Raw genomic sequence first — 70,454 nt, 5'->3', positions numbered from 1 at the left:
CCAAAGCACTGCAGGCAGGAAACAGATGAGCAGTTTCTGGCCCCTGAACGAGCTCTGAAGAGAAGATTTTATGTCTCTGAATGGATCGACAACGCTTTGGAAAACTGCCGCATCCACAGTGGAGATGCAAAAGAGCAGTACTTCACTTTAGCACTTGCACATTATGCTTCTTTGTACTTGTTCTCCACAAGTGGACAAATCAACGGAAGTAAGGACAGCATTAAACAATAGAAGAAGAAGAAGAAGAAGAAGAAGAAGAAGAAGAAGAAGAAGAAGCTGCAGTCTTCACCTCCGACGATATAATGTTTGAACCACAAGGACGTTCATTTGGTGCATTTGAACTAGTGAGGAGTACTGTAGTACTGTAGTACTGTGGAGTACTGTAGTACTGCGCCTGAAGCTGCTGATGTAGGTAGTAATACCATAATGATATTGCCATGGTAACCCATGAACCAGTTCCCTCTCCCCCTAACTGACAACACGCCGACATCGTGACCCACAGGCAGAGTTTCATTGGTCTCTGATTTAAATTGTATTCTTTGCTGTGCTTGAACCTGGAAAGTTTCATATAAATGTAAAAACCTGATTAAATTACCCTCTGCTGTCATAGTAACACCATTACCTGTTTGTTTATCTGTAGGTTCGGAGCGTCTGAAGGTCTGAAACCAGCGAGATGAACAGGAAAGACGAGCCTGCAGGACAACAGAGACAAAGACAACAGACACACGGATACAATAACACTTACAGCCACGCACTTGAAGATATGGAGCAGCAGCCAGTGGGAAGCATGAGTCATACTCCCTCTCATGTTTTACACACAGAGACAACACTGCAGCGCTCTCGTCCCTCCTGTGTCTCCAATATTTGTTTCCCATTGCAACAAATCTCATTACAGCAGAAGCTCGCAGCGAGGAAGTCTCTACCGGGGTGAAGCGCTTCACACCTGCAAACTGCCTAACGTAGCATGTTATTAAAGTAAAACTCCAGCATTTGGGAACATGCTCTCGCTCTCTGGCTTAGCGGCAGTTACACAATGAATTAAATTTCAGCTGGCTGAGCTCAGTTTGAGATCCAGTTTAGCTCAAGGTACAGAAGCAAAGAGAAGCCGCTGTAGCTTTTCACTCTGAGAAGATGACCTCCGGCACAATGTGAGAAACTCAAAACTCAAATGTAATTATTTCTAATCTTATTCCAGAAAGACAACACCACGACTTAGTAAAATAAACACACTAATATTTCTGTTTACCTGCAGCCGTGTGCAACACTTCCTACAGATATGCCCGGATTGATGATTTACTCTATGGAGGAGTTTCACCCTGGAGTCCAGCTCGGGCCGAACCAGAGAGAAAATTTGCCCGATCCGTATTCTCCAGGGATTCGTTCTTTTGTGTGGATTCTGACCTAAGCCTGATGTTTTCACTGATTACAAGCAAAGGCAGCGTAAAAGTTAAATAGAGTTAAATATCATTTCAACATTTTTATCCAAACCCAGCTCGACTGCACGGGTCAGGTACCTACACTCTATTCCACACCGTGTCAAACTCCTCTGTAAGTGGGTTCTGCAGGTTTTATAAAACCGTGTTCATGGTGAGACACACATCCAGAATGTCCTGTACATGTCGAAAACAAAGCTCCTGAAAACATGAATATTAGCAGCATGTGCCCACGCATGTGCCCACCAATGCTCAGATCCCCCAAACGGAAAATGCGGTCGATATAATCCGCATTAAAATAAAAGCGGAACATGAATGATTACTGAGAAGCAGTCGTGCACTACTGCAGCTCAGCCACCCTGATAGTTAGCATGTTAGCTTCTTCACAGGCGCAATGAACCCTGGGAGAGGTTTGCCCAAGAGGGAGCCCCCTGTTGGAATCGAATGGAATTGAAGGAAGCGTTTGTCGGCCTCATTGACAGAAGCCTGTGAAATAGAACAGCCTGTTAATAACATGCTAGGATAGGTTTCTGTTAAATGCAGAGAGGAAGTATTTTTCTCAAGCAGAACAGAAAGTATTTGCAAGTAAAATGCTTTTTCTCATGTGCTATGATTCATTCAGGCCGACGGGCTTTTGTATCTGCGTGTTATCTGCAGTAGTATCTCCAGTACATGTGCAACATATTAGTATAATTACATCTTCTGTGGAGCAGCGCTTGGGTTTAAAATGAGAAATCAATGAGGAATAATGGTAAATAATATCTTGGCTGCTCAACATCTTCATTCATCATCCACCTTCGCGTTGTACATATGGAGCCTGCACACAGAGAAGCACGTGAGCTCTTTGGCAGGCGCCTCATTAATGAGTTTAACGTATGAAACCAGCAATCTGGAATCCATTTACCTCCCGTGTGCAGATTCCCCGCTAAGACACAAACACTTGGCAGAGACTGAAACAGTGAAGAACTCCCAGCAGCGTCTTATCTGCGCTGGCACATCAACAAACCCGTACATTAGAAAGGGTCAATACCGGAACAGACGGAAACTCAGTGCATCACAAGATTTAAATTCAAACTGTACGAAGAAAAAAAACGTCTTTTGATAAGTGACAACACAGATTAGAACTGTGAACCTAAATATGAGCAGAACAAATCTCCTTTAACGAATTTACCTCTTAAGAAAAATGGAGATTAAACAATTAAAACCAGACAAAGATCATCAGTTTTCCACACTCCAGGTCAGAAGGTGGCGGTAATGTGCCTAGAAGGTGTTTAGCAACCGCCATTAACAGAAATGAAGAAGAAGAACATAGTGTGAGTTTCTGTGAGAAGTGTCTGGAATCACCTCGATTTGTGAAGTGTGTGTTCTGACGTTCTGGCCAAATGGTCCAGTGTGTGTGTTATGAAGATTAAAAACTAAATGTGTCCTTATGTCTGTTGGTGTCCCACGTTTTTTCACAATCGGTCAAGAGTCTCAAATCCTCTCGTGAGCTGCATCCAAACACAAACCTCTCGAGTAAAAGAAGCCAACACGTGTTTCCCGGCGTCTCCAGCAGATGCTGATGCACACTGTGGTGAACGATAAGGAGACCTCACACTGCAGAGGGACGGCGTGCAGACGATCATCTGCTCTCCAGACTCGTCCTCTGAGACACACAGGATTATGGATCCCAGATCAGGCTGCTGGGCTTCGGGGGGGGTCTGCAGAGGACTTGGCCCATTTCAAGTGCGATCAGACAGAAGCACCGCGTCGCTTTATCCAGCAGGGGGGGGTTTAACCGGCTCTTGTCCTGTCCTGTCCTGCAGGCTCGGGGTTAGAGGACACTTCCCACCTCAGCCTCCAGGATCTTCAGTGGATTCTACCTGTTCTGTGATCAAATGCTGTGATTTACTTCTTTCTCTCGACGTGCATTAGCTTCTCACACGTCCCAGAGTCGCTGTTTGCACTGATGGTCTCCGTGCAGACAAAGCACCGGGACTTTTTTCCGCAGTAGCTGCGGGTCGAGGAGGATATAATGGCTCCGATAACAGTGGTGAGAGGCACATTTACAGGGGAAATGAAGGATGTCGACTGCTTGAGTCACAAATTGCTTTATGGCTGCAGTGTACTGAGACGACTGTGAGTGTCGTAATTGCTCCACTTGCCTTTTCTTCAATATATAACTGTTTCCAGACATGTCTAGACATTTTGTAGAGTTTTGTGTTTTAACATATGGAGAAAGCAGCAGTTCACAACAACAGGAGGATGGGGGGGGGACGTTCAGGCGAGTCGTGACGTTTAAATTCTGCTGTGGGAAGATCAGGGTTCTGGTTTGTTGACCCTAAAGGAAAACGTTGAAAGAAGCTCTTGTGTTTTTAATGCGAGGGACTAACATCAAAATCGTGAATCTGTCACATCGTCCGTGTTTCGTCTCGTTTGTCTCTACGACATCGACCCAGAAAGAGACTCACAACTTCAGGTTTGATCCAGAAAAGTTCCAGTTTCTTATCAACTCAACAAACTTAAGCTGAAGTTAGATGATCCAATACTTTGCTGATGGTATCTGCGAAAATAATAAAGCGTCCGAGCAGCGAGTGGAGCCCATTATTACCCACGAAGCATTTCATTACCAGCACCACCCGCGAGTGAGAACTCCAGAGTTTCAGCCTGCGCCGGATGACAGTTTGTGACAAATGTGGTTAAAACTGAGACTGAAGTTCATCCATTATTTCACTGCAAACAATTCTTCAGCCATGATCACCGAGGCTCGGCCGCGTTGTTGTGTGGATGATTTACGGCACAAAGCCGACTCCACGGCCTCGTCAGTGGAGGCTTGTGTTTCTGAAAGGATGTACCACACACACTCACACACACACTCACACACACACACACTGACAGACACACACACGAGCAGGACCACCTCAGCCCGGCTGCGACCCTGTTTTAAATTACCACTTTCTGATGCAATCACCTCCCTTGCTGCGCAGGGTGGTGTCGGGCTTTTTTGTTTTTCGCCACCATTTGTTTTCTCCGTGCGTTCTCTCCGGAGCGTCCCGAACAGAGACTCGGTGACCTTGCGTCCCGTTTAGACATCACTACCCAACTGCACAGAAAAACCACAGGCGCTACTTCTAAAGCAGAAAAAAAACACACACACAATTGAACAATTCCCAGTGGAAACTTGTGGAATAAGAACGGGAAATGGGATGTTCACTGATGTGTGCTGAAGGGTACATGTGCACGTAGGTTGACTGTGTGTGTGTGTGTGTGTGTGTGTGTGTGTGTGTGCGTGTGTGTGTGTGCGTGTGTGTGTGTAGGCAATTTGAATGCCTCTGTAAGTTTATGCATGTGTTCCAGCGACAAGCTACAAAAGGGGACAGAAGTTTAATATCTTTTTGTTGTGGTCCTCCCGGCTTCCTGCGCTGCGTGGTCACTGTGAAACCACTCGTTGGAAGAGGAAGCTGCTGCAGAACTGCTTCCATCAGCACTTGTTCAAGTTACTCAGACAGAAACTTCGGCTCACAGAGACTTTCTCTTTGTCCACGACTGGAAAATGCGTCTGTGAACACTTTGTTTACAGACGCAGGTTGTGAACTGATGTGTGCGACTCATCTCATTGAAAAGACACTAAGTAGTTGTCATCTATGAAATTCCACGTGATTGAAACCTAAAATCAAAACAGAACTGTGGCAGGATTTCTAACAATGGACTCAATTATCTGGGCTGTGGTTTCACTCGCGCAATAAAAATCAGCGCCGGCAGATGACAGGCGAATAAATTACATATTAAAGCCACTTAATGCCAAAACCCATAGAGAGAAAAGTGATGAAATAAGCAGAAGAATAAAGTGCTGATAGTAAATTACTAGTTCTTTTATCACGTCCGCCCTCAGTGTCCGGATTTCACCGCAGTGATGTCATGTCTCACGCCTGATGGAGGTGTGACACGGGAGCATCTGTTCGCAGCCTCACGTCACTTCTCTTCACTTCACTGATGTTTGCAGAGAAAATGCTTTCGTGGCAACTTTAATTATGTTGAATCAGATTCTGAGGAAAGTGCTCACCAGGTCGTCATGGTGATTCTGAGGATTCAGGACCACGTGTGGAGGATTCTGGATTTTTCTGCAAATGAGATGACAGGAGCACAATTCAGTGAAAACATGGTGAGTGATGAGAGCGTGAAAACTCGAGTTTTAAAGGTTTCAAACTAGACGGGAAAGCTAATGTTGGATGTGCCACACGACTTCCACTTCTGTCTGATGTTGTTGTAGATAGGAAATGATAAATATTCTGTATTCATATTGCTCTTTTCTACTCGTGATGACCCCTCAAAGCAATTTACAGGACTGTTTTATTTCCATTTACACACATTCATATCTATTCTGCACGAGGAATGAGGAAGACTGGGATCGAACCGCCGACCCTCCTGGTCAGAGGACGACCCGCTCGACCTGAGCTTGAGCCACAGCCGTTGAAAGACCAAAGAGACGTAACATGGATGATGAGAGGATTTCATCATATCTCCTGTTCAGAGAGAGAAACTTCTCAGTGATTAAAACCTCAAAACTAAGTGTCAGATCTTCGATGCGAGTCCCTCACAGAAGAGAACATCGTGAAGAAGATGAAGAAGATGAAGAAGATGAAGAAGATGAAGGCTTTGAAAGACGAGGAGATTCCAGAGCTTTTGGAGATGAGGGCCGACGGCACCGCTCTCCACCTCTCGCCTGAATGTTCCTGTTGTTATGAACGAGTCTGACCCCGACAATCTGCTGCTGCTGCTTCACATCAGAGACAGAAAGGTCCAGACTCAGTTTTCCAGAGTTCACGTGTTGGATCACATCCTCACTTCAGGTCGTCCTCGCTCGGGGAAACTTACTGGATGGTTATTTTAGGCGTCCGGACAAACAACAAACACTGACAGTATTTTATAATATTCTCATATTCCATGTGTCTCAATGTGTCACAGTGAAGACTTTGAAACGCCGTCACTGGATAATACCTTTCATGAGCTCGATTTCTGTTCGGCGTGATTGTTTTCTCAGTGTTTTTCTCATTCCCACAACAATGACATTTTCTCCAACATCAATAGTAAAAATCTGGCTTTGGTGCCAGTCACTCATAATCAAACAGCCCGGAGCTTTTTTCTAATCTCGCGACTCGGCACCGACGTTCAATAATCAAACGGAGAGGAATCCATCATGGAGGCGCTCACAGACTAATTTCTGCAGCAGCCGTCCCAACGGACTGATGCAACGCAGCCATGTTCCGTGTCGGGAGTAAATGGAGAGACTTTGTTTTCCAACATATAAAAAAACACTTTTTATCAACATGAACAACAGAAACAGATCAATTCAGAAAAACATGTAGATTTACTCCAGATGTAGTCGAACAATATCCCATCGTTAATCCTGCTTCTGTCCAGGAATCGAACAACGACCTTCGAGTCCTGGAGGTCACCACAACTCATTTTTGTGTAATTGTTACTACTACTACAAGTGGAATTCGAAAAACTAGATTCTGATCTATAGAAACCGATATTACAATATTATATTGGCCAAGATGGGGAAAAAAAACATGGCAGTGATTCCTAAAATGATGTTATCAAACCCGTAAGACAATAATATTAAGTTACCTTAAAAATCTATCTCATCTAAGTGAAAAAAGATTGTGGGATCCATAAATGTAGATCTGCTAGTTTGTGACTAATCTTGCTCATATACAGACAAACAGTAAAAGTCTGTAAACAGAGATAAGTAGGTACACAAACAATTCGATAAACGAAAGGAAAACTTAACAATCATTACATTATATGTTAATAATACAAAAATGTTCATGCTTCATCTTTGACGTCAAACACCAGGGTAAAAAATTCAAAAAGCTAAATTAAATGATTTAAATTAAGAGTGATCAGATACATCAACGGGGTTTAAAGGGTTAATCCCCCCCCCATATAACTCTCATACTTTCCATTCATCCGGAGCAGCACGAAGCCGTTCAGATGTTTCTGGTTTCATTTCTCAGGTTTTCTGGCTGAACATTTGGAGCATTGATAATTGAGCAGAACATATGTGTCTCACACCGACTGGTTGTGCACAGACGTGTTGCTGCGGTGTCTCCCCGAATGTTTTTCAGTTTTACGCCTTTAGCTCCCAAAAAAAAATGAATTCAGGTCACCTCCGATCGAGCACAGTCAGGGTTTGATGTCCGTGCACATCTGGATACACATGGAGCATGTGTACGCTTGGGTACTGTACGTGACCTTTCGGGGGTGCACACGAGTCACTTTGTGTGTTTGCGTTGGCACTGGGAGGGGGGGGGGGGGGGGGGACTCGCTGCTCTAAACCACGTTAGCGCCGTCACAAGCTGAGCGGAAATTAGATTAGTGTCACCTGTGATAAGGCGAAGGGGCGAAAGAGGGAAGAGGAGAAAATTGGAAGAAAGGAAACGGCTATTTCACCACCACCACCTCCTCCCCCCTCTCCTCCTCCCCCCTCTCCTCCTCCTCCTCCTCCTCCGTTCTCCCAGCTCCACAATAATTTCATTTCAGATTCCAGGCACTGAATGCATAACTGCCCTGCCGTGCTGTTATGGAGCCAGCTGAAGTTAATGGAATATTTATATGCAGACTGTGGAACCCTGAATTTCCTTTCTTTTTCTGAGCTGTGTGCAAACCCCCCCCCCCGCTCCTCAATCTACCCTGCTCCTATCCGTCGTTCCAGAATTGCCTTTGTTAGGGTTTGACACTCTCTCCTCACTGGAGCACTGTACCTCCACCGGTTGAAAAGGCCGTGCAGAGAGAGGGAGCGTCGGCGGCTGTTAGCTCCATCGCACCACGCTGAAGGGAATCAATGCAGAGGGGGGAGTCGCAAACCCATGACCCCCCCCCCCCCCCCCCCCCACATCGCACACTCTACTTTGAGGTGGTGGAGGATTCAATTAGGCTAATGCAGCGAGGGGAGACGGAGAGGTGGGACACGGCCGGGAGACAAACTACAACAACAACGACGTGGACGGATGGCGCCAAAGTGCTGCATTAAATAATGAGGGACGCGCTGCGGGGGGGGGGGGGGGTGGGGGGGGGGGGGGGGGGGGGGACGTGGGCGTCACAGGAGATTGAGAGTGGAAAGTGGCAAAAAAAAAAAGCAAAGTGGAAGTAAAGGATGCTGGAGGGAAAGATAGAGATGCTGACAGGTGAAACTGAAAGGAAATGGAAAGGGGGGGAAGCGGCGAGGGAGGGAGACGCAGAGAGGAGCTATAAATACAGAGTGAGAGCGAGAGAGCGAGAGAGAGTGAGAGCGAGAGAGCGAGAGCGAGAGAGAGCGAGAGAGCGAGAGAGCGAGCGAGGCCCTCTGTTGCTGCATAAAGCCTCAATAAGTTGCCTCCACATTGTTTGCATTCAGCCACTGTCGCGCTATAGGCTGCCTCCTGCTGTGTCTACAGGAAAACCAATAAGAGCGAGGTATCATGGGATTGTGCCGGAGAAATATGGCGTATTCTGTTGCGGCGGCGGAGGGGGGGGGGGGCGGAGGGGATGGAGAGATAAGGTGGCGGGAAAACACATAGACTCCCATTAAGTATTCAACCTCAAGGGGTCACAGCACGGCTCCCCCCCCCCCCACCCCTACACATTCAACCATTCACCGTCCCGCCGCACCGGAGGGACTCACGGGTTTATCTGCCGGCGGCGGCTGCTGCTCGCTGACAATGAGGAGTAGTTTACGGTTTGTGTGTTTGTCGTCCAATAACTGACTCGAGTCCAAAAACGCTCCAATAACCCGTTTGTGCTCCGAGCTGCAGCTTTAATCGGCGTCCCGGAGGCTGAATGGTTGAGCTCCTTTTCTCGCCTCCACGATATGAAAATAATATCTGGCTCTTCCTGAACAGAGCAGGCCCGACTGAGCGCCATTTCCACCATTGGGCCCCCCCGATACCCCCCCCACCCCCACCTCCCGCCCCCAGAAATTGGATCATGGCCGTGTTCGCCTGGCTGAGCGTGATAACTCCTTTAACAGATAACGAGCAGCGGCAGGGGGGGGGGGGGGAGAGGAATCACATGCAGGTGGAGTGGAGGAGATGGCAGCTGTGTGTGTGGCGGAGGGACAGGACAACAGGACTCGTTTGTCCAAACGTGTGCGTCAAACAATGGGCGGGGACGTGTTCCCGGGCTTCCTGTTAGAGAGATGACATGAATGGACGCAGCAGCACCCCCCCCCCCCCCCCCCCCCCCCCCCCCTCCCTCTCTTTGTGGGGAAGCAGGGAAGGCCGGGGTGCAGTATTGGCGGCGTCCGAGGGGCGATGAGTCACGGTGTCTTTAATGAAAGCGCCCGCGGCATCTGTGTGGAGTCTGGACTGGCAGCATCAGCACATTGTTATCTGGGCTCAGAGGCCACGTGTGGCACCGGAGCCCATTACAGGCACCTGGCGGAGCACGGAGACAAAGGAAATGGAGGGAGGAGGAAGAGGAGGAGGAGGAGGAGGAAGTGGTGGAGCTCATTAGCACTCAGGGCGGGTATTAGAGGCCAGCCCTCGTGGTTTGATTCCCGGGTAGAATGAAGGTGTGAGGAGGAAAGTGGAGGCTGGGTAAAATAATAACTCTTAATTAAACCTGTACATGATACGAGCGAGGCTCCTCGCCTCCCAGGTCAGGACTTCATATTCATATTTAAATATGAAAATAAAAAGAAGTAGAAGTCTGTTTTCCTGGAAGCAGAGAAAGGGAATCAGATCCGTGTACTTCCTTTGAAGAAGGACAAGTGTACGAGATAAAAAGGCCACAGATGTGGTAAAGAGACAGAATAGCTGCTCTCTCCTGTTTGGCCTCAGCACAAGGCCACCCTCACTATTCACATTAATTTTTCATCTCATTTCCTTTGGTGGATAAATGAGCAGTAAATCAGGGATGTTGTAACAGTGCCCCCTGGTGGGTTCGTTGAGTATCAAGACAGGAGCTGGGGTCTCAATTTCTTTTTTGTTCTGATGTTACATCATCATCATCATTTGATGTTTTATTATATCTTGGTTTTTACTCTTTTCTCAGGTGTAACATTTTAAGTTTTGTATTTTTGCTTTAATGTTTTTTTTATTTTTAACTTGTAAAGCATCTTGTAAATGTGGCTTTTGGATTTTAACTTTAGTTTTTTATTGCTTTATCTTATTGTTTTTATTATTATGTTGCTTTTAACTGCTTCATTTGATCCATCGTCTCATTCACTGTTTAAATTTGTAATTGCACTGCATCAATTTTCTGTTTTTATTTCCGTGAAATACTTTTTAAAAGTGCTATAACTAAAGTATATTATTAATTATTATTTTTATGATTAATGTTATTTATATCTTTACTTATTTTGCAATTACCATTTTTATTTGAGATAGAGGGGTCGGGAATATATAAAAGACGAGTATATATGCTCTATTTGTGCATCTCTCTCTTTTTATATATATACTGTATACACACACACACACACACACACACACACACTATTTTCATAATATTTTCATACATCCCCTTTGTCTTTGTCATTTAAATGCTTTTAGTGTGTAGATAATATGTATTTGTTCTCAACTGTTTCTTGTGTATATGTTAATTACAATGAAAAGAGAATAAAAAGAAAAGTCTCTTATCAGAAAAGTGCCAGGTTATGTAATAAAAACATATTTCCTGCAGGAACCGGACGTCGCCATCGTCAAATGGAGCCGTTCTCCACGCTTCCTCCTGCGCTGATCGCCGCTGGACAATGGCGTCCGCTACCAGGAGGCCTGGCTGTTCTGAAAAGCTTCTGTTGAGCTGCACTCCACAAAAGCAACAAGCAAAGCGTTCGAGTGCCAAACTCCACACAAAGCATGTTGGTTTAATGTCAGCTGACGTGAAGTAATTAGCCAAAAGGCTGCTGGCGGCCCTGATGACTCGTGTGAGGCCGGTTTCCAGGATAACGAGCCTCACACTGCGAGCACACAACACACCAATTACATTTTTTTTAAGGAATTCCCTCGAACGGGTAACAGCCACCCACCGACTCCGTCTCCACACAAACACTTTACAAATCCAAACCTCTGCCTGTGCACCGAGCTGAGGGCCGCGCTTTCTTCCGGGGCCCTTTTCTTTGCTACCTGCCACAAACACGCCTCGCAGCTGCTATTTTGGCGTCGGTCACCTGTTGACCTGACAGACAAGTGTGCACATGTCAGCTGCAGGTGGAGACTCTCAGCGGGGAGCGAGGCTGCGGGCGCTGGCTCGCTCAGTCGGAGCCCAGGATAACACAGCGCTGAGGGACTGCAGGTAAGGGGGCTTCTCGTTTCACCCTTCGCACGCTGCTCTTTCATTTTGTCTTTATTTCACATCTCTGATCTGCACTTTAGTGATTAGAAGTGAGCACAACGAGCCGCTTGATGCTTCTCAGTAGCTTGTGTTTGACACAGGGAGCAGGTTTGACAGTGAGTGTAGAATGAGGCTGCTGCAGATCTGCTCTGTCACTGGTGTAACAGCTGCTGGTTCCTGAAAACAGTCCCTTCCTGCTCTCTCCTCAGATGCAGCTGGTTCCCTGAGGTTTCGTGAGACACAGGTAAAACACATCTGCTGAATGTTTTGACTTTACATCTGGAAAAACTTTAAAACAAGCAGAATTATGACTTTTAATCTCTTTCGAAGGTCCGTTTTCTGAAGGAACCATCGGCTTTTTTCAGGTTTCACACATTTCTCCCCTGGTCCTGCCTCTGTGAGCAGACACATTCAGGCTTCACCCTGGAGGTTTCTCCTCAAAAGATGTACGGCCTGTACTTGGAAGCAGTGAACGATTACATCAACGAATCCTACGGGGAGGATGTGTGGAGGCTGATCGAGAACCGAGCGGAGATCCCGCACCTCAAGTTCGTCAGACATCAGATGTACAAGTAGGTGCTTCTTTTGTTCCTGGTGAGGATCTGTAACACAAGCTGGTTTTCAGGGATCGAACAGCAGCAGGTTTGTATTTTCTGACAAAGTAGAACTGTGATACTGAAGAGATGCAATAAAACAGACATTCAGCCGAGGATAAAATCAAATGCATCGTGTTGGAAGCTGAAGATGTTGCTTGAAATGTGCAGTGAAGAAATATTTAAGCCTTTTTTAGAGAAATATGTAATATGGAATCTAACATTCTAACCTGGGGCAGAAATGATAAGTGTTAATTTAGCGAAATATAGTGAAATAGACTTTTACATTGACGCCAATATTCTGATATGAACTAGATTAAGATATAAACAGTATTTTCACCTTAACCTGAGTAAGGTCAAACTTAGAATAAGCAATAAGTACATTTACCAATAACAACACAATAATTCAAATATGGTATTTACATGAGTTTCCAGTAGAATATTCAACATTAGTTTCCACCAGAATTTTAAAAGCCCTGAAAACCTTTAACAGTTTAATCCTGGACGCTGTTACGTTCTGTTTTAAGTGTTTTATCTCTAATAGCTCCTCGTTATTTTTCCATCTTGTTTGCACTGGAACACGGGTCATGTGACGTCACCAGCTGTTGTATGTCGATGTCTCTAACCCCATTAAGACTTTATAATGGGATGAACACGTTTGCAAATCATATTGGTTTTCATTTTCTGTGGGCAAGCTGGTGTAGCCCTTAAGGCTGGTGAATTATTTTCTATATTGATTTAATGTGTTGAATATTTTCTCAAATTTCTAAATGAAAACTTGTTAAAACTGATAAATATTTTGTCGATAAACTCGCAGTTCAGTCGACTCACGTCTCAGAAAGAGAAACTAACTAAATAAGTGAGAGCTCTTCTTTCCTTTCCCAGTGACAACCTGATCCTCCGACTGGCGAAGGCCGCCGGCGAGGTTCTGGGAAAGACCCACGATGAGCTGATGTACGCCTTCGGGGTCTACATGGTGAAGAGGATCGGAAACTACGGATACGAGCGGATCCTGAAGGTGATCCACTGACCCCCCCCCACCCACGTTAGTGATTCAGTGCAGACCCAGCTCACCTGTGCTGAAGAAAGGAAAAATCCCTCTGGCACATGGGAAGTTTCATATTTATGAATAAATTAAATAAGGAACGGTGCAGTGGTTCTAAATATATATCTGACCGGAAACTGAAAAAAGCGTCACCTTTGAAATGCCCTCAGGGTAAATAAAGGTTTCATGTGTTCACTCAACATAAAACATGAACAGAAACTGTTTCCCTGCACATGAAGGTGCATAGAAACACAGGAAATGCAAAACACCAGATATATTCAAATAGATTTCATAGTATCATGAAATATTATTTTTAAAAACGTCCCCGTCCGCCATCTTTTCCAGGTGTTGGGCCGAAATGTGCGCGACTTCATCAACGAGCTGGACAACCTGCACGAGTACTTTCGCTTCTCCTTCCCCAAAGTGCAGCCGCCGAGCTTCTGCGTGGAGGAGGAGTGCGAGACGAGCCTCACGCTTCACTACCGCAGCACCCGCAAAGGTTTCACCCAGTTCGTCAAAGGTAAGAGGACGAACCACGAAGGAGACAGGGTTCGATCCCCTCGCTGCCTGCGCGTGTGTGGGTCTCTGCCCGTTGCATGCTGGGATACGCCGCAGCCTCGTGTGACCCTGGACTGTGATTAAGTTTGTAAAAACACAACAGACTAATTACTGAGTGGTTTTGCCCGTTTTGCTTCATTAACTACAAATCAGAAGAACTTTACTTTATATCACGAAACTTTTTCCGACACACGCTGCAGCTTTTCACATGTTTCACAAAGTTTTTCTTTTCGCTTCCAGGCAACTGGCGGTGAAAGTTTCCACAGACAATGAACAGTAATAACATGTTTTAATTATAAAGCACATGTCTTGTATTTTATCATTATTAATGCACTGTACACTCTCTGCTGCTTCGCTGGGAAATTAAACATTATGTTCACTGTGGTGAACAATTTAACAAATATCTAGTCTGTGCAAATCAATGTAGATACTGTAGTTCAAACTCCATACTGTAGAACTAGATACTGTAGAACTATAATGTATCTACATTCTAAAAGAAAGGTTTGATGCAGAGAAGTTGTTCACGAGGACGAAGCAGTCGAGTGTAATCGACAAAGTCACAAAGCAGTGATTCTACTTCCCGCTGCAGTTTCCTCTGAATTCCTGATAAGTGCAGTCGACCTCCACAGATCCGTGACCAGTGTGTTGTTATCGCCCCCTGCAGGGCAGCTCTCTCAGGTGGGACGACAGTTCTACAACACAGACATCGAGGTGGAGATCCTGTCCAAAGAGGAGACGGAGAAAATGACGTATGTGGTACGTACTCAGGTCACATGGCCGTCGAGCTCTTTGGCGTCCGACCTCGTCTCTGTGGAATCTAGTCCATCGCCCTCAACGAGACTCCAGGCACAGTTCTCGTTTGCACTCGAACAACGAGTGTTTATTGGAGGCGGATAAGTGGTTATTGGTCTGAGACTCTGGGTAAATTCTGAATTTACAGCAGGAGCAAATATGAAATGTGGAATCTAGACCGTCACGTTCACCGCCACAAGCATGAGTGAGAAAAGATGCGTAAATACAGACGTGATCCATATTTTACTATAAGATTATATTAATAATAATACGTTATAATAATAACTTAGTAATACTAAGTGTCGCAAAATGATGATTGGTATCCGCCCTCCATATAATCCACATTGGTCGGGCTCTGCTAACGTCTGTGTCTCTTCTCTCACTCATCAGGAACCTGGTGATTTCTCACTTCACAGCTTGTAGAGAAATTTATGCAAACAAGCCTCAGAGGTCGAAACTTAAAATTCCTTCAAACAGAATGTCAGGAGCTCCTGGACGTGATGAATGAAACTAACATTCACAGTCGTGTCTCCGCCTCGTGGGCACGTTGCTGCTGCTGCTGCCATATTTTATTTATTGATTAATGCGTTGATTATCTTTCAAAAGTTATAAAACAAAACTTCTCTCTGCAGTTTAACATCTTACATTCACACCAGCTGAGTATATTTCAGATTCTGTTAACGCTTCCGTCTTCCTGCAGGTTTACAAGATGAACTTCGACAACGCGGCCTTCAAGCACCGCATGCCGCAGCAGAAGACGGCGCCGAGCTACGAGAAGCTGCCGATGAAGCGCGGCATCTTCTTCGACATGTTCCCCTTCAGCGTCATCTTCCGCCGCGACATGACCATGTACCGCGTCGGCGACGGCCTCAAGGAAGTGTTCTCCGACCTGCAGGGCAAGAAGGTGGACGAGGAGTTCGCGCTGGTCAGACCGATGCTGGAGTTCAGCTGGGACAACGTGAGTGAAGAGAGAATCTGTAACTTTGTAAACTTCTCACTCAGCGTAAATACGGATAAACGAACTTTTACATCCACAATGATCCTCCTCCTCCTCCTCCTTCTCCCCGTTTTCAGATCTACACTCACCTGAACAACGTGTTCGAGCTGATGTCTAAAGCCGTGGTGGAGAGCAAGCAGAAGGTCAACATCCCCAAACTGAACAAGGAGGAGCCGGAGGAGAAGGAGGAGAGCGAGAAGGCAAAGAGGGAAGAAGAGAGAGGTACCACTCTTTTAACTTTTCATCTTCTCACCTGGTTCGGTCACTTAAGCTGCAGAGACAAGAACAAAGTTTCCAGGGTCGTGTCGACAGCGAGAAGATAGTCAGAAACCCCCAAATCTTTACTGAGAGGACGAGGAGGAGCTGCAGGAGGCGCTATAGAGTCTGAACATGTTTTTTTAAAGTATTTATTAATACTATTATATGTATTTATAAATATTTTTAGCTCCACAAAGTCCATTCTGTCCTATTTTATTTTATAATAAACACATTTATTTAAAACGTGTTGGAAACATATTTCAAAAGAGGATTTGACAAATAAATATTCTTATTTCAATGTTACATGTAATTTATTTGTATTTTGATGCTAAATTAAAAACATAGCTGTATAATCTGTCTGCTGTTGGCGACACTTTGAGGTTTTGATTCACACACTTGTGCTCCTGCTGAACTCACAGCCTGGTTCATGTGGATTTCCCTCCTCTTCCTCACTGCTCCTCTTCTTCCTCCATCAGAGCCAAAGTCAGTGGAGGAGATGAAGGACACGGAACAGGAGTACAGCAGCAATGCCACCCAGTACAACAGCAACGCCAACTCTGGAATGGAGGATATTGAGCTGCTGGCTTTCCAGACCATCACCGGTCAGAACCCGTTACACCTCCACCTTGTTAGCGGTAGTTCCTGCGTCGCCTGCATTCGTGTCGTGCATCCACGTGCACCAACCTCAGTCTGCCTGTGGGCTTTTAAGTCAGAATGTAGAAAAAACATGTTTTAATTAAGTGTTTGGAGAGGTGAGGTGCTTACGAGAGCAGTTTGACGAAAGTGAAACATTTGACAAATTCACAGAAGAAGCTGCTATATTCAGAGCGGAGTGTTAAATGATGTGAATTGGTTCATAAGTGATGATGTCAGCAACTCCTGTACCGACACTTTCCGAGTTGTACTCGAGGCGGCGTTCCCATCAAGTCTTCTGACACCACGTGAAAGTACGATAAGACGACCAGCGTCCTATTGAACTGTTCCTAGAGATGAAACACTTCTAAATCTGCTTCAGCTTCCTGATCACATGGTTTTCACTAGTTTCCTCCACGATATCCTCAGGAAAGTGCAGTGAGACCATCTTCGAGGACGTGAGGGAGCCTCCTAAGAAACCTCTGCATCTGAAGGGCCAGATGAAATACGTCCCCCAGTGGGACTCGCTCATCTTCCTGGGGACGCCGATGTAAGAGAACTGGTTTCACTGTGTTTTCATCATAGACTCTTAAGAAAGACGGACGACATGACGGCTCCAAATGACGAATGAAGAATAGGAGACAAAAGAAAAGAAGTATTTCTGCCATTATTAGCTGCAGTTACTTGTTGATCCTGTAGGTGGTGCTGCTGCCACTGTCTCCTCTGACTCTGAAGGTCGGGTCCATCCCTGTTATGATAAACTTTCACCTTCAGATGGCTCCAGTATTTTTGTCTAGTTTAAAATCGAGAAAAACATTAGTGGGAGATGCAGTTTTGATGTTTTACAGCCTGTAATATTTTTAAATATTATTTATTTGATCATTTACTATTTTAAAAAAGGCAACAGAACAAACAAACATCTTTATAATTTATCCTTTTTGTCTTTTCGATAACTATTCAATACTAAATATGTTAAATTGTATGTTTTTAATCATTGAAATCAAGAGATTACTGCCTGAAGTTTTATGCTAATAATTAATCCACATACTCTTGTTTTGTCTTAATTTTACATAATAATAAGGTATAATATAATATTCAAGGTTATAATAATGAGACGGATCAAAGATGTACTACAGAATGAATATTGAAACGTGGATACTAAGTGAAACCTTGACGTCTCCTCCCTGTTCCTGCAGCATCGAGACGGTGGAGGACATGATTAAAATGGGAGTCTACGTGAACGACCTGAACCTGCACGATTCCAGCAGAGAGCTGATTCTGGCCGGGACGCAGCAGTCGGCCGAGCTGCAGCTGGCTCTCGATCAGGTGATGGAGAAATAAAACGAAACCCCCCTGAATCCTTTTGTGTCCAGATACAGAGAATCAGTGCAGCCTCAACAGGAGGATTCGTTGTTTTCATGTGTTACACGTGAATGTAAGAGGAGCCGGTTGTCTCCATGCGGCCGTGGAGCAGGTGAGACCAGGTGAACACTCTGCCCCCGTATTGATTTCACCCATTTAAATCCACTTCAGTCGTGCAGCAGGGATGTGGATTAGAAGGATTAAAAGCAGACAGAGAGGGGATTTCAGTTTTCATGGAGGTGAGACTGTAACTGTAGACTCCTCTGTCCCCAATTCTAATCCTCCAGGAGCAACAGAAATACGCTCAGCTGATGGAAATCATCAAGAAGCTGGACGAGGAGAAGAAGAGAGGCGACTCTCTGCTGTACGCCATGATCCCCAAAGCTGTGGCCGACCGCCTCCGGAAGGGGATCACGGCTCTGGAGACGTGTCAGGTACGAGACCGGGGAGAGACCAGCCAACTTTAAGATATCACAGAAACAATAAACTGATTTTTTAATGCTGAGATCACTTTGCTCACAGGAAGAAGACGTGTGCTGCATCTCAGGAACTTTTTAAATATATGCCACGGCCCAACAGTCCCTTTAAATTCAATCAAGCTGCAACAGATTTCACACACTCGTAGATATCAGTCCTCTAAATGTACCGGATTTTTCATTCAGATCCATGACCTGTTATCTGAGAAATTGGCGAAAAGGTCGTTAATAAATTATGAATTATTATCGTTTATCAGTCCATCACATGTGCCTGATCTTTCTCCATCAAGAGAAATGTCTGAAACACATTATTTCGCAATGTTTAATGACAGTGAAAGTAAATTTCTGGTTCCACCTGTTTAATCGAATCCGTTCCAACATGAATCAGCTTCTTCTTTGGCCCGAATATCACATCCATCAAGTTTCAATAAAATCCGCTTTGTAGTTTTTGCGCTGGGTCCAGATTTCTTTATTTGGATCTGCACCAAATTGCACAAACTAATCGAGATCCAAAAATAAATCATGGACCTCGTCCCTGATTCAATAAGTTCTTTCTTGGCGCATGTTCCTTCTTTCCACAAAGTTTTGAGGAAGTTCAGTAGTTTATATGTAATTCTGCTGACTGACCAGCAGACGGGGTGAAAACATAACCTCTATGGTGGAGATAATTCATTACATGAGTAGAAACTATTAATATCACAGGGAAACACTAAAACATAACAAACATCTAATTGTGTGTGTGTGTTTGTGTGTGTGTGTGTTCCAGGTGTTCCCAGATGTGACCATCCTGTTCAGCGACGTGGTCAAGTTTAACGAGATCTGCATCCACATCACGCCCATGCAGGTGGTGGACATGCTCAACGAGATCTACATCGTCTTCGACACGCTGAGCGAGAAGCACAACGTCTACAAGGTGCACACACACACACACACACAGACACACACACGTACACACACACACACACACACACACACACCTGTATCTGCACAAGAAGAATACTTTTATAAAACCGTGTTGTGGAGGAATAAGTTCTCCAGCGAACACTCGACCTTCGTCTCTGTTTCCAGGTGGAGACGATCCGTGACGCCTACATGGTTGTGGCCGGCGTTCCCAACAAGACGACCTTCCACGCACACCACACCTGTGACATGGCCCTGGACATGCTGAGCTCCATCGACCACCTGAAAGACCCGTCCACCGGGGACAACATCCAGATCAGAGTCGGTGAGCAGCTCAGACCTGATGAGGCCTGAATCCTGGTTTCATCGAATTCTCCTCTGAATACAGGACAAGATCCAATTTCTCTCTGTTGTCGCTATTGTTTCCTTATGACAGTGGCAATACAACCTGTGTTCTTCAGTTCCTGATGAAACCCTCCTCTGTGTGTCGTCCCCCCCCCCCCCCCCCCCCCCCCCCCCTCAGGTATTCACTCAGGGATGGTGGTGGCCGGCGTCGTGGGCCTGAAGATGCCTCGCTACTGTCTGTTCGGCGACACAGTGAACACGGCCTCGCGGATGGAGAGCAACGGAGTGGTGACTGCACTCAGATATTTAACGAGCCGCTGCACATTCGAATGCGCTAAGCAACCCGCGGCGACAGAATAAATAACTGCAATAACATTCACGATTTCCCTCCGTCACAGTCATTACTGCAGAAAAACATTTCCTGTCTAATGACGCCCCCGTGCATGTTGCTTTTAAGTTAATGCAACAGGCTAATCGCCTAATTTGCTTTCCATTACTTACAGTAATAGGAGGCGATGTCATGTGTGGGGAATCTGTGCTATGGACAGAGAATACATTAGAGAGGAAGGTGGTTCGTGCAGGTTGGATTCCACTGAGCTCGATGTTTTTAACTTTAACAGGGCATGCAGATCCACATCAGTCAAACCACCAAGGATCACCTGGAGCACGAGCCCTACATCATCGAGGAGAGGGGGAAAATATTTGTAAAGGTGAGGAGGCCGTTGACAAATAACATTTATTGATTTCTCTCATTTACTGCGTGATAAGAACGACCTAAAACGACAGAAATCATCTTTGGAAATATGTATTTGACGTGTACTTAGGCTCATGTCCCATCTGCTGACGTGGAGGAGGTGGGGTTTGTGACCTATACTGCAGCCAGCCACCAGGAGGCGATCTAGCCGTCATGTCACCTATGTTTATCTTCAGCCTAATCAGAGACGCGTATTACTAAAGCTATGCATATTTGAGAAGATGTTAAACTGGTCTTCCGGGTTCAGGGTAAAGGCTACATGAAGACCTACTGGCTGAAAGGAAAGAAGGATCTCTCGTTCAAGTCCCCGGCGGAGCTGCGCTACAGCGGCGAGCAGAAAGACTCGGAGGAGAAGAGCTCTAATGGGTGAGTAGACCGAGGAACAGTCTGAAGACCACGTCTGATCTGTGTGGACGAGCGATGCCCCCCGTTGATTCAGTCAGAGCTGTGGTCTTATTGGTCCCTGCAGCAGCACACAGCAAGAAACCATTAGATAAAATGAGCACAGCACAGAACCTCTGATTCCGTCTAATATCAAGAGTTTGAGACTTATTTCAACAATACAAATTAAATAAACAACATGATACGACTACAATAGGACTAAGAGTGTTTAACCTCCACAAAGGCCCAACACTAGGAAACCACATTTCATTTCCTTTGGATCTGCACCAAATTACAAACTCTCAGAAATATCATGATATGACTCTTTTCATCAAGATCCATTATTCCAGAATCCTTTCACCAAGTTTTTGTGTTACTCTGTGCTTTAGTTCCTGCGTAGCCCCGACAAACAGGGAAATCAAACAAAACAGCCGACCAACAAAAAGACAAGGGTGTAAACATAACCTCCACTAGTTCACATTGTTTCTTCAAAAGAATGATTAATATATTTATTCAAAAAGACCCAAAGGAGAGGAAACGCACACCGGTATTGAGCAAATTACACTTTCAGATATGTATTTTTATTTTATTGTGATAAACCCCGGCTCCTATTCCTTAGTCGAAGAGAATTGTTTCCAAACCAGGGGTCGGGATCTTATTCTTATATTCAAAGACAATTTAAAACCAATTAAAAACAGCACATTTTAGCCATAATTCTTAGAGGAGAGGAAACATATTAATCAAATTTAAGAGAAATCCATGCAAATGTTAGTGATGTGAGATTTATCATAGCATCAGTTGCAGCAGGTTAATTTAAAGCATAGGAAACATTATCTGGGATCCTAAGTCTCAGACATCGTTATTCTTTGCTCACTCCCGGTTTAAGATGTTAACACCGATAATCCATGAGGCCATATTTAAAAATGTAAGATTTTAGGCAGCGTGATAACAGGTGAACTGTGTCTGAATGTCTTTCTTTATGTCTTATGTGAATCAAACTAATGTGTAATTGCACCAGCTCCGCAAGCCCCAATACCAAACGCATGGCGTCCAACCTCAACATCGCCAAAAGCGACGAGCAGGCCGAGGGCAAGCCGAGCCCCAGCGACCTGCCCCTGGACACCCTGCCCCTGCCCGAGGCCGCCACCGAGCCCCGCAGCATCTCGGCCGAGCCGCAGGACAAAGAGAAAGCCAAAAAGACTAAGATCAGCAAGGTGTCCCGGCTGGAGGTCCCGCAGGCAATCGCAATAGTGGAGGATTTGCTTCCCGTGGACGGGCCGGAGAACCTGGGTCCTTTCCTCAACATCAAGAGACACAGCTTCAGGCAGCAGTACGCCAAGCTGCCCACCAACCTGCCCATGCGCAGCGCCTCCTGCTCCGTCCTGTGAGAGCGAGGTCGCGGTGGGAGGACGAGACAGCGCCATCATGTGACGAGGGTGTGAAGTTTAATCAGGGGGCCACACAGACGGCTGCAGACGATCTGTATTTTCACGTCATGTCCGAGGGCTGTGACAGATTTTTGGCTTGTTATTACATCCAGAGTCGAACTAAAGTTTCCTGGCAACTTAAACTAAACACCAACGCTAACTTTTAAACATTTCCCACTAAAGTTCAGCTGCACAGTTCAGGTTTTAGCTGAAGAAAAACCCTCTACTCTGATATCAAATGGATAAAAGCTGCATGTTATTTTTGATAAGCATCCATGTCACTGGTTTTACTGCTACAGGAAAAAACACTCAAACCTGTAATGACAACAGATGACAGGATGTTTAGGAGAATGAAACTAAACCCATTATCTAACACATAATCTGACCAAGCCTCCACATTACGGAAGCTTCATTTCATTCGCTGAGATGAGACGTGATAGGTTGTATTTTATAGAAAGTAGACGAATCGTCAGCGTAGATGTTTCACAACATTGTCTTCATGAGTTCGAGCCTCTGATTGTAACCGACTGCATTTCTTTCACTGCATGACAGTGTGTCTATTTATATAAAACTGTATGTACAGCCACTACAAATGTTTTTGTATTTTTGTAATTAGATCATGACAAGAGACACTTGACGCAGCAGGTGTGACCAGAAAAATCACTATAATTACACTTGAGCACATTCCTCCAGCAGGGCGGAGCAATCCTTCACATGGTTTCCTCGTTCTTATTAAAGAAATATAAAAGAAATAATCTGCGTACACGCCCACATGTTATTGCTTCTTCCCCTTTTGGTTCATGGTCCATCGAATCAAAGTTTCGTGGAAAATCTGTTACGTGATTTTTGCGTAATTCTGATGACAAGCAAACAAACGGCTTTGAAAACACAACCTCCTTTGCAGAAGGAAATATTTTTGAATGACACTTAGTACAAAGTATAATTCCACCAAGGTCGACCGATCCTACACGTGAATTCCACACAGAGGCAAACAAACCAATTAGAAGGGCAATTAGAGAGCACAGACCTCAACCACGCTCTATGTTGCTATGTTTAATAAAGTGAAAAACAATTTCCAGAACTGCTCCAAATTTTAATGAGTTCCTCGTTGGGTCAGGCCCCGACCACTTGACAAAATGTAATGGAAACCAGTTCAGTAGTTTTTATATTATCGTGTTCACAAACACACAAACGAAGGCAGATGAATGTAGAAGGGCTCATGGCCACTCTCACCATGTTGTATAGACGTAGATGTACAGAGATCAGATCATTTCAAGATCATCAAGATCTTTATTATTCGTAATTATTTGTTGAGAAACAACATTGTCCAACCCAAAGGTTACTGGGTGCTCCCTTGGCCCCGCCCCCACCTTACAACCAAGTTTCAATCAAATGGGTTCAGTAGTTTTTGCTTTAATCTGTTCACAATCAAACGAATGAGAAAACAAAAGAAATGAAGGAAAAGCTTCACAGTGTTCGACTGTGAGAGGACGTGAGTGAAGTCAGAAGAACCAAAAGCTCAGGAATAAATAAATTGGTTAATAAATCAGCGCCTGTGAACAACAAGTGGGTTAATCTCCGGATCCCTGAGTCTCCTCACGTCTGAAAACACAAAGTGACATGGAAGCGTTTTACATCTGACGCCACGGGGGAACTAAATTAATCTCCGTTAGCCGCAGACTGATCAAATTAAATCTCCCGGCCTCCGTCGAACCAGCATCTGTTGATCTCAATCTGCGTTCACCATCGATCTCACCGGGCTGCGAGAGGAGCGACGCCACGAGCACAGAGAGCACCTGAGCTCGCCAGATCCTCCGTGTGCTAAGACGCCAAATCTCCAGCCACGTTTCCCTGACCTCAGCGGTTATGAGGTCGCTTATTCCGGTCTTAGTCATCTGGTGATAACACACTGCCATTATGTGTGTGTGTGTGTGTGTGTGTGTGTGTGTGCGTGTGTGTGTGTGAGGTCAGAGGCTGGAAGGTCTGAGTGATCTCTTAATGAAAGATAAGTGACATAATTGAAGTTGCTCTTATTATCTCATGACCCAAAGAGGTAAATGCGTAGCTGTGTACAGTGTGAAGGTGAGATCTCCTTCACCAACACACACACACACACACGCCCACACACACACACCGAGCGCTCTAACACACAAACACATGCAGGCGTGCACACACTCAAACACACGTTCAGCCCTCGCTGATGTTTCCTTGTGCGATGTCATTACACGATAAAGAGGAAGCCATCAGGAAACCGCTTAAGCACTACTTCCTGTCTGTTGCCACGGTGACAGACCTCTCTCTGCAGTTGCAATTTCTACCGGGACTTTAGCTTCTTGCAGGAGGAGGAGGAGGAGGAGAGAAGACAAAGAGGCAGGTGTGTCTTTCCGTCTCGTGGGTTCGATGTCCTGACACACCTCTGAGTCCAGCTGGGCCTCGGCGTGACCTCTGACCCCACATCTGACAACGATCAGCGTTCACGAGCGTCCATTGGTCAGGACTGTTGGTTTTTTTTGACTGGCCGCCCTCAGCAGCACAGCTGGTTGCCATTCAGATAAACCTACACATAAACACACGGCTCTGGAATCGGTCACTTCCCGATTCTGAATGAATCATTGAACTCATGCTCGCGTGAGTGTTTTGTTGTCGTGATGTTGGTTTTATTTTTCACTCAGACGTTCGCAGGGTTGAAGTTTTATGGCAAACAGCTCAAACAAAGCTTAATTCACAAGACTGATATTAACCTTCAGATTTATAAGCTTTTACTGCGACTTCAATCAAACTCCACCACTTCTAAAAAAAGGGGAATTACTTTATGATGTGTACTTTTCACCACGATAAATAAGTTATCAGGGACAAAGTGCACTAATATCTCTGTAATGTCAACGTGCACGATTTGGCTAAAGCACAACAGTCCCTTAAAATCTGCACCAAATCCGTCATGTGCATTAGGACATAGAAATAAAACTATTGCAGATGCATATAAACTATTAATTAAGTTATTCCACCTACGTATTGATGGTAGTTGCATGTTTCTAGTTCTATTTGTTACCGCACAGCAGCTGCAACAAATCCTATTTCCCTATGAAACCACAGTTACAGATCCGGACCTTTAATTAGATCTACACCGAGTTTCACAAACTCGTAGATATCAGATCCCTGAACATCACTGAAGATCCAATTATTCTCTGAGAAATTGAAGAAAATATATTGAAAAATGTCCAGTTTGAAAAATCTGTGCCAAAACGTAGCGAGGTCTTCGGTGGCCGACGTCCCGTCCTGTCGCCAAGTTTCACCGAAAATCTGTTTAGAAAATGACCTCCTTGGCGTTGGAACAAAAAATAAAGTCGATGAGGATGATTGATGTGAAGTTTAATTTCTTTACAAACATGATTTAAAAAAACCTAAAGTGACAAGAGGTCAAGCAAAACCCGAAAACTTCAGGATCATAAACGGTAGTGACATATCAATGCACACACACTCGACCAATCATGAGTCAGTGTCAGCTGTCAGTCAGGACGTCATCAGATAACTCATTTAAACCAAACTTGTGAGAAACACGAACACATGAACAAACGTGTGTGATAAGAACTACCTAAAAAAACATGTTTTTAATGTGCAATTAGATTTTTTCAGTTTGTTCTATGTCTCATCTGCTAACATGGAGGAGGCAGGTTTATGATGGGATAGTTACAGTCTATGATTGAGTGTTAAAAACAAACCAATAAAGGATTGAATTGAATGAAGTGAAGGTTCACGTACACAACATTACTGCAACTTTACAACTTAGGACTGAACAGTAACAGTAGCTTTACAAGCAGATAACACGCACACGCACACACACACACACACACACACACACACAGATGGACAGAGATAGATATCGTCACACACGTCAGCACCACCTTTAGTCCATGAACTACCTTTTACCACTGTGGGTCAGTAAAAGTGTGAAGTTATAGTTCAGCCTGTGAGCTATGACTGTGCACGTGCGTCAGAATGAGACACACTCATTTGTTTTGAGTCTACACACACTCACACACACTCACACACACACTCACACACACAGGGAGGTGACACGGTGCTCAACGCCAGTGACAGGAGCCACATTCCAGCCAAGGTGAACAACAAAAAGGGGGTTAAGCCGCTCCCCTTTCAAGCGGCTGCATCACTGGATTATTGCTAAATTCTTTCTGGGGTTTTCACTTGTCAGGACAAGCAGAGGCAGAACGTCAGCAATACAGACAGAGAGGGAGCGGAGAGAGAGAGAGAGAGAGAGAGAGAGAGAGAGAGAGAGAGAGAGAGAGAGGGGGGGGGGAGAGATTCAAAAAGAGTGTGAGAGACGGATGAGAGACGGATGAGGGTTAGGGCAGGAGAGGAACACAGTGGTTTTCAAGAGTTTGAGTTACCGAGGGAAACACAAGAGTGAGAGAAAGAGAGAGAGACACACACACACATACAGGCTGAGGGGTGTGTCATAGCAATTTAGTTCCTCAAGGAAGTACAACTCAACATTATCTTAAGACAGTGTGGCAGGAACAGAGGCGCTGCAGGAGGGCTGCTGCTGCTGCTGCTGCTGCCGCTGCCACCGCTGCTTTCCTGGGTTTTGGTTCTGCTCCCGGTGAAGATGGAGGGATCGTTTTAAATCCAACGGCCTGAGCTGTCAACCCGAAGCAGAGGGAGAGAGAGAGAGAGAGAGAGAGAGAGAGACACAGCCGAGGAGGGAGGGGGACCCAGCACACACACTCTCTCACACACACACACACAGACACACAAAAAGGTAAGACTCTCCTGTCTCGTTCGTGTGTCACTTAAAAGAATCCTCTGGGCCCAGATTAGTGCTGGAAAAAAATGAAGTGTTCGTTGTGTGGCTCGCCGGCACAGACTCACTCGGAGGGATGATTGGAACAAATTGTGTGTTGACTCTCCACTTCCCCATCGAGCTGGGAGATGTGCATGTACGCTCACGGTCACGCTGGAACAAGTACAGTGACAGACTCACAGATGTGGAGCGCACGCTTTCTGTTTGCACAGGCTGCGAGTTGCTCAACTCAGATCTCGAGGCAGTGGACTCTCCCTTCCTCCCGCGCCGGGCTGCTCTACTTTGAACTGGGGCACGTTAGGCCGGAGCCAAACACTGTGAAAAGGTTGAGAAGTCACCGGCTCTACGGTGCAGATACGAGGGATGAATTAGAAACCGTGGGGCCTTCGCTGAAGACGCCGCGCCGCTCAGCCAACTGCCGCCTGTTTCGCTTCCCTTTTCAGACTTGAGCAACGACAAGTCGGAAGAGTTGTGAAATGTTGGACAGAACCTGCAACATGTGCATTCTGCGGGGTTTCAAAATCCTGTCTCGGGTTTATAGAGACGTGGTTCAGTCGACTTAATGAAGTGAGATTAAATCCCAGAGTTACACAACAAGTTAAAGTGCAAAACAATGTCTGCAAATCTCAACCTGCAGCCTCATCGCACCGAATTCAAAAACACACAGCGGAAGTGACACTTCGTCCTGCTGTAGTTTCACTGTGAACATTTTCTCACAGTTAATCACCAGGAGAAAATATAAGTCTCATTAAATCTGATCGACTGGTTTTGCTTCTCTGGAAACGTTGTCATTGTTCCACCTGATGAAAAGAGAGCAACCCCCCCCCCCCCATGCTCAGTGTCGGCAGCTACAGCCAAGTCGACCCGTCCCCACAGGCCCGGAGGTGAGAAGTCAGCGAGGTCGTCCCATATTTCTGTCGAGCTCATAATAATGAGGCCCTGCTCACCTCCTAGAGCTGCACAGGACACATTCAGGCCGAGTCTAAAGGGGGCTTCATGAATCCCCCCCCCCCCCCCCTCTGCAACACACGGAAAATTCTCTAATTCCCAAACTTCACTTGAACGCACCTGAAACCACTTCTACTGAGAAATGCTCACAGGTTCATACATGCACACAAACACCGAGGCTCAAACGCTGGAGTCATTTGAGGAATGCTAAATATTTACCTCTCCTGCCTGCCTGGATGGATCCACCAATCATTAGCCTCGCTCTGACTGTCCATTAACAAGCGAGGGTTCTTCCCCACATGTGGAACTCTGAAGCTAAACACGAGCGTCTCTGCTGCGATAGAACCACCTCTGCTCTGGGGGGGGTTTTCAGTTTGAGTTCCCCCTCACCTGCAGGCGTCAGGGAGGGAAACAGATAACTGAGGATTTAAAGCAGGCGACAGACTGGTGTTTAAAGGCCCTCGTCGTCCGTCTGCACCTCAACAAGTGATGCTCAACACCGACAGTGTCCTTGATGTGATCGAAGTGGAGCTGTGGTCTCAGTGCTCTGCAAACAGCCCTGATGGATCCACACAAAGTCAACAATGGAGATGGATAAAAAAAAAACGAGCGACGAGCCGCCTCCAGCTGCCCAGTTACATTTCGTTATGGGGAGCTCTGGTTGGCGAGTCCCCGCTGTTCACGTCCCTCAAACCCCTGTAGTCTTTTGAGCAAATGAATGAGATTGAAGCATGAATCTGAAATAGCTATCACGCTGCTCCACTGCCATTATCACCGTTAAGGGAAATTAATCTAATGAATGTTCTCTAATTCCCCGCGGGGAAGCCGGAGCTCTCGTAACAAAGCAAGCCATTAGAAATGTCACACTCGTTCAGAATGAGTGGTTGAGCATGTACGACAGAGCCGAGTGAGACATCCTGTGAAAATGGCCGCGTGGTAATTACGGATGCTGCGGCAGGGACTCGGGTGCAGGCGGGCGTCGGGTGGAGTCATCGCAAAGTGCTGCGTATTTGCATGATATGATCATTAATGCGACTGAAGCTCTTTCTGGTTTATTACTGAGCCGTGGAGTCGTTTGCTCGCTGCGCTGACTGTGCATCGCTGAAGATGAGAAGAGCATCATTGTCTAATAAGCACAAACAGCCAGGAGAGAAGCCTCCATCAGGGAAGACAGTCATTCCACTGACAGCTTACAGACAATATGTTGCTGCTAATGCACAGGATGTTCCAGTAACAGACTTCGCTGTTGTTTTACACACGCACAGACCCCAGGATAGTAATTACAGCAGCCACCGGGCTCAGATTGCTCACTTTCTGTTCTTGCCCCACCACTGATGCAATCTGGAAACAGCAGGCATGGACCTGCCTCAGCTATGCAGCCGTCCTGCTCCTCTACTTGTTCACACAAGCCACGCAGCGGCATCCAGTGCAGGAAGTCAGGCTGAAAAACGCTCGGTGAACGACGCCCGTTTGTACTCTAAACTGAAAATGTGTGAAAATTTCACAACAAATGACACAGGAAGTGAAAGTGTGTCTGTGGCACTGATGCATGGTGAAGATTAACTTATTTACAACTTTCATTGCAACTACTTTGGATTAACGTGAAGTGTGTGTGATTCTGGTGGTGGAGATATGATCTGTGAAGCGTGGGTCAGGTTTAAGAAAAGTAAGAAAAGGAATATTTATTTTTCCATTTTGTGTTTTTTCGAGAATAAAGTCGAAATGTTGAGGGAAAAGTCGTAATGACGAGAATTAAGTAGCAAATCATTTTATTTTTATTTTGCGTAGTGAGAATTCAGTAGATTACGTCAAGAAGAAAGTTAAAACTAAAACAGGAGAATTTCTTACTGTCAAGAATAAAGTTGAAGTAGATAAAGACTTTTTCTTTATGTTGCTAAACTGATTGTCATAACAAAAGATCGTAGAAGAATAAAACCTTCCTCGGATTTTGTTTGACTTTATTCTTGACGTCGGGAATTTATTCTCAACATTTTGTGTTTAATGACAAAAAAAGTAAAAAAACATCTTCCTCTTAAGTTCAACTTCCTTCTTGACATCTTCACTATTCTCAAAATGTAATATGACAAAAACCCTTCCTCTTCTCATAGTTTCATTATTGCCGTTCCTAATACTTCTCTGTGATTCCATCCATTATGAAAGTCAAGTTTTGATTCTTTCAAACACACACAGGCTAAATAAAACCTCAGGTTATAATCCGCTCTCACTCTTGCTGCATTGGTCTCACAGATTAGGGAGAAATTAGTCTGAATTAAAAAAGAATTAATTCCATCTGTGTTGACAATCAGAGACAAACAGTGGATTTCCTGTCGTGTGGAGCTGTTTGCATGTTGATGACCTCCCGGGGGGGGGGGGGGGGGGGGGGGCGCTTCTCTGGGATGGATGCTACATGTGGTTAAAGTCTCCGAGGAGAAACTAAAAGCCTCTGCGGAGTCTCCTCCATGGAGCTTTTCCCTCTCGGCTTCAGACTTGTCACATCCAAACACAAACACTGCAGCTAACGTTACACAAAATGAAACACAACACACTGGATTCCCACCGTTCGCTGATTCAACACCGTGTAGAAACCAGTTTCCTTTAGTACTGAATCCGTATCAATAACAGTGGCGGTGAGTTGTACGTCAGTGACGAGGTGTTGGGATGGATGACGATCTGAAGGTTAGAGAGTCGCAGTGAGGACTGGAGAGTCGCCAGTTCGATTCCCCAGATGATGGAGGAGATTTGGATGAGAGAGGTGAACACGTGTTGCCTCCTCCCCAGACTCCACAACAACAAACGCTTTGCCCTTGAACACAGCACTTAACCTCCACCTCCTCCGCTGGGGTCTGGCAGCAGAACAATGAGGCTGTGCCCGACGGCAAAGTGTGAAAAACGCTCTTCTTATAACGATTATTTATATAGTTGGATTTATTTTACATTTAGTCATTTTATTGTGGAGATAATTAAGGCTTTGCTTTGACAACATTACAACGTGAAAACCAAAACCAGATCAGATGGAAACAATGGAAAAGATGAGAAAACGTCTCTAAACCGTTTGTCGCCACGTTGTGATTTAAATATTGTCAAATGGCAGTTGGATTGGATTATTATTTCTCCGATTTTATTTAATCAACACTGTGGTTTTCTTTTCTCGGACATTTCAGGCAGACATGGCCGACTTCAGTACCAAGGACATGGCCTTGAAGGTGCAGAAGAAGCTCCTCAGCTCCATGGCCAGCAAGAGCTCGGTGCAGATGTTCATCGATGACACCACCAGCGAGATCCTGGACGAACTGTACCGCATCTCCAAGGAGTACTCGGGAAACAAGTCGGAGGCTCAGAAAGTGATCAAGGACCTGATCAAGATCGCGGTGAAGATCGGCCTCCTGTTCAGGAACAACCGGTTCAGCACCGATGAGCTGAGAGTGGCCCAGGACTTTAAGAAGAAGCTGCACCAGGGGGCGATGACGGCGATCAGCTTCTACGAGGTACGTCTTCTCATATTGAGCTCGTGTTTACGCTTCTTATTCAGTGATTTGAAACAAATATAATGAAATCTGTCAAGAATCTTTCCAATTTAACACAGATAAATAAAGATCTGGAGAAGAGATGAACAGAAACCAGTTCAAGTCGTATTATAATTCCGTGTTTAAGAGTCGACGTGTTATATTTGCAGCTCAAACTTTCTATGAATCGTAGGATTAATTTTAGTTCAGCTACACACTCACTGACTCTCACAGCCTGTTTCCGTCTCCGCTTTTAAAACATGACAGAAACTAAACAGGTTTATTTCACACTTCGAATTTGCATCAAAATGAAAACTGGTGAGGAAAGTTTTCATTACAAGATTAACAGGTCCAACCTGTAGAAACTAAAACATTCTTCAGTTAAAGAATCTGCAGATGTGCAGATATCGGAATGTATCCGTCCATAACGAGTTTCTTTTATGAACATATTAGAATTTTACTTGTATTGACAATAGACGAGTCAATCTCAGCTGGCAATCATGTTTCACCCTATTTTTGTAGCATTAAATTAACAAAAACCAAGTCACTTAAAAAGTATTTTCATCATAGATACACATCACAGTCCAGAACAATGTCAGCAACTACTTCTTTTTTTAGGAGGAGGCAGGGTTTATGACATGTACTGCAGACAGCCACCAGGGGGCGATCGGGACGTTTTGGCTTCACTTTTAGGGATCTGTCATGTCGTCCATCTTTATGTTATTGACATTCACGAAATGACTCAAGTCCATTTTTCCTGGCCGATGCAGGTGGATTTCACCTTCGACAAAGCGGTGATGGCCGACCTCCTGACGAACTGCAGGGATCTGCTGCTGAAGCTGGTCAACACACACCTCACCCCCAAGTCCCACGGTCGCATCAACCACGTCTTCAACCATTACTCCGACCCGGGGCTGCTGACCAAACTGTACGACCCCGAAGGCCCCTTTCGACCGAACCTCACCAGGATCTGCAAAGGACTCGACAAACTGGTGGAGGACGGCACAATATGACGGGGGAGCAGTCAGACACTGGGAGAGCTACAGGCACTGAAGACTGAACTGCTGGACAAGTCATCATGAATATAAAACATATATACACTGCTGCTGAGGACCGGCAGCGAAAAGACGAGCTCCCCCGTTGTTCTGGAAGAACACGTGGGATCAAAATAAAAGGTGGTTCAGTCATCCCTCATTGTTTTAAAGTTTAGAGGAGACATATTGTCCATGGACACCAAACTTGAATTTAAACAGATTTGTATTCCACTGTTTTTATTAGATAGTAAATTGTCATCAGATGTTTTATTATTTGAAAAGTTACTACTGATGTTCTGCATTATGGAGAAAACACAGGGAACAAGTCAAGGAACAACGCCACTGAAATGCAGCACTGCCACCTGGTGGTCAAAGCGATGTATCAGCAGCGACTCAACGTGCAGAAAACAGTGCAGCCGATAATAAAGCAGAGAACCTCACAGTGGACAATTACTCCCAACATCACTGTGCAGTTAGAAACATGATTCAAAAGCATGTTGACGGCGACAGCTTCCATCTTAATCCCATGATTCGTGTTTTCCTGAAAGACGGCCGACACTGATCGGTTGAGATAAAGACGCGTGTGTTATTCTTTTGGTTTCCATGATGTTTAATTCCAACAGACAAAAGGGAAAGTGAGGTCCTGACCGGACGCTCCAGCTCATGTAACAGTCTTTTCCTTCTGTGCAACAACAATAACACGGAGAGACGTCAGATACAGAAACATCTACAGATCAACGGAGATATGTATTCAGACCTAAACATGGGATCAACACCTTGTTTTTTTTTGCTTCAAAATAAACTTTAAAAAAAACAGTAAATGGAGTTGGAAACATTTCCATAAAAAATAAAGAATATTGCTGTGGAAATATATTCTTAAAAAACTGGTGTCTTTTTTTTTTTGCCCTTGGCTTCATTGTAGTTTTACTTATTCAGGAGAAAACACATTTCTGGTAGATTCTGTGTTTGACAGTGAACCTGACGGACTGTGTAAACTTTACATATCATGGCGTTAAGTTTCTTTGTTGGAAGACTTGGACACTTTTTGCATTTTCAAGCCGTGAGGTAACGTGACACACGACCACGTGCTGACTTGATATGAACGATCATATGACTGAACCCACGTGACTGTAAATTCTCATGTTTCACATTTCACACACTTGTGGGAACAAGCTCTGAAAGTAAACCCCCCCCCCCCCACAGCTATATGAAGATACTCATAACTTGCATATCATCAAATAAATACAAATACAAAAAGGTGCATTATTCATTTAGAAAGACTTTCCATTTACAGGTCAGTGTAAAACCTCATTATGAGATTAATTTCATCACAAGTAACCTTTATCTGTAACGTATGATCCCCTCGGCCGAACCCAGCGTTTCACAGCTCGAAGATCTCATCCTCTCTGTCTCGGAGTTTCTTTGTGAGCCTGGTGACGGTGAGGGGCATCGCCCTGTACGCCACCTCCTGCTGCTGCGCTGCGTAGGAAGCACTGACGCTCTGTGACTGCGTGAGACGCCGCCAGTCGGACGTCCCGCTGGTGCAAGCTGCTTCCAGGGCGGCGACCCTGGGAAGAGTAAACAAGAGGAGAAGGTGGAGTGAAGTCTGATGTGAACTCGTTAAATCACTCAGAGTTTGTCTTTGGCAGCTCTGAGAAGCTTTTAGAGAATGAGATCAAAAGATCAGAACAGACGTGTATGAAATACGGTCACATAAAACTGACGAGAAACACAAAGGACGTGGTTCGAAAAGTGAAGAATCAATCTGGTGGAAAAATGTGATTCTACGATGCAACCTGAATATGAACGTTATATCTCAGAGATACAGCTGAAAACATCTGTTCTCAATCAAGCACATTGGCCACAATAAAGTAAACAATAAGACAAAAATATATACATATACTTTCATGACATCAAAACTAGTTTGTTGAGCATAACCGAGCCTTCGGATATTTCATTGTTATCAAATCGTTATGACAAAGAAATGTAACTGACGCTTGATATTTTACAGTTTCGATGTAAACTTTACTATAAATAACTTTAAATCGAAAGAAAGCCGATATGATCTAATATATATAGAACTTGAATTAGGAAATAAAAGTTATTTTCCACTTAAGTAAACATAAGTGCACATATTTTCTGCAATGTTCATTATGTAAAATATAAGATTTCATTTTGGCAAACAAATGCAGATCCTGAAATGTCAGTTAAAGGTTTATATCGCATGATTTTTATCCTCTATCACATAAATCTGTCTTTTTTTAACGACATAAAAACAAACGAGTGCTGAAGTGAAATGCAAATGAAATACATCGACCGTTAGAACGCAGCACAGAGACAAATAAAGTAAACGGCCTCAGGAACTCACACAACACCAAGTGAGAAGGACCGAGTGTGAACAGCCAAAGTCAACGAGCCGTCAGAGGCAGTTCTACCTTTTCTCTGCGTCCTGGTGTCCTTTGACTGCAGCTTCCTTCGAGCGGTGGATCAACTCATCCAACCTTTTCATGAAACCCACCGGGGTCATGTCTGCCGCCCGCTCTCTGCCGTCACAGGGCTTCTTCTCAGAGGCGCTGCCCGATTGTCCGTTCTGAGCACAGCCGGCATCGTCCTCAGCCGCCAAGTCCAGCCCGTTACTGGGGACGTCCCGGTCCGACAGCACAGGGATGGACAGGGTCTTCTTCAGGAATATTGAGTCGTTGGTGTAGAGTCTGTTCGCTCGTTTGATTTGCTCCATCTGCAAGAGAACAAACCCCGTCAAACTTCTCTCACTTGGTTTTAAAAAGAAGCTGGTTGATACAGATTTTAATAAAATCACAAGCAGTCAAATTCAATTTCTCCTTTTCCTTCCACTGACATTCTAAATCAGGCGTTTTCCCAAACACTGAATAAACAATTAAACTGGAATCTGTCCTGCTTCAGATTTATGGTCTTAACTTATAAAGGATTCAACTCTTTACCACAGTCTATGGTTGATGCATTATCAACGGAGTCAGAGCGAATATGTTGTTATGGTTCAGAATTATGAGGAAAGGGGTTGTGGCTGCAGTAAAGATATAAACAACCCTGCTGCACAAATACATATAGATTATTAAAAGCTATAACGATAATAATTATACTTATTTCAGTGGCAATTCAATTGTTTGTTTAGTTAAATGTGAATACAAAGTGGAAACCGACATTCCCAGAACAAATATATTCAGTGTTTGACAAAGAAAAACAGAAAACAGTCACATTTAACAAACTGAAACCAAGTATTTGGTGTGAAAGCTGCAATTAAATGAAACTTTAACAATTAATGAACTCATTGCAGCTCCTGTACATTTAATTTGTATATTTCAAAAGCAGAAATTTAATGAGAGGAGATGATAGAAATGTAGTTTTTACAGTAATAAGTAGGAGAAGAATAAAGAAATTGAAATGTTGATAGTTATGGCAGAATAATCTTCATCAACAGCAAAGTTAGGTTCACTATATATCGATATTTCAGGAGTTTTTAAACTTAGAGGAATGATAAAGATATAATATGAGGATAATAACGTGATAAACATGGAAGTTTAAACTTGATTTCCATGCACATGCAGTTTACGTGTTAAAGAAGAACCGGGCGGATACTCACGGAGACTCCGTATCTCAGGGCCAGGCCCGGCAGCGTCTCCCCGGGCTGGAGCTCGTGCTGGATCCGCCTCTGGGGCACCGGGGACCGCGGGGACCGGACCAGGCTCCCGTACGACCGGCTGCGGCTGCCCCGGAGCAGGCCGCTGCCGTCGGCCGCAGGAGGCGTCCGTGCCCCGGACATGGAGGCGGTGGGAAGTCCGCGGAACCGAACCAACACGGCGGCGGAGCGCAAGTTACACTGTGTTCACATCGTGAGAACTAACCCAACTAACTAGCAGCTTAGTTAGCAGCATGCTCGCTAACCCGTCAACTTAACTGACGTGGACGCACCGTGTGTGTGTGTGTGCGTGTTCCGGGAATCGAACTGTGACTGCGTCTTGGTTTACGTTACCTGTCGAGTCCCGGTCACACCAAGCCCACCTAGTTAGCAGGTTAACCCACCCAGTTGCCGGGTTAACTCGCCTAGTTAGCAGGTTAACCAGCAGCTCACAAGTTCTCAGCTGTTCTTCTGACATGTGTTGCCATGGCTGCGGGTCCAGCTGCCGCGTTCAGGGCCACAGGGGAAAAAAACAACTTTACTGACTGGAGCCTTTTATAGCCTCTCGGGATGGACGTAACACACACGTCATGTATTTAAATTAAATATCACTCATACAATAATATTTTATTATTATATCAACTTTTAATAAGAATAACTTTATTTGTATAGCACTTATCTGAACAATGTGTTGTCTGTTGTGAACAAATAAAAAACTGGGAAACTTTACAATACTTTACGCTTTATGACACTTTACAACAAACCACGTCGTCGTACACATAAATAAAGTGAGTTTAAAATCAGGTTAAATAAATGATACGTGAACAAAAAATTAAAAATAAAACAAAACAAAAAATCTGCTCAACTTTTATGTACAACGAGGAAGCCCGTATTTCCAATCTTCCGGTTTGACCTTGAAGGCATCGCTGCTAACAGGAGTTAGCCTGTGGAGAAGTAGCTAGCTCACCTCTTTTCTGGGCTCTGTATTAATATTATAAAACATTATAATCATGTCCTTTAAAAGAGAAGGCGACGACAAGAGTCAGTTAAACATCCTGAAGGTAGAACTTTGTATTTTTAACTTTTCTCCACGAAACCTCAGCTCAGAACGTCCATGTTGTTGTTGTTGTTGTTGTTAGCATCGTGCTAGCATCGTGCTAGCTAGCAGGAAGCTGCAGCCAGGTTCTTAAACTTTCTGCTTTTTATCGTCTCGTGTTTCAGAAGCGACGAGTTGAGGATCTTCTGTCTCACTTTATTCCAGAGGACGAAGCGGTTCTGATGAAAAATGGAAGGTGATTTGTTTTGAAACACGTGTTCGGTGATAACTCATCTGAAACTGGTAACTTCAAGTCTTTAAAGGTTGTGAACACGTGTGTGTGATGTGTATGATGTGTATGATGTGTATGATTTGTGTGATTTGTGTGATTTGTGTTGTGCAGATATTCCTGCACCGTGTGTTCGTATCGTCCCGTGTTCGACACCGTCGACATGTTGACGGTTCACAGAAACGGGAAAAAGCATCTGGAAGGTGAGAGTCACATGACTTTCCTCCTATAATATAAATACATCCTTATAACTGCAGTGTGTTTCCTGCAGGGCTGAACAACAGGGCCTCAATTCACATGTTCACATCCGGCGATATCGATGATTATAACGATAAATATCACATTGAATGACAAACACTTGATTAACAGTAAAACATTTAGTTAGATCTGCTCAATGTGCACGGAACAGAAGCAATATATGATATGTTATACTTTTGTTATGTTGCTATTGGTAGAAATGACATTGTAGTAATTGTTGATTTTGTTTTATTGCCTCATTAACTCTCAGTTTTCAGTCTAGCTTGTATCTACACCGTGTTCTGCAGGAGTCAAACAGCAAAATAATAGTTTTACTTGATTGTTTTCTCGTTTAAATCTTTTAATGGTGTTCAGAGCTAAATGTTCAGTTTACTGGCGTCACAGAAAGATGAAGTGAACCAGAATCTATTCATATTTAAGAGGCTGAAACATGAAAATGTTTAAGTTGTACTTTATTTAAATAAATACTTAATAATTAACCCATTATCAAAAGAGTCTACTTCCATCATCTGTGGGATTAAAGTGATGACAGATGGATACACCCACGTTCATTCACACATTACACACACAGCTCTTCTGCATATAGACCGGAGGAGCCGGGGATCAAACCTAACCAACTGTCCAGTTAGTGAACGACCCGTTCTACCACCTGAGCCTCGGCTGTGATTAACATGAAGATAAGCAGCTTGCAGTTTAATGAACCTTATGTTTCTTATCTAATTGTAATTGTAATTGAACCGTCAATGATGCAAAAACCACATAAAAGAATCATAATATGCAGTAAAGCTGTCGAGCTCATTGATTCACAGTATCACACAAGATGTAGAGATAATGAAGGGATCTCTACACAACTAAAAAATACTGGTGTGAACGGTATGTTTATGTAATTCATATTTCCACACAGTGTATTTACTGTCATATTATCTTGGAAATCAATCCCTGTTCTGTTTTATGTTCCATTTTCTCAGGATTAAAATTGTTCTATGGCAAAAAAACACGGCTGAAGAATGAAATAACAAAGAGGCGACAAGAGAACTCCGTCCAGGCTGAAGACGCAGGACAGGTTTGTTACTTCCTATTTACCCTTAACTGTCACGAGCGGCGTGTGTGTTTAGTGTGTTTGCTTTGACAAGTTACAGTTTACTCGACTGAGCAAACAATTCCGAAAAAACTGTGGAACCCGGGAGCAACAGATGTGAGTCAGGCTGATGATTCAGCAGGGAAATGAGCAGTTTGAGCAAACAACAACGTGAGGGAAACAAACGCCGTCTCTTTCTCTGACTGAGGCCGTCGCTCCATGTTGTCGTCTTGGGTCAGACGCTGTTGTTCCTTTGTCAGACGCTGTTGTTTTGGGTCGGAGCTATTGTGTGTGTGGCAGCCCTGTGACTATCACATGACCAAATAACATCCTGCCAATTTAACACTGTTGTCCTGACGACTGAGCGAGCGCCGGGTAACGTGTGAGACATTTCTACTGTCCACATATAACATGATGTTGTTGTTGTGATCTTAGGAAGCGTCCAGCTCAGCCCCGTTACTGGAACAAACACGAAAGCTCACACATCACGCTCTGTTGAAAACTGTTCCGTACAACAGCTGCCATCGAACAACCAGGTGAGAGTGACGCTTATTTCATAACATACAGAATCCCACAACGGGAAAAAAGGAAAAGTTTAAAAATACACCTGCGATTTTTCTTTTTTTCAAGCACAAAATCTGAGAAAGAACCAGCGAGCATCAGCTCAGACGTCAGTGGAAACGCTCACAGCGAAACTCCATCTGGGCCAGAAAACACAAGTGAAGCTTCTGACTCGGCTCCGTCGAGAAGCTCCAGTGGCTCCACGGCAGGTAAAGTCCGTCACGTGCATTCGTACGCTCTCAGATTTGGTGTTGAAGGAAAATATAGATCGTAAATAAAGATGGACGACGTGTCTCTCATAACGTTTCATCCCCTTTTTACATCCTCAAATAACTGATTATAACCAAACTTGAACAAACATCAGTGTGATGAGAACGACCTGAAATGACAGAAACCATCTTTGAGAAAAATGAATTTGATTCTTTAAGTTTCAATAGATGTTTTTTTTTTTCTCCTGTAGATAATAAAGAGTTAAATCCGTCACATGATGTGGAGGCGTCTCAGCCAATCACAGCCGAGAGGAGGAGAGAGCTGGAGCGCTACCTCAAACTGAAAAGGTTCTTTTGTTTGTATTTAAACTGAGGCCTCAGAACTTGATATTTCTCATCACCAGAAGTCAGTTGAGTGTATTTGTACATTTCATCTTTTGTCTCTTTCCCAGTGACGGGTGGATACAGGACCGGAGCGGCCTGTGGGTTAAAGACGAGGACGTGGAGTTTGATTCAGACGAGGAGGAGCCTCCGTCGCTCGTCCACTCAGAGGACTGAGAACACAGATGAACTTGGAACGGTGCCACGGTGCTGAATGAAATGACTGAGCTTCCACGTGCTGAGACTCCAGCCGCTCATTGAATCACATGATTTCCTTCTGGCTCCACGGAGACTGTTTCATCTGGGCTCTCACTCACCAGCAGTGATAGAAAACCTCTAGTTCCCATCAGCCGCAACTCGTGATCCTTTTATTGTGTTAAAAACAAATCATACGATTTAATGAGAAGCGTCATTTCCTCGCAGTCGGCTGATTCTGTACGTCACAGCGTTTCATTTACAGAATTAGATTTAGACAAATGGAATGTGAGAAACATTTTAACCACTGTGCTGAAAATGTTTTGTTTTTGGTGCAACAGGGAACATCGAGCAACTTAAAGACATGAAGATTATAATAAAAACAGAATCAGTGTCTTCTCCCAAACATTAGAGGATTATACTGTATATTTTTATATCGTTTTAACCATAATGTCTTTTAGTTATGATCAATAGTATTCACATTTCCAGGTGAAACACTTAATGGGCGGCAGCGTCATGAATATATTTTTCATGCTGATTTATTCATATAAGAAAACCACGGAATCTAAATGTGATCTGCCTCATATCACAGTAAAGGAGGATACTGGATAATGAAGTTTAACTTGTTAATACAGGTCACAGAGTTCGGTTCTCACATCGTGTTGAAGCTCTTTTCTGCTCCATTATTATGTTATTATTAATATGTTGAGCTTAATATAAAAATAACAGCATCATGAGTGATGTGGTTTCACATCACAAACCAAACATTGTCGACATTATAAACTAACATAGTAAAAATGTAATTTTTTTATTTAACTGTAACTGTTATAATCATTCAAAATGACGTTATTTTTAATATTGAGGATAAAATACTGTTTATCTCAGGGATCTTCAAACGGTGGTCCACGACCCCTAGTGGCCCTTACAGGTACTGCAGGGGGCTGTGAAATTACTGTGATAATAAACTTAGTCTTATTTTCTGTCTAAAATACTCAGTTAGCAGAAGTACATTTATTAAAAACATGTTACACAACATGACAGTAGACGACCCATGAATCCTTGTGCAGTCACTGTCCTGCACACATGACCTGTGATCTACACTGAGAGTTCTACTTTTAAATGAAATTACATTTTTACATGTCGTAGGAATCTGCTCCATCTTGTTCTGGAAACCCCCCGGTTTAAATAAACATACAGCTGGAATATGATATTCATACGACATGCAAACACACAGACCTGAGTTATGTTCAGATAGAGTTAAGTTATATCTATCACCCTATTCTGTCTATTTAACCCATTTCAACACAGTCCAATAGCTTTTCTCTGTAAGAGCTGATCCTCCGTCAGCAGCAGAGATGCAGTGTTGGTGCTAATCTGGGTGGAGAAGCCACTGGTTGTCATTCTTCACAGCCCAGTTGGTATCAATTGGATAATACCGGGGTCAGTGGGAGGAGGGCAGATGGTCTTTAACCTGAGTTAGTTTCTGATGACACTGCTAATGAGTGTCGAAAGCTCACTTCATTATTCCGGCGCTCAGGGAGTCTCCGCCGCACGGGGACTTAATTTACTGTACGTGTAAGATCAATGTGGCTCGTCATGGAGACTTGGCGGTATTGATTTTTTTAAGTTCTCCTGACCTTTAATACCACGTCTGCCCTTTTAACGTTACAACTCTCACAGTCCTTTTGACGCAAATATGACCAAGAGGAGCAGATGGAACGCAGCCTGGTGAATTCGTGTGAGGCGAGATCCAAAAATACACGTGTTTCACCGCAAAACAATCAAAGAGAAGAGGAAGGAGACGCTGAGGTTGAATCATGTCAAGTGGGCGAATGCCAGAAGCCTGCATGGCTTTAGAAATGTGACCTTTTGAGAAAGTCTGAAAATCCGTGTTCTGCTCTTTACCTGACGTTCGTGTCAAACTGGATATTAGGTCAGAAAGAAAAGAGGAAACGGGCCGATGGAGGCAGGAACCTGAGCAATGCTGTGAAGATCCTCAGAGGTTAACAGCTGTTTCTGTTCGTTAACCTCCGCAGACGCACATGGGTGCAACCCTCTTTAAGTTGGCTCTTATATTTGGAACGAGGTAACTCAAGCCCAGCGGACTCGGTTACGTTTCCCATCAGGGTTTTTTTGGGGGGGGGAGGAAGGAGGGTAAAAATAGCTCAGGTGCTTGGGGGAAGTCAGAGGATCAGAAGAGACTTTGAGGGATTAGAGCTGTTTGATACTTTACGAGAAGGTTTCATCGTTAAAATACTGCAGAGTAGAGTTTTTGTGTTAAAGTTATAATTGTATAAATGACGGACACGCTCAGTTTGGACTTAAAGCAACAGTATATAACTTTCTAACCCTAAAGCAGCAGCTTGATTAAAATTAGTTTGATGGTTGAATATGAATAAGGAGAATGTTTCTTCTTTCACTCCCACTCCGCACCCTGAACTTCTTCTTCTCTGTGTAACTTTGGGGAGAGGGTACGATCTCCTGTGAGAGGAACTGACTGAAGCAGCTTTCAGACTTGAAAACTGGGTCCAGGCACTCGATCACTTTACTCGGGAGCTGGTGGGAAGAGGTTCCAGAAAGTCTGGATCGACTTACTCAGATATTTGCATTGTCAAATTCAGTTAAATGTCTTCAGTGCAGGTCTGACAGCAGCTTGAGAGTCACAGCTGCAACTGTCACAATCAGCTGCAGTGAGTTGAAGAGTGAAGCTGAACTGAGATCAGTTAAAAAGACTCAGAAGTTATTAAAAAACCAGAGTTTATCTCCAATATTCAGCAGGAAACTTTGTTTTAGTTGGGTTTCAGTCCAACACATTGAGAGACTTCACGTCATCGCTCGGACACAGAGTCACGTCACCCTGATCTAATTCTGACTCTCGATACATAAATTAATATTTTCCGTATTTAAAAGGTCATTTGGGAGTTTTTTGTAAATCGGCTCCTCCGCTATCAGCTGCTTTGAGACATTTCAATCAATATTTCTCGATAATAATATTCATACGTCCAGAATAAAATGCTCAGATGTAGAAACAATCAAATTAATTACCAAACATTTGCAAAAAAACTTGAATATATATATTTTTATTTAAAGTATTTACAGATTGTTTTCTTTCTGATGGATAGCACCACATGGAAGATGTTTTCATGAATGAAAAGAGTTAACCTTTTGTTTGGGATGATGCACAAACTAAAAGCACAAAATAAAAGAAGACACTTCACATGTTGCTTGTGACCTATACATGCCTTTATGAAGAACACAGCAGTCTACAAGAAGCCGGCTGCGGGAAATGAAATGAAATGGTTGGACATGGATGTTGCGTTAGTGGATGCACGCTGACCACGCTGACCATTTGGGGAGGGGGGGGGGGGGATTCGTCCTGGTGCATCACGGAGGAAGCTGGCACGAGGCTGTCGCTGGCCGTGTTCGCAGGTTCTGAGGCGGTGGCTCCTCCTGTTGGCTGCTCGTCGCTTTCATCTTAATCTCTGCTGGCGAACTTCAGAGAGGAGAGGAGACGAGAAAACAATTAGGACGTGGAATGAATGATGGAAATATCGAGCACAAAACTCTAAACATCTTCTCCATCGATGTGCTTCAATGGCAGCCAAGGTTTCCTCCAGCACAGCTGATGATTTCAAACAGACTGTGGATGAAAATGCCTCCACTTCCTCCCGTTGCTCTGACATGAAGTCGATTAACACACCCGACTGTTCACGAGTCAATCTCAGCTGTCAATCATGACGTTTAACCCCATTTGTATTGCTTTGAATAAGTAATTAAAACCAAACTTACCTAAAATAACAGAAAACATCTTTGAGAGAAAAATGACGACGTGTACCTTGACTTTTTAAAGGAGACGATCTCAATTGCACCTTCAATATCTATTCCCATTCTGCCAACAACCGTACATGCACATTTAAACACATGTTCTGAGCATGTAGCCGGTGCGTGTCGTACTCATGTCGTTGTTCCGTGTGATGGCCATGCCGGCTCTGGCGCGGGGCCCCTGCTGAGTGAAGTGGTAGCCGAACTTGAGGATGCTGGAGTTGTTCTCCAACATGGAGGCGATCTCCATCTCCACTGAATCTCCCAACTTCTGCCTCTGCAGCACAGAAGAGAAACATCACTCACTGCCAACAGCAGGTTCTTCTTTTCATTTCAAACATTTCAATCATTTAAAGTCGGTCTTGCACCGATCACAGAAGTTTTAAACTCATCACGTCTCCTGTGAGATTCACGGTACGTCCACAGTTTGACTTCCAGACCTGGTTGTCGATCTTGAGCTCCACCAGCGTGGCGTTGTTGGCCATCGCCTTGATGATCGCCATCATGCCGTCAGCGGTGATGAAGTTGGATTCGACGTTAAGACTCTGCAAGCTGGTGTTCTCCTGCAGCATCTCAGCACAGGCCTGAAACACACACACATTATTATTCATCAAAACGTAAAACATAAGTTATAAAACTCTGTAAATAAGTATGAGATTGGTTGTAGTGAATTGCTGTGACAGAAACAGACAATTATAAAACAAATCTCAAAAGTACTGACCTGCTGAAACACAGAACATCTGTTTGCAGTAATAAAATGTGGTACATTCATGAATGATTAATGCAGAAAGAATCTAGAACATTAACAATAAGTTGTGTTTGCTGGATGTCGGCGGGGGGGGGGGTTGAACTCACGTAGGCCACAGGGTCGTTGCTGCGGGTCGCGGCGATGCTCAGAGACTCCACTTGATAGTTCCCCTTCATGGCCTCAAAGACCTCCTTCAGCGTTGGGATGGGAATGTCCTGCAGCACAGACGGAAACAGACGTCATGTCGGTGAGCTTTCCCCCCCCCAAGCAGGAGCTGGTTTATATTCTAACTCTAGTATGATAGAAGTTTGAACGTCTCCACCTTGATGTTGTTGAGGTTGACGTCTGTCAGGGTGCTGTCGTTGCCGTGGATTCTCTCCAGCGTCTCCTCCACGTTGGTGGGGTTGGGCGGCTCATCGGGGAAGATCTTGAATGGATCCTGCTTCACTACACCTGAAACACACACATCATCACAGCTGGGGCCACGAATGTGCTGTCGTACGTATGTAATTGAAATATTTCTTTGATTAAACTGATAAAATTATGATTGAAATAAAGAAATATCTGATTAAAAAGATTATGAATCTGCTCAGAGACTTTAAACGGATCTTCTTGTGACCAGAACCTGACAGATTTGAATTTTGCAGACTAAGTAATTGTAATTTTGACTTTTAATATTCGTTTCTTATAGTTGTTATAATTGTGGGATGATGAGATACGTACTGTTGATGCCCTCCGTGTTGGCGATGGTGCCCGTGGTGCCCAGAGCGTCGTAGTACTGCTTGTTGCTCATCAGCGTGTACATTCCCAGGATGGCTGCGAAGAATCACGAAAAGAATCACCATGAAAACAGGATTCAGATGAAAACATCTCCTGTGATATTAGACCCAGACCACGTGTCCTGGGTTGTATGTGTCAATGTTTCTGAACTGCATCCACATGATAGAAAGACGCCCTGTTCGGTTCCCTGGTCTCGCCCGTGTCTGTTTGTTGAGATAAAGACGCTGTTGTTGAGCTCAGCAGGAAACTCGGCCCCTGGTTGTAATCTCACGGTCTCCGGGGGGCCACAGTAATAATGATCCCACACGTTCAACACAAATAACAGTGAAGGGGCCTCTAAGTTCCACAGCTTGTTCCTATTGAGTCACTTTTAAAGGACCACACACACACACACACACATTGTCGGACACTAAATGAGTGTTGTGAAAACACGTCACTCTCCTCAGACTGTCCATCGCTGCAGCTCCTCCCTTCAGCCTCTGTCTCAAACACTTAGTACCTGTCTCTTTAAGACCGTGCATTATGCAGATGTGGGCAGTTGTGATGTCACATGACTTTGGACTGTTTAACGTTGCCCTTCTGCAGATTGGTCACAGGGAGGTGATTGTCATGGCTTTTTCTTTTTCTTATTTAAAATGTCTACGGCCGTCAAAGACCTTGATGGAAACAGTGACGTAGAAAACAACACGTCAGAGGCCGTAAGAACCAAGAAGCTGAAAGACACTGAAAGACCTGAAAGACACTGAAAGACACTGAAAGACCTGAAAGACACTGAAAGACACTGAAAGACACTGAAAGACACATTCTCTGTGGTTTCATCACTATAAAAACACCAATTGACATTAAACACTTTAATGTTGTCCCTTTCAAAAATAAAAATATTGCTTAGAGCAGCTTTAACTATCAAAATTGGAAGTTTGCTCCTTTTCAGAACGCAAATTTACTTCATTATAATCTACTGGAAATTCTACCTATAGCATTGCATTGTATTTTATAAGCACTTTTCTGTATTATGTCACAATTAATGTAGTAAGTAAAAGTAAATATTCTGAATTGTGGTGAAAGACGGATATTTAAATACTAAACTAAAGTAAAAACAAGAAACCTGGATAAATGCACTTTAGTTCCTGTAATTTATTAAAACATTTGAACCTATAAACACTGAAATCATTTCCTCTCGCTCTCCTGCAGCTCTGTGTTATTACCAGTAGGAGGCAGAGCTGCTGGTTCAGTAACCTGCCGTCCCCCTGCTCCCCCCCCCTCCCACACACCAGCCTCCTGACCCGGTGTGAGGAACCAGGGGAAGGGCCTTGTGAGGAGAGGGAGGCCGGGGACAGCTGCCTGATCAGGGGGTCGGGGGGGGGGGGGGGGGGGGGGGGGGGCGTCATCTAGTTTGGCCCTGAGAATAACCCACAGTAGCTCGACAGCACACACACACACACACACACACACACACACACACACACACACACACACACACACACACACACACACACACACACACTGGACTGCAGGCCGCTAGAAGGCTCCATGTAGCCACGTGTTCATATGGGAAATAAAATGTGAAAATGCAGTGGAACCGGTGACTTGTTGGCCCCTCACTCGCTCGGCCGGGCCACTCATCCCCTTTTAGTGCGTTTGCCAAAAAGCCCAAACAAAAGAGCGACAGAGGGGAACTGAGGTTTAATCCTCTGCTGGACTCTGTCCAGGGTTAAAACGTCCATCTCTCTCTCTCTCTCTCTCTCTCTCTCTCTCTCTCTCTCTCTCCCTCTCCCTCCCTCTCTCTCTCTCTCTCTCTCTCTCTCTCTCCCCCCCTCTCTCTCTCTCTCTCTCTCTCTCCCTCTCTCTCTCTCTCTCTCCCTCTCTCTCTCTCTCTCTCTGTCTGTCTCTCTCTCTCTCTCTCTCTCTCTCCCTCTCTCTCTCTCTCTCTCTCTCTCTCTCTCTCTCTCTCTCTCTCTCTCTCTCTGTCTGTCTCTCTCTCTCTCTCTCTCTCTCTCTCTCTCTCTCTCTCTCCCTCTCTCTCTCTCTCTCTCTGTCTCTCACTCTCTCTCTCTCTCTCTCTCTCTCTCTCTCTCTCTCCCTCTCCAACTCTCTCTCTCTCTCTCTCTCTCTCTCTCTCTCTCTCTCCCCCCCTCTCTCTCTCTCTCTCTCTCTCTCCCTCTCTCTCTCTCTCTCTCTCTCTCACTCTCTCTCTCTCTCTCTCACTCTCTCTCTCTCTCTCTCTCTCTCTCTCTCTCTCTCTCTGTCTCTCTCTCCCTCTCTCTCTCTCTCTCTCTCTCTCTCTCTCTCTCTCCCTCTCTCTCTCTCCCTCTCTCTCTCTCTCTCTCTCTCTCTCTCTCCCTCTCTCTCTCTCTCTCTCTCTCTCTCTCTCTCTCTCTCTCTCTCTCTCTCTCTGTCATGGTGACCACTGTGTTCTACGGATCCCACTCGATAATGAAAACATGTGTTTTATCATTCAGTTCTGCACATAGAGGCCTTCATGAACTCTCCACTTATATGATATGACCTGATCCCGGTCACAGACTGTAAATAAAGATGGACGACGCGTCTCCTCTTCCTCACACTTTCCAGAAATAAAATCCTAAATATCCCAAATGCAAACGCTGCCAGTTTGTGACTTTCCAGCTAAATTCAGCTCGGTGGCGATCAGAGCGATGTCATCATCAAATTAAAAATTAAAATCTAACTTAGGTCACAAGATCTCGTGGTAAATCTTCCACGTTTATAAAGTAAGTTTGTACAACTGCGAAAATCATCTCAGCTACGATCATCTGTTATCGGATCATTCAGTGATACTACACTAGGATACTATACTACACACTATACTACACAATGTCCTACACACTATACTACACAATGTCCTACACACTATACTACACAATGTCCTACACACTATACTACACAATGTCCTACACAATATACTACACACTATACTAAACATTAAAACATACAATCTATTGCGACACTATATTAACAACAAGGTTCAATTTAAAAAGAAGAGTGGGAAGTAAGGGATCATTGGTTTATGGGATGTCTGGTTCCACAGTCTCTCAGTCACGATTCATCTCGTCGCTGGTCGACCGAGTTCTAAACTTTAGTTTGAGATATTTTCTGAAACCTCAATGGAGAAAATGAAGAAATTGGAAACTCACTTCCTGAACTGGACTTATTCTTAGTGTTATTCTTTATTATTATATTTATATAAACATGTCATGTGAGACAGGTTGTCAGAAACAGGTCTTAGCGAAAACTGAATTATGTTTTAATCAAGTCGGATTTAACAACTAATCATCTGACCCCATGAACTACAGTTAACTTTTATATTGTTACATTGTTACTTATGAAGAACTTCTGAAAGTCCAAACTTTACGGAGTGGATTTTAAAGTTGGGAGCAGTAGCTTCCCACTCGTCTGTGTGAAACAGATACGATATCTTAGCCCCAAACTGTCCCCACCCTTCCTTCCTTCACCGGCCTGCACAGGGCCAGGCTTGTTTATTTCTGTGTTGCTGAGTGCAGGGAATTGGAGCCTGTCCCACGTCTGCCCATGTCTGTGAGCTGAAGCTGGGGAAACAATACGCGGCAGCCGGGGTCTGTATAATAGAACCGTGTGGGTCAGAGGCACTGTGATGAAAACACGGAGGTCACGCCGCTCGTGTCACAACCCGTTAATAAGCACCTGCTGCTGGGAGCGAGCACGAGGACGTGACGTCACAGGGAGAGCAGAACCTGCTCCCTGCACAGACGTGTTTCTGTGAAAACACCACAGGAGCCCTGACTGCTCATTGTCACTAAGTTTCTGAGCATTTAAATACATATTATATATTATATATCATATGTGAGCCTTTAAAATGATAAGTGGTGCAGATAATGGACGGATGGATGTACATTATAGATTATACCTCTTTTAAAAACATGGAATTCTTACTTTCTACAACATGGGACCTTTATTATCAGCAGCAATAGTTAATGTGTTTTATTCTCACCTGCAATATCGCACATCTCAGCGTCAGAGGCGTTTTTCAGAGCCTCCTCCAGCTCCGGCTCCAGGATCACCTGCTCGTGCTCGGGGATCTCGTCGGGTTTCTTGGGCACGAAGGTTTTTCCTGCTCAGACACAGACAGAAGAGAAACGATGGGTTTAAGGGATGAGAACTGGGAGAAGTAAAAACGATCAGAAATGAGAGAGAGAGAGTTTGAGAATAGACGTCAGAAGGAAGGTGAAGAAGAGAAGAGACAGAGGAAGGTTTGATCTTTTACTTTATGGTATAAACGTATAATGGTGACTCAAACTGCACATTTCTCTCTGTGTTGTTAAAGCTCTGTTCGGATCATGTTTCCCAAAACTCCAGTAAACCAGACTCATCACAGATTTACACACCAGCTCTTAAACTCAGTTTTCCACTGGAGCCTCATTCATCGCCACAATTTCCCTTTTAAATATATAACAACTTCTGTTTCGGTGATTTACATGAATTAGATGTGTTACACGGGGACAACGGCACAGACTGCCTCTGCCAAGTCATTTCCCGGCGAAGGTCTGGACATGTCGGCCGGTGGGACTCTGATGAAACCGGCCCTGAAACTCAGTGAGCTGCAAAAAAACCCCCACAAGAGCTGAGAGTAAGAGCAGCTGTGCAGTGGAGCCTCACAGAGGATAACACCGAACAGCTGTCTGAGGCAGGAGGAGCAAAGTGTGAAGACTCAATACGGGAAGGAACGACTGGTAAGAAACACCTGCTCAACAAAAAGTAAATGTACATGACCAGGATTCAAGGCGATAATCATAATCATAATCATAATATCCAAATACTGTGAGGTGTGTGCACCAAGAGTAGAACGTTTAATTTTTATTTCACTGTTTGCACCGATGCACACGAGAGTTATTATTAGTTTTACTTCTGAAACTAGTAGAAATTTGATATTTGGGCCAAACAGTGCAGCTGGTTGCACTTTGCTGATATTAGTGCACGTTCAGATCTTTACACCATCTTATTATGGGATGTCACTCAGTAGATTGCACATTCTGCCAAGGCCCAATTTTCCCCTTAAATTTGTTCAAAAATGTTAAACTCTTAAACATAGAACAGTTAAAAGAAATATCCAGATTCTACCGTTTAAGAAACATCGCTCAACTGCGAGACTAAATGTTAAATTGAATTAACTGGATAATTAGATTTTAGTTTGCTATTTTAAAAACTGGAGATGAAAACGAGCCAGTTGAGTGAACAGTCAATGTGCTGTTGATTAATGAGCCACGCCCCTGTCAAATAATGAATAGTTATAATATTTATAATAATAAACGAGTAAATGATGAATAAAATGAAATGGGTTGCGTGTGGAGTTGATTCCCGCCCCCTCACCTTTCTTCTCCCCGGTGAAGGGCACCAGGTCGTCTCTGCCCTCGTGCTCCAGCGCCTGCTTCTCCAGGTGCTGCATCAGGGCGTCACGGTCATACGTCCCCGTCGGGTTCTTCTTCGTCTGGTCACGCTGCCGGTAGCCAGCTGGCAGCATGGCATTCTGGGAGAACGGGGGGTCAGATGTTATGTTGATGTAGCGGTGAGGCTAAAGAACAGGGGCTGGATGGAGATAATGAGAGACTGAGTCCTGTAAGTTTCAGAGATAACACGTTAAGTGCCAGTTAAACATGGACACGAAATAACGGAAATAACTAGTGATGGTTCATCTTTCCTAGAGAATCATATAAACAGAGTCCATGTATTGAATAAATCGATGTTATACAACTTTATATAGTCTAGAAAGCGACCGTCTGATCAGTGTAAGACAAAGCGAGGCCCCCCCCCCCCCCCCCTCTACCTCGGGGTCCATCTCCTGCAGGTCACACTCCAGCTGATCCAGCTCCGCGGCACTGAGGCCCTTGAGGAGGGCGTCCTCATCGATGTCCCTTGGGTCCGACATGGCTCCTGGGGATCCGTCTCACACACACACTCCCTCACTCATATACACCGCTGCACCCCCCTGAGAGAGAGAGGGGGGGGGGGGGGGGGGGGGGGGGGGGAGAGAGAGAGAGAGAGGGGGGGGGGGGGTGGGGGAAGAGAGAGAGAGAGAGAGAGAGGGGGGGGGGGGAGAGAGAGAGAGAGAGAGAGAGAGGAGGCAAAATGAGTTTCTGACCATCCATTGTAATTTACGTCTGCACCCAAACCTCCGTTTATTCCCTTTCAGCAAAAAGTTTAGTGTGAACAAAGTTGACATAACTTTAACTGAAATATTTGTATTTATAGAATAATGTATTACATTAGTGTTACAATACTGTAAAATACAATAATGTATATTTTTATATAATACTTTTCAATCAAATTATAAAATGACACAACTTGATTGTACTTTTATCCTTTAACTGTCCATGTGTACAATATTTTATACAGTTGTATGAATCTCATTTTTATTCCCGCAAATTTCTATATTTTTGTATTTTTACATTTGTATACATCTCTGTGTGTATTCGTATGTTGTTCTTTTTTTTCTTTATGTTGTTCAGTACACAAATGCAATGAGGTATTTTCAAATCTACAGAATTGAATCGTTTCGTTAAACTGTGAATTGCTTCGTTCTGTAATCTTCAACAAAACGAGTAAATGATGAACTTCTCGGTTCCCAGCCCCACATTCTGTGAACCACCGTCCCTGCCGGACGATGATCTTCATCGGGCTTATCGACTGCCCTCTGCAGAGCTTCCATAATGTGACCACGATAATAATAGACACATTTCCAATAATACATTTGCAGTACTCCGGAGCGAGGAGTCCGTCTCACTGAGCCGCGGCAGCATCCAGGTCACAGTCGCTTTCACCTTAAAACACACGAGAGGTGAACGTCCACCTCAGCTGACGCCCTGCGGCTGGACAGACGAAGAGGAAGAGCGAGGTAGAGGAGTGGAGAAAGTGAAGAGTAGAGAGAGAGAGAGAGAGAGAGAACGAGGTCTTTGTAACTCTAAACCCTGAGATCAGCACACTAAGAATAGCAGGATGGAGAGAGAGAGAGAGAGAGAGAGAGAGAGAGAGAGAGAGAGAGAGTGGAGGGGTGGAAAGTGCAACCTCTTGTTCATCGTTGACGGACATTCGCTCGTACAGTAGTGGACCCACCCCGAAAACATATCTGCAGCCGATGAAGAGCTCGAACACAGAGCGGCTCGTCCACAGGCCTCAAACTGGGAAATAGCACAAGGATAGCACACACCTCTGGGTCACAGAGTGAGTCATGCAGATATCAGGTTCGTGAGGTCCGGTGTTTTCTCGTTTCAGTCCAAATCTCATCCCAACTTGGCCACAGAAGAAAAACCAGCTCACGGACCAGTTCACAGAGTGTGCTCTCGTTCAGCTTGTGAGTCAGTACGAACGTCTGTGATGGCAACTCGAGTTCACGGATTCTACACTTCGACGGCGTCTTCATGTCTCAAAGAGCAAATATGAGTTGATACCAATAAACTGAAGATACTGGGCTGCACAGTTTAACTGGGTTTTTATACATTTAATATGGAACTTGATCCCAGTTATGTTAAAGGTCCTTTCTAGATTGAATGTGATGTAAAACAATATCAATAATCATCAGAATATAATTTCAACCAATAGCTTTAAACGCACAATACATATCGATATAATGCTTATTAATTCTGTGAGGAGGAATAACACAGAATAGTTTTTAAAGTCCTACCTCAGATTTGTTGTTCTCTGCTCATGAAGAAGAGATTAAACCACAAACCTCACTCAGCAAAAATCTGTCTTCAAACTAGAAAAACAATAATAATTTCTCATGATATTTACCGGTTTAGACTGATATGGACATTTTATCTTGATATAACCTTTGACCTCATGTCCTCATATTGTTTTTCTTGTCTTAATTGATGTTGAAAGTTGATCTGCAGCTGTGACACAAGTCAAATTTAAGACGTGACCGACAACAACACACTTATAAGTGATGATGTCAGCGTCTCAGCAACTCGTGCACCAAACTTTCCACTGACTCTCAGAGTTGTTGCTCCGACTTGAGGTTGTGTTGATGGGAATTTTCACCCAGTGTGTTCACCTGAACTTCCCAGTCTGTAACTCATTTTTCAGATTAATGCGACACCTCATGAGTAAGACCCGTCTGACAGCGGGAGCACAGGACATGAAATTTACAGAATTTATTTGTTTCTATTCCAGTGATTCTGTGACTCTATCGGAGCATCTTTCTATTAGATTCTATTCTATTAGATTCTATTCTATTAGATTCTATTCTATTAGATTCTATTCTGTGTAACTTAATTGCTTCGCTCCAGTGACAAACTGACCATGACCTTGTTACTTCAAGGTGACCCCTGTTCAGTTTGGAGTCACTTTAACTTTCTGTCCTGCACGAAAATAAAGTAAAACAGCTTTTCTACGTGTTTGAGCCTCAGAAACATTTTCACCTTTCGTAGACATAAAGTTTTATTCTAATTTGATCAAGTAGAATTGAACCAAAGCATAAATCAAACGTATCAGTTCACAGCTGAGACTGTATCTCCACTAAAGCCTCACACACACGTGTAGATCTCTGCAGGACGTTAACACAAAGAGCCCGAAGCTGCAGACGTCTTCAGTCCAGCTGTAAGAAGCACCTGTCCTCTGTCTGTCTGCTCCTCACTGAAGCTCTAATGTGTAAATCCACCGACACAAACACCGGATCACGCAGCCGAGTCCAAGACGAGGAGGGAGATTTAAAGGTTGAGGGGAAGGAGGCTGTGATTCAGAGGCTCAGGTGGAGGAGGAATCTTATAAACTCACTTTCTCATCAGGGGATGAAAGGTTTCACTCTAATTTAACAGCTTCAGGCTGAAAACATCCTGACACCAGCTTGTTTACGACAGAAAATACTACATGAAACAAGAGGATGGGAAAATACTGTTTTCACCCAAAAGTTTCAGAAGCTTACAAACTACAAGCAGCCGTCAGGAGAAGATTTGCAGTTCAAACATGTAATTTTTACAACAATGAAGCCAAATATCAATTAATTACACATTTCAGTCTGTTTTGTTATATCATCAAATAACTAATTAAAACACGAATACTTGAAATAAGCCACCAGGGGGCGATCACTATGATTTGGCTTCACTCTTTGGAGCTGTCATGTCGTCCATCTCGTCTCCATTTCATTCTGCAGCCGTTTCACATATAAATATCACATATATCTTTAAAATGTTAAACGAACGGACATAAATAACACGATATGAGCCGGGAATGGTTTAAATCTAATTAGTTATAGATTCTCTCTGTGTGAATGTGACCCTCCGGCGCAGGCTCGTGTCATCCGGCTGCAGCGAAGCCTTTGAGCCGCGCTTATTGTTCCGTTAAACACGAGGCTGTTTTCTGACATTTGAGCTACGAGAGGCGGCTCAGACGACCACATACCAGCCGCCTGAAGATCGTAACAGTTTTACACAAACACATCACACTGGCTTTCTCTGTGGGGGGTCTCGTGAAATCACATTTCCTCTGCTCTCACGTGGAATATTTGTCGTCAGCAGCAACATGTAAAAACGTTTAGAGTAGAAACACACGACGAACACGCCCCTGCAGGTGTTTTCATTTGTTTTGACGTTTCATTTGGAAACTTCCATGTTTTCCGGAAAGTCTCTGGAAACACAGAGGGGGGTGTTTGCAAATGTGCATCTGTCCCCAGCAGGATTTCCATAGGAACCGAACAGAGTGGGGGGTGCAGCGGGGCGGAGGTCGTCACCTGCTGCTGACGACCGGCTCCGTCCACACTTTACTCTCAACCGTCTCCTGCACCTGCAGCTGCCGTCCGTCTGTTCGGAAGTCAGAGCTCATAAACCTGTACGTCTCTGTAAGACTCAAACTTTAACTTTAACACAGGCCTGAGTTTCCCCCCCTCGCACGTGACACTGCAGGTCTAATGTGTCAACGCCAAAAAAAGCTCAGGGAGAGAATTCACAGAGCGAGTTGCACAAAAAACAGATTCGGAGACGTGTCACCCACGTGTGGATTCTTCTTAACAAGTCACGACAGAATTTCTCATCAGAGCCCGACAGTGAGGAAACGTTTTTAATTTCTCCCGAGACAAATGTCTTAATCACAACCTGAAGGTCACATGATCAGTGGCGTCAGAAAAATGACGTAAAGCACAGTTCAGTCCTGAAATCCTTCCACCAAGTTTCACACAAATCTGTTCAGCAGTTTTTGTGTCGAACAAACAAACACACATGAAAACACAACAACCTTGACAAGGTCTGGATTCACTTCACCTGCTCAGTGTGTGTGTTACAGGGAGTGACGTGGATCTAACACATCACAACAACAGAGATCACTGTGTGTGTTGTGTTTGCAGGACCGAGCTGCTGCACTGACGTCGACCGATTGAAGGAATCAATCACGATAAACATCGTTTTTAAAACTAATTTAAACTCAAGTGGACGTCAGAGAATCCAAACCACAGGACAGTGGTGAACGATATTGCTGGGATCACTTGTTGTTGATCTGGAGAAACACGATGACGTCACGTTCAACATGGCGGACGACGCTGTGGAGTGTTTTAATAAACAGAATTCATAAAGTCACAGACTCGGAGTCGGTGAGCACATCCCTGTGGACGGAGCTGAACCGAGGTGACCTCTGACCTGTGGGTCAATGGAACCGGGTGGAGTTCAAAACAGGAAACACATGCGTCAATGTGTCCGTCAAGCAGGCGTCAATACATCAGCCAATCAGCAGGAGGTTTGTGTGATCAATGGAATAATCAATGAGGTCAAAAGACTTAATTTGACTATTTGCACTGACGTCTTCTATCTATCTATCTATCCATCTATCTATCTATCTATCTATCTATCCATCTATCTATCTATCTATCTATCTCTCTATCTATCTATCTATCTATCTATCTATCTATCTATCTATCTCTCTATCTATCTATCTATCTATCTATCTATCTTTCTATCTATCCATCTATCTATCTATCTATCTATCTATCTATCTATCTATCTATCTATCTATCTCTCTATCTATCCATCTATCTATCTATCTATCTATCTATCTATCTATCTATCTATCTATCTATCTATCTCTCTATCTATCTATCTATCTATCTATCTATCTCTCTATCTATCTATCTATCTATCTATCTATCTTTCTATACAACACGGTAAAGAAATACAGATGAAATTATAAAATATTAGAATAAAAAAAGTAGGATATTAAAATGAAAAACTAAATTAATTATTAAATAATTGAATAAATACAGAAAACAGAATAAAAGAGCATATCTGTAAATCAGAATTATAAATAAAAAAGAGTTTGTTGCTGTACGTTATCAGTGTGAAGTGAAATTCATCCAAATCCACATTAAACATAGAAATGAAGATCAGGAACAGCAGCTGTGACCAACACCGACCTTCTGTCTATAAAAGAAACACAAAGAAAACACAAACTGCAGCTTCTTGATTGAGTTTGTTAAATAACTTGTGGATTGACGCAGTAAAACCAGCAGCAGGACGTTCAAAAGACCTTCAGAAGGTTTTGGATTTCACTGTGACAGACGTTAAACTCTCACAAACTCTCCTGTGTCTCTGAGTTTCACTGCTTTTATTCTGTAAAACCTTTTAAAATGTCTCTTTCTAACAGCAGCAGGGGTCAGGGAGGATTCTTTTTTAAAAGTTTGCTGCCGTCCTGCCACCGTCAGCTCAGAAGACTTGTCACCATCCGCGGGTCATCGTCTCCACGTCTTACCGCCCGAGTGTAACATTCCAAATCAGCCCTCAGCTTAATTTTAGCTTCACAAGTCAACCAGCAGCGATCCCCCCCCCCCCCCCCCCCCCCCCCCCGGCTCTGGTTGCTCCTTCCAGAAGCATTTTCAAAAACCCTGGCTGCAGAATCAAACTTTGGAATCGAGCAACAAGTGGAAATGTTTCTCCTCCAAGACCTCGGCGACTTTTCCTGATGCTGCAACTGAGCTAAATTTACACCGAGCTCCTCCGCTCTTCATCTCTCACCACGATTAATCTGAGCGACCCCGAAGGACAATTTGATCCAGTGACAGATACAAGGAGACGCTGGTGGATCCTCGCTGCAGGGGGCCACATGCACCCTGGGGGGTCCCCTGTCTCCAAACTGCACAGGCCCCCTGAGACCACATCCCCACGTCCCCTGTGACAAATGCAACCGCCCGGCGGTGGACAGCTATTGGACGGCTTAACCCCTCCACACGCCACAATGACAATCTCCATTTTCAGCTGTTGACAGTTTCAGCCGGGGATGAAACCGAATGAAATCCACTGCACACAAACATCTGACCTCCGGACGACAATTCACCTTTGTGCTGCTCCACGAATCCAACCCCCCAACCCCCCCATCCTCCTCCTCCTCTTCCTCCCTGGCCGCCAAAGATTAAACTTGGGATCACCCCCCCAGAAAAGAGAAGGAGAGAGCCGGAGGGACGCAGCCTCACACCTACCTTCACAGAAGTGCAGTGCTGAAGCCCCTCGGCAAGGCACAGGCTGCAGTTAGAAACCAGAGAAAGAGGTTTTCTCTTTTTTCTGCACCCCCCCCACCAACTCCTTCTCTCTCTCTCTCTCTCTCTCTCTCGCTCTCTCTCTCTCTCTCTCTGGCCCCCCACCCTCACTCCTCTCTCTCTCTCCCGTGTCAGGGCTGCTCTGCTGAGACAGGCATACTGACGGCACTTTGAGAAGTCAGCATTTTATTATTTTGGCTGCAGAGAGGGGGAGAGAGGGAGGGTGGGGGGGGTAGAGGGAAAGGGAGGGTGGGGGGAGAGAGAGAGAGGGAGGGAGAGAGAGAGAAGTGGGGCATGAACTCATCTGTTCATCAGTCATTCAATTAAAGGGGAATAAAATCTGAAGGAAAGAGAAATGCTGACATCCAGTGGTTTGACTTGACAATGATCCTGAAATCTAATGTTTTGTTCCTGTGTGTGTGTGTGTGTGTGTGTGTCTGTGTGTGTGTGTCTGTGTGTGTGTGTGTGTGTGTGTGTGTGTGTGTGTGTGTGTGTGTGTGTGTGTTTGTGTGCCAACAACGCATGTTTTTACCAAACTTAGTGGGATTGGTCGAAGGTCGAACTTAAGGCCCAACAGTCGCCTTAAAATGAATCAAGCTGCAGCAAATCAGTCACACACTCGTATATGTCGGTTGACACTTTTCATCAGGATAAATTAAAGAAAGTGATGAAATGACGTCAAGCACAGATCAAAAATACTTTGTTTGAGGTATCGTCGTATATGAGACAATAGTCCCGACCTGAAGTTAATACCTTACGATCATATGAAGGGAACAATGTCATCATGGCATCACTATAAAGTCAGAAAATGATATCATATGGTGCAGTAATGTATTTAATAACATCAGAAAGAGCTTATATATATAAAGGAATCATTACTCATTATATAAATAACATCATGATGATGTCACTAACTCAATCTCTGGAAATCACATCGTTACAACGTAAAGTCAGAATCACCTGATTTGGGTTTTTACAGATTACACAATTAAAAGTTTAAAAGTTCAACTGTATATTTAAAGCTGAGCTAATATACAGGTCACCTTTCTTTTCATGTGACATCCTGAAAGTCAAGTTCTCTTTCCCTTTTCCATTTGACTTTTGAATTCAAAACCATTTTTTTGTTTGATGTACGGGCATCGACACGTTTCCACTTTCACACCAACTTAACGTTAAACTTTATTCCTGACTTTACACTTGTATGGTGCATTTCCGTTTTCTTCAACTTTGGGCAGTGTTGCAAAAATAGTTGTCAAATGCTGTTACAGTAAAATTTGTTGCTTAACAGCAGTTTCCCTTCTCACTTACGGTAAATTCCTCCTGGAAGGAAACTGATTAAACTTGAACAAACTTCTATTGTAATTCCCCCTTTTTGAACCCTGAGGTGCTCACCTGGAGTTTTCAGGGTTTATTTAGGATCATGTTCCTTAATTCATTATTATTATTATTGGTTTTGTGTGAAGCCAGAAACACACACCGGCTGCACAAACCTGCAAAACCTGCTGATATTAATATCAAATGACAAAGATCATAGAAGGATAATAAACACTACACCGAGGCAGGCGTGTGGTTCTGTATATAGTAATAATAATAATGATAACTTAATGATTTATAAAGGACCTTTTTGAACAGACGTTACAAAATGCTTCACAAAGAGCACAAATAAAAACAAGAAGACAAAACATCAAAAGTGAAAATGAAATGAAAGGGGCAGGTAATATAAGATTTCGTTTTGTTTGGATTAAGATAAAATAAGAGAAAATGTACCTTTATTGATCGAGGAAATTCACAAATGACTCAGCAGCACAAGGGGGACGAAAGACAGATTACATTGAAATGAAGGAGATCCACTAAACTTCTTTCAGATTGAAAACCACAAAAGTTAGAAATACTTTCTGAACTTTGCGTTTGGAATCTGAAAGCCAGTGTCACGTCTCTATTTACCAGTCCTGCCCTGCTCCCACTAGATGGAGGCAGATAGACACTTTACCCACAGTCTCCCTGAAGCTCTCCTGGAATCTTTGCCCTGAAAGAATGAACTGTGAGCAGAGATGGACCAGAGCCGTCCAGTGGCCACCAGGGTCACATGAGGAATAACAAGACGTGCAGGGAGCAAAGTGAGCTCATTGCTGCAGGAATAAATCTGCCTTTTGTTAAAAACTTGATTCCACTGATGATTAAATCACGTGACGCTGGATTCTCTGCAACAAAAATCCCTTCAGCTTGTTCTGAGCATCACATAGCGAACATCTATTGATTAAAGGCCTTCAGTGATTATGTGTTTCATGCCCTGACGAAGCCCCGCAGATCATTACAAAACACAAAATACCAGTCACCTGTGCAACAGGGCCGAACCTCTCTCACACATCCAGGCGGGCGAGAAAGATCGGAATGACGCCCGACTGCTTTCACGCCCCCGCTGTCCGTAGAGATTACAAGAAGAAAGAAAGGTGTGTCTAGTATCCACTCATTTTCGTTTTGCTTAACACACATAATCCAAGTGTGAAGAGAGAAACACCACAGTTCTCACGCTGCTCGCTCCTTTCCTAATGTTTAACAAACACAGGCCTCCTGTGCTCGTCTGTCTCTGTTTTTTGCCAATCTGCACTTTCTGCTTCTTCCCTGAGTCCTGATATGATCTGCAGCACCTGCAGCTCCTGTGTGGGAACCGGGGGGGTCGTTTTGCCAAAGGGGAAACTCAGCCAAAATGTGAAGAGACAAAGAAACAGGGCGGATATTATGAGTAAAAGAATGCAGTTGGTTAGCACAGCACCAAAGATCTAAAAGTTATCCAACTGTATGTGATCCACCTGTGTTAGTTTTACCCATTAGTTAAATAAAGGAACTGGATCAAACCCACAATGCACCATAATAACTCTTTTCTACAGAATTTATGTGAACTATTGACAATGAGGTCAGACTGTGTGTGTTGACCTGACCTTTCACATGATTTATTTCTGTTGAAAGTTTACCAGAGAATCATTTGAATAGAAAATTCACAAGAATGATGCTAAATTTACAAACCACCACCACAACGAGGGCATCATCTCAGATTCACTTCTCTAACTCTGGATCTGCACAAACTTTAAAATCTTGAATACAATCCAAAGAAAAGTCTTGTAGTGCGAGTCCGACAGGTTTCAAAAGAAAAACTTTTTTAAACTTAACTCTTTTAAGCTGAAGACTAAATCACATTTTGAAATAAGAGCCCAGAGACTCTGGAAGCGATTTGCATTTTACTGAATTCTAGTTCTATTATTGCAGCAGGTGGCCATGCCTCAATTTCTACCACATGTCGTATTTTGTGCTTTATAGATAAATGTATTGTAATTATTACTGTTTTATATTCGTTGCCATGTAATTCAGCTTATTTGGAATGTGTACAAACTTTGAAACCTTGACAACCATTGAAAACCAGTATGTTAATTGATACTTCGTCTCGTCACATGAGTCACTGTCTCTGAGTCCAACTGGTTTCAGAACAAAACATTTTGTGGGATCTACAATTACTTTACTGTGTTATTAAAATCCACATTGTTTTATAGCAGCGTTGTAATGATGAAAGAAATGTGAGGCTCAAGGTCGAGGCTTCCTGCTACTCTCAATTTCAGCCTGAATCAAAATATAATAATGAGAACAGGTTATTTTTACTTTTGGTTTTACAATCGATCCAATATAGATCAGATTTCCACAAGAAAACTATTACACCAATGGAATTTCCTTAATAATTCTGTGTGTGTGAGAGAGTGTGTGGGTGATTCCATTTAATGACACACGCAGTAGGAGGGGGGGGGGAAGTGAGAGCCAGCTTCATGCGTGGAGACAGAAACAATGAGTGAGATCGAAAAAGAGACAGAGCGAGACTGAGAGCGACAGATGGAAAGATGAAACAGACGAGAGGCTCAGAACAGAAGTGACACATTCTGCAAGCAACCACAGAAAAACCCAAGAGGCTGAGAGCGTCTGAGCAGAGGTTAAACTTCAAATTCAGAAACATCCGGCGAGAAGCCGATAAACACAAGGATCCACGAAGATGCTGCAAAGTTTTCTGTCCAACACAAACACGACAATCTGTGGAAGAGACAGAGCAGCACTTCCCGTTTGTACAAAGTCGCACACAGGAGCTGCTTCCGGACCTGCACTGAACTCCGGAGAGTCTCCTGACATTCTCCAGAGCGGCTGCACGGGAGAATGAAAATGTCTGAGCGAGAGGCTGCAGAGTTTCTCTGGAGTCTCTCCTGCCAGCCCCCAAGTTACAACTCCAGAGAATGTCCGAATGAGCAGATGTGGAAACACGGCAGGAGATCGTCCGGAGGATTCACGAGGAGCGAGTCGATGTGTTGATGACGCAAAAAATGTAAAAACCCAAGAAGAAAACAAATATCTCAGGATGAACAATCAGAGGCAAACACCCATCCTGTGTTCTTCATGTCGCAAACACAAACTCCAGAGCAGGTCTGGACCCAATTGTCTGGACCTTCTCCTGAGTTCATGTCTGAAAACGTCTCAAGACTTCGAGAAACTGACCAAAACTAATTTAAATATAAAAGTCAGTACAGTTATGACACATAACCGACGTCCTCTGTCTAATCTTTACGTTTGTATTTGGTCTCCTAACGTATTTTATTTCCTTTTCTCTATTTCTTTATATACATTTTGCTTCGATCTTCATTATTCTTTCAAATCTTTTGTCACTATTGTAAAACACTGGCTCAACTCCTGTTGTTTTAAATAAACTGTTTGAATAAACAAAGAAATAAATCTGAATGTGAAATTAAACTATAAATCAGCTCGGTATAGAAATCAGAAATGTGCTCTTACTGTTAAATGTCTCACGTTTCATTAGCAGAAAATGAATAGTATATCATTTTGTATTCTTTCTATTCTATTCATTTATTTGTACTTTTACTGAAGTCAAATGAAATCAAGGCTTCTCCTTGAAATCCACTATTTTTAGACGACGGTGTTTCTATTTTTACTTGATTAAAAGGTAAAACACTTTGATTGGGGGTTGTCATATTTCCATGTGCATTGTTAAAGTTGTGCATTCCCCATCAGCGAGGGGGAGACGAGGCGGGGCTCTCCCACGGAAACAGGAAGTCCGCGGGGCTCTCCCCTCTTGTTCAAACAAACCTCTGTTCCTTCTCTCCTCTGCTTTAAAAAATGATAATAACTGATCACAGATATCTACAGTTCTCTCCTGTCAATCTCCTGTCCCCCCCCCCCCCCATCAAGGCCTTGTTTCCTGTCCCTGACACCTTCACACCAGAAACCGTGATGTCGTGAAGTCGTCCGGCACCTGCTTCCTCCTTTACTGAAATGGGGAAACATATGGTTGGAATTCTTATAAACTCGTCATTGTGGTTTTTTTTAGTTTGTTAACCACTAGAGGTCGATGGAGGAAACGAGAAACCAGCAGACAAAAGGTTTTTGTTTCAAGGAGAACACAAGCCACGTTCTCCAGCTCTGCCCTTTGTGTGTGTCTGTGTGTGTGTGTGTGTGTGTGTGTGTGTGTGTGTGTGTGTGTGTGTGTGTGTGTGTGTGTGTGTGTGTGCCTGTGATCCCAGCAGGACCTCGGGACGTACATTAGCCTGTGTTGACAGCAAACACAGGCCCTGTCCTTCGCTGACTTAACTCTGCGTTCGTAATGTTCTGGCACCAAACACCGAGAGAATATCAAACAAACCACAGGAACATTCCACCGTTTGACCACAGCGCCCGGGCCCCGACCTGCCACGCGGAGCGCTGCGTGCCCTGTGTTACGTCTCGTGACACAATCAGGATTCAGTGCTGCACAGTCATCTGTGTAAGGAGGTGAAGGTTTAACTGTGAGAGTGAGGTGTTCACATGTTAGTCAGGCTATAGACCAACTCACATTTAAATGATTCAAGCACGTGTCAGCTGATGAGCAGATAGTGTATCAGAACAAGGCGTGGCCCCGGCAGGTCAGAGGTTTATTACAGGCTAGTGACTTGCCCCTCGAGCAAAATGCCATTCAGATGAGTCTCCTAGTGGAAGAAGTGTTCGGACCTTTAAATATAAAAGTGACAACTCATATGTTACATGTGTTGTTGACTTGTGTTCTTACATGATCCAAAATGTGTCCAACAAACCCGGAGTCATCTCCAATCTTATTATTAAAGGTGATGCAAGGTTTCATTTTGTTTCACCTGAGACTTTGTGCGTCTCTGCTGTGACGTCGTACGACGAAGGTAAAACACGCTGCCAGCCAATTAGCCAATTAGCCAATTAGCCGTTTTATCCTCCCACTGTCACTGATAAAAAGGATCTGAATTATTTTATTGCTCTTTGCTGCGTAACATGAATAAAACCTGAATGCATGAAGTCATCCGTGAGTCACGCCTGAGATACGTGGAGTCGATTTTTATCGACATTAGTGGTGACGACGACAACCTTGATCGAGAGACCCCTAGTGGCCAAAGTTACGTATTGTACGTTTGAATTAAAGCTGCTCCATTCCAAATCTTTTGATTGATGATGGATCAAATTATCGTGTGTGGTGTGAGAGGGGACACCCGTCGATAATTATGACAATCAATAGCAATTTAGCATCTTCAAGCTAATTGTTTTGGTTTTACAGTCCGCAGTAGGGGTGTCACGATACACCGGTATTGACACTAATCATGACATAAAGAACGTTAACTACAGATTTCATCGTGACTGTCGTGTGTTGATACGTCTTTTAAATAATTCAAAAGTATTTTGGGACAAATAAAATTATCGAGTATATTAGACTTACATATTAACCAGGAGACTCTACAGGGTTAAGATAGTGTAGATAAGTTATATACAAACTCTTAAAGTGACAGGAGACTTAATGCAGAATGATCATGTTTCACATCGTTAGAGTTTTATACTTATTGAGTTTGGAACAGTCATGAACACGTAAGCAATGTTTAATTGTTATAGTGGAGCTGATCCCTTTATTACTCACTTCCTGTCTCATGTGGACATTGGTTCACTCAACCTACAAAGTCATGTTTATGCATTTATTATTTCACACAGAGCTGATAACGTAAGTTTATTGTTATATATCTCCGCCCTGAACCGTGAGGTAAAGACCGGAACACTGTTGGAGGGTAAGAAGGAGGGTAACAAACTGCAGGGATCCACCTTTAAATTGATCCTCTAGGTCCGTTTTCATAATCCTAGATTTTTTTTTACAGTCGACAAAACAATCTAAACTCCAGATCCACTTACTTTTGTTGATGTTATAAGGAGATAATTTGTTTATCAATGTTAAATCAGTCAATAGAAAGCGTGCCCTCTTACTATTAATGCTGCACTACTGAAATTGTCTGTAATTCACCTAGAGGGCAGTAGCGAGGTAAAGCTAATGGCAGCTAAACGTCAAGAATCATTATTTACACCTGCTTCTACACAAAAAGGCTAAATATTATTTCACTTTCAACAGATTGTGTATTTATCATGAATAGGATTTGAAATGAAAAATACGAAAGGCCTCGTTGTTTTTCTTGCAGGGAGGATTTGGCGTGTATCACGCTAACGTTCTGCTAATGGGCTGATTGGTCGGATGAGTGATTTTGATATGGCACCTTCCTCGAAAAGTGAAGCTCTATATGTTCTGCTTTTGACGAAATATGTGTGAATTCCTATTTGTATAATGTCTCTTTGTTGCTGGTGCAGTGATCTGTTACCGAGAGCTGTGTTGTGGGAGGAGACTCTGGTACTTTCCTTTTTTAACAAGTAACTTGGTGAAGGTCACTTTGATCAAATGAAATGTCACAGGACGAAACCATGAAAGGTCATAAAACCACAAAAGGTCATAAAAGATGAGGATTCAAAATAAAAACAAGTTAAACATTGTGTGAAAATAAAACTCTGCATTTTGCCTCCGGGCTGTTTTGAAGTGGAAAACAACGACTGGAAATCAACATGAGCTTCCAGTCGTTTGGTGATGAGCCAAACATGTTTGTGTTACTCAAGATCCAGTAAATCAGTTTCACACATCAGTGGATCTGGAAAAGGTCGTCAGTCGCAGCAGGTGAGAATCTGATGAGAAGAGTCGTTCGGACAAGTTGAGACAAAACCTCATCATCTCATCTCGATGATGCTTCACTTTGTCACCTCGGTTGTGTAACGCAGCTGAGGAGCGTGTTGTTTAAAGCTGAGTCAGCGATGACTGATGTCACACAGTGAAATAACAAGGTAGAACTTTTTATTTTGTTAATCAGCTGTTTTAGCAAAGTGCAGCTATTAACACAGCAGCTGGTTCATTGGATCAAATACAAGCAAAGGATGTTCAAACAAGCGAAGGAAGTCCAAAGTCAACACTGAGCATAAATTAAGAGAATAAAGTACACAGGGAAGTTGCTGCATGAACGTCCTTTGTGGCCCAGGGGCAAAAGGTTGTTGTTAGGCCCCTATTACCCCCCCCCCCCCCCCCACTATACAGAGAAGTTGTATTATTACCCAACACATCCATCAATTACTCTGGAGCTGAAAAGATTAATGGGTTCATCAATTTATTTGAACCTCCCTCGCCTGCCTGTCTGACAAGGGAACTATTTATCTATTCATTTATTTTAACTTCTATTATTTTATCTTTTATCCTGTTTAAATGTTTAGATGACGTTTGTCTGTATCTGGTTTTTTCTTTATAAATAATTTTTCAATGTAATTAAAATCAAATTGCCGTCACGAGCCATATTCCTGTTTTGGATTTAAGCGACGCGGCAGTAGCTGGTGTGTAGTGGTGCCAGCTTGGCCTAAGGTTATTTGAGTTTATGACAATCATCACTGGTGCTGCTGATCATGACTCAGGGAGAAACAAACAGTTTTGCTTCTGTAAACAGTGTTTGGACGATAGTTGTTTGAGGTTATTGATTCACTTTTTTAAACCTTATTGAAAGTGATGGACTCGTGGCTGAGCAAATAAATGTCACATAGTGACCATAAATCATGTGTCACGTAGCACAGCAGCATCAGTGGCCTTGAGTTGTCTGACACCTTCAGGGAACATCGACGAGCATTTTTCACTGTTTCCCACATTTGACTCACTAATAAATAATTATTAAAGATGACGGTTATGAAACGTGTTGATCATGATGATAATTCTCGGTTGCAGCCTCAGATCAGGAGCTGAAATAGAACTCGATGACTTCCTCTATTTTGAATTATCCAGGACTTTGTTCCCCCAAAGGTCGGCACGGTCAAGATGCCTGGCTGTGGCTATTATTTAATTTTATTTGGTTCATGTCCCATCTGCTAACGTGGAGGAGGTGCGGTTTATGACCTGAACTGCAGCCAGACCATCAGAAACCAAACATGACGTCTTGATCATAACTGTGTTAAAGTCATATTTTCAGTCTGTTTTTTATTTTCACAGGTAGAGAGAATAACTAATAATAATAATAATAATTAATATTAACTGATCGACTGATTGACAACACACAGAAATGATCAATAAGAAGCAATCAGGGAAATAACGGGGTTTCATGTCAGCGACTTGAAGAAGTCCTGGATGAAATCACGGACATGACTAAACGCACGACAGACTCAACAACCAAAACCACATCATAGAAAAAACACAACATAGAACAAATTCCACAACAAACTCACAAACCACAAGACTAAAGTCGGTTCCATGTGTCTGTCGTCGTGACGATCGGGGGCCTGATAAAGTTGAATGGGTGAAAAGCTGAATGGAGCCAGACCGGGGGGGGGGGGGGGGGAGGTATGCGTGGCGTTCACGGTCACATGGCAGATCGCGTTTCACTTGAACCCCTCGGCCTGCTTTTGTCTGAACGAGGGGAGCCCATTTCCCCTCGGCTTTGATGTCTCCTCCTCCCACGCTTCCACGCCTCCTCTCTGTGCGGCCCTCATCCCCCCCCCACCCCCACGCCAACCCACTCGGCCTCCCACGCAGACAGACACACACACACACACACACACACACACAGGGTCTTGCCTTCTGCTGACGGGAAACCTGAGACAAGGCTGCGTCTGGAGGTGAACACATGGCCATGAGCCAGAACACCTCATCAAATGACTGCATGTGGAAAACATTCAGGATAAAAAACAGAGAGCGAGTCTGAAGAAAGACTGACGATGCCTTTGGGGTTTACGTCCAAAACGAACAGGAGAATAGGAAAAAGGTATTTTAAGTTTACTTTTGCAGAACGTTTCTCATGTTGACCGTAAGTAAAAGTAAAGTTTTTGTTGAGCGTGATCAGGAACGAGCCCGAGGTGCATTCTGACCCTGGTTTGATCCGAGTTCCGAGTTCTGACTAAACAGTCTTGAATCATCCAACTCCCAAACTGTCTTTGTCCAAATTTGGAGATGCTGACGTGAAGCCAGTTTCGCCCCCAAAGGGGAACACAAATGGCCGTATAAGGAAAAAGTTCAAGGCAAAATATAAAAACAAAAAAAATGTAGTTTAGAATATACTCAAAGTACAGAAAAATATGATTCATAGCTTTTTAACTTGTTGTTCTCTACTCACACACGTGTGGTGTTGGTTTCTGTGGCGTTGCTGCTCCCTGACCTCCGCTCTCAGGTAACCACACTCATGATTAAAACATCAGGGTCATCGGGTGAGTCCACGTAAAGTTCAGTGAGTGAACTAAATAGGAAAGGTTCCTGTTGGAAGTCGGACATTTTAAGTCGGAATATCCGACATCTGAGTTGTCGGGAACGCAGCATTAGCATTGTCACCATGTTAGCCTGTTCATGTTAGCATTTAGCTCAAAACACTGCTAACATTGTAACTGCTAAACAACAACATGTTAGCATAGTCATCACGAGCGATGTTAGCATTTGGCTCAAAGCCCGGGTGCAGCTTTACATGGAAGCTAGCACGGTTGCGGCCTATTAGCATTGTGTGGGAAATAGAATCTCTGTTTTTATTTACTCAAGTTACTCTGTAAATAAAGTATAGATTGAGGTAAACACCACTAACGTTTACAGACTGAATCATTTTACAAAAATAAATTCACATAAATCTTGATATGAACACACACATTCACACAGAGTCTGTTCAGTTTGCTTCAGACTCTAAACAAGCCGTCAGTCCTCAGTTGCCTTCACGCTGCATTTTTGCAAACCATAATATTTACATTCAGCAAGTGACCTACATTTCCATATCGCCCATGAATGTGTGTGTGTGTGTGTGGGGGGGGTGGGGGGGGGTAATCCATCTTAACGATAGCTGGGCATCTCCATCTAATTTATACGGAAAAACAACATGTGGTATGTAAAGCATGCCTTTGATTGCATTGTTGTGGGGGCTTCTGCTGTCAGAGGTGGCGTGGGGCCCCCGCCCGGCCCGGGGTCCACCAGCCAGACTGCTGGGGTCAGGGGGGGGGGGGGGGGGGCCACTTACCGCACACAGCCGCTTCGCTATTGAGGCAGGCGTCCTTCCTGCAGCCGAGCTGATGTCAGGGCCGTGGAATGTGGAAAACAGAGCGCACACTGGGGGGCCTTGTTCTCCCACACTGAATAGTCCTTGGGCAGGAATCCAAACCACATGCCACACACAGGGCCCGGGCCGGAGCTCGGGGGGGAAGGGAGGACGGAGAGGACATGGACATGGACAGAAGGCTGAGGGGACACGGATGTGGTTTTAAAGATCTGTAATATGCAAGAGATCAGCGTAAAACACCAGGAGAGAGGTTTGGACACGCAGACGTTGTAAAAGAACAATATGAACTTGAATTGGACTTGAATGCTTTGCTCAGAGGGAAAAGGAAAAACAACCCCCCCCCCCCCTCACCAATCATTGTTTTTTTTAACTTGCATGCAGAAATGACAGTGAAACATAATGACCAGTCACATTGATGGAAGGAGCTGACTTCAGAGTAGAAGCTGCTCAGCCTCGTTCAAACAGGAAGAACCAGGTCAAAACAATCAGGTGCAATTAAGAGCCGTCATAGAAATAAGCCACATAGAGCAGATCTCAGGTGCAGCAATGCATAGGATTAGTTCTTATTTTTTTTAATCTCATCTCATCATTTCACTTTCTCTTTGACGCTGATCCTCTCAGTAAGTTTCTAATTTGCTGCACTCACAGCGTCTTTTATTGGTTTCGTTTGTGTCCACCTGTTCGTACCGGTTTGTTCAGGGTTGGACTCTGGAAATCCCTGAATCCGTTTGTGCTATGAGGAAATGTTTGTGCTCGTCATTCTTGAGCTTCTAATGAAAACTCAAAACTGTTCACTTCCTTGCTTCTATCAGGAATCAACTTTTAACAGACATTTTCTATGGAAATCACAGAGAGATAAAATTAGAATTACCAGTATTCATCTTTTCTCTTCAGGAGAACTCTGCATCGTCATAATAATCATAACCTTATTGATGGTACCTGTCAAAACAGACGTTAAAAAAAGCTTCACAGAGAGGACCAATTAAA

At 43.9% G+C, this 70,454-nt stretch overlaps 5 protein-coding genes across 8 annotated transcripts; 3 read left to right on the top strand and 2 right to left on the bottom strand.

Moving 5' to 3' along the window:
* Positions 1-11,620: 11,620 nt before the first annotated feature.
* On the top strand, positions 11,621-22,832 carry LOC117777276 (soluble guanylate cyclase 88E-like). 3 transcript variants are annotated; one of them, XM_034611943.1, is made up of 18 exons: positions 11,621-11,687; positions 11,936-11,970; positions 12,057-12,298; positions 13,205-13,337; positions 13,710-13,884; positions 14,587-14,678; positions 15,415-15,672; positions 15,789-15,933; positions 16,446-16,571; positions 17,032-17,152; positions 17,799-17,928; positions 18,252-18,398; positions 19,207-19,353; positions 19,509-19,665; positions 19,864-19,973; positions 20,306-20,395; positions 20,687-20,805; positions 21,839-22,208. In XM_034611943.1, the coding sequence occupies exons 3-18, from the start codon at positions 12,171-12,173 to the stop codon at positions 22,206-22,208; spliced, it is 2,448 nt and encodes an 815-aa protein (XP_034467834.1). In that variant the 5' UTR covers positions 11,621-11,687; positions 11,936-11,970; positions 12,057-12,170. The 3 variants fall into 3 exon arrangements, with proteins under 3 accessions (XP_034467834.1, XP_034467835.1, XP_034467837.1); XM_034611944.1 differs by lacking the exon at positions 11,936-11,970 and having other exon boundaries at positions 11,668-11,687; XM_034611946.1 differs by lacking the exon at positions 11,621-11,687 and having other exon boundaries at positions 11,951-11,970; positions 21,839-22,832.
* A 3,924-nt stretch (positions 22,833-26,756) lies between these two features.
* Positions 26,757-33,355, top strand: tnfaip8l2b (tumor necrosis factor, alpha-induced protein 8-like 2b). The gene is made up of 3 exons (XM_034611384.1): positions 26,757-27,024; positions 31,176-31,499; positions 32,288-33,355. Exons 2-3 carry the CDS (start codon positions 31,182-31,184, stop codon positions 32,528-32,530), a joined length of 561 nt encoding a protein of 186 aa, XP_034467275.1. The 5' UTR covers positions 26,757-27,024; positions 31,176-31,181; the 3' UTR covers positions 32,531-33,355.
* Positions 33,321-36,711, bottom strand: lysmd1 (LysM, putative peptidoglycan-binding, domain containing 1). Its single transcript, XM_034611383.1, has 3 exons — positions 36,171-36,711; positions 34,987-35,288; positions 33,321-34,119 (listed from the first exon to the last, which is right to left on the bottom strand). The coding sequence occupies exons 1-3, from the start codon at positions 36,348-36,350 to the stop codon at positions 33,933-33,935; spliced, it is 669 nt and encodes a 222-aa protein (XP_034467274.1). The 5' UTR covers positions 36,351-36,711; the 3' UTR covers positions 33,321-33,932.
* A 395-nt stretch (positions 36,712-37,106) lies between these two features.
* scnm1 (sodium channel modifier 1) lies at positions 37,107-40,619 on the top strand. The gene is made up of 8 exons (XM_034611382.1): positions 37,107-37,267; positions 37,428-37,498; positions 37,646-37,734; positions 38,758-38,852; positions 39,303-39,403; positions 39,498-39,637; positions 39,889-39,985; positions 40,090-40,619. The coding sequence occupies exons 1-8, from the start codon at positions 37,217-37,219 to the stop codon at positions 40,193-40,195; spliced, it is 750 nt and encodes a 249-aa protein (XP_034467273.1). The 5' UTR covers positions 37,107-37,216; the 3' UTR covers positions 40,196-40,619.
* A 2,657-nt stretch (positions 40,620-43,276) lies between these two features.
* Positions 43,277-58,146, bottom strand: tmod4 (tropomodulin 4 (muscle)). 2 transcript variants are annotated; one of them, XM_034611202.1, is made up of 10 exons: positions 58,006-58,146; positions 51,379-51,540; positions 50,925-51,081; positions 49,549-49,668; positions 45,507-45,599; positions 45,106-45,236; positions 44,891-44,998; positions 44,476-44,619; positions 44,168-44,312; positions 43,277-43,706 (listed from the first exon to the last, which is right to left on the bottom strand). In XM_034611202.1, exons 2-10 carry the CDS (start codon positions 51,478-51,480, stop codon positions 43,684-43,686), a joined length of 1,023 nt encoding a protein of 340 aa, XP_034467093.1. In that variant the 5' UTR covers positions 51,481-51,540; positions 58,006-58,146; the 3' UTR covers positions 43,277-43,683. The 2 variants fall into 2 exon arrangements, with proteins under 2 accessions (XP_034467093.1, XP_034467094.1); XM_034611203.1 differs by lacking the exon at positions 58,006-58,146 and adding an exon at positions 57,864-57,994.
* Between the last annotated feature and the right edge of the window lie 12,308 nt (positions 58,147-70,454).

Source organism: Hippoglossus hippoglossus, chromosome 16 (assembly GCF_009819705.1).
Source record: "Hippoglossus hippoglossus isolate fHipHip1 chromosome 16, fHipHip1.pri, whole genome shotgun sequence".
Classification (NCBI taxonomy): domain Eukaryota; kingdom Metazoa; phylum Chordata; class Actinopteri; order Pleuronectiformes; family Pleuronectidae; genus Hippoglossus; species Hippoglossus hippoglossus.
The sequence above is the reverse complement of the archived record's forward strand: the minus strand, read 5'-3'. Positions and strand labels throughout refer to the sequence as shown.

Coding starts and splice junctions, on each gene's coding strand:
- LOC117777276 (XM_034611946.1), top strand. CDS start 12,171: ATGTACGGCCTGTACTTGGAAGCAGTGAACGATTACATCAACGAATCC. Junction 15,673..15,788: donor TGGAGTTCAGCTGGGACAAC/GTGAGTGAAGAG, acceptor CCCCGTTTTCAG/ATCTACACTCACCTGAACAA. Junction 18,399..19,206: donor CGGCTCTGGAGACGTGTCAG/GTACGAGACCGG, acceptor TGTGTGTTCCAG/GTGTTCCCAGATGTGACCAT.
- tnfaip8l2b (XM_034611384.1), top strand. CDS start 31,182: ATGGCCGACTTCAGTACCAAGGACATGGCCTTGAAGGTGCAGAAGAAG. Junction 31,500..32,287: donor CGGCGATCAGCTTCTACGAG/GTACGTCTTCTC, acceptor TGGCCGATGCAG/GTGGATTTCACCTTCGACAA.
- lysmd1 (XM_034611383.1), bottom strand. CDS start 36,350: ATGTCCGGGGCACGGACGCCTCCTGCGGCCGACGGCAGCGGCCTGCTC. Junction 35,289..36,170: donor CCCTGAGATACGGAGTCTCC/GTGAGTATCCGC, acceptor GTTCTCTTGCAG/ATGGAGCAAATCAAACGAGC. Junction 34,120..34,986: donor CACCAGGACGCAGAGAAAAG/GTAGAACTGCCT, acceptor TACTCTTCCCAG/GGTCGCCGCCCTGGAAGCAG.
- scnm1 (XM_034611382.1), top strand. CDS start 37,217: ATGTCCTTTAAAAGAGAAGGCGACGACAAGAGTCAGTTAAACATCCTG. Junction 39,638..39,888: donor CTCCAGTGGCTCCACGGCAG/GTAAAGTCCGTC, acceptor TTTCTCCTGTAG/ATAATAAAGAGTTAAATCCG. Junction 39,986..40,089: donor CGCTACCTCAAACTGAAAAG/GTTCTTTTGTTT, acceptor TCTCTTTCCCAG/TGACGGGTGGATACAGGACC.
- tmod4 (XM_034611202.1), bottom strand. CDS start 51,480: ATGTCGGACCCAAGGGACATCGATGAGGACGCCCTCCTCAAGGGCCTC. Junction 49,669..50,924: donor CTTCACCGGGGAGAAGAAAG/GTGAGGGGGCGG, acceptor GTGTCTGAGCAG/GAAAAACCTTCGTGCCCAAG. Junction 44,313..44,475: donor AGCTCAAGATCGACAACCAG/GTCTGGAAGTCA, acceptor TCTGTGCTGCAG/AGGCAGAAGTTGGGAGATTC.